At 37.2% G+C, this 72,089-nt stretch overlaps 5 protein-coding genes across 15 annotated transcripts; 3 read left to right on the top strand and 2 right to left on the bottom strand.

The window, feature by feature from the left end:
• Positions 1–14,544: 14,544 nt before the first annotated feature.
• On the bottom strand, positions 14,545–32,570 carry LOC110928936 (polygalacturonase). Its single transcript, XM_022172006.2, has 3 exons — positions 32,490–32,570; positions 14,988–15,503; positions 14,545–14,915 (listed from the first exon to the last, which is right to left on the bottom strand). Exons 2-3 carry the CDS (start codon positions 15,498–15,500, stop codon positions 14,688–14,690), a joined length of 741 nt encoding a protein of 246 aa, XP_022027698.1. The 5' UTR covers positions 15,501–15,503; positions 32,490–32,570; the 3' UTR covers positions 14,545–14,687.
• Positions 16,104–34,845, top strand: LOC110873616 (growth-regulating factor 6). Of its 11 annotated transcripts, none has more exons than XR_004868828.1 (5): positions 16,104–16,438; positions 16,964–17,076; positions 17,212–17,326; positions 17,394–17,443; positions 24,946–24,977. XR_004868828.1 is itself a non-coding variant. In XM_022122591.2 (5 exons), the coding sequence occupies exons 4-5, from the start codon at positions 34,088–34,090 to the stop codon at positions 34,790–34,792; spliced, it is 612 nt and encodes a 203-aa protein (XP_021978283.1). In that variant the 5' UTR covers positions 16,104–16,438; positions 16,964–17,012; positions 17,394–17,443; positions 34,021–34,087; the 3' UTR covers positions 34,793–34,845. The 11 variants fall into 11 exon arrangements, 7 of the variants coding, with proteins under 7 accessions (XP_021978283.1, XP_035834351.1, XP_035834345.1 ...); XM_022122591.2 differs by lacking the exons at positions 17,212–17,326; positions 24,946–24,977 and adding exons at positions 34,021–34,229; positions 34,323–34,845 and having other exon boundaries at positions 16,964–17,012; XM_035978458.1 differs by lacking the exon at positions 24,946–24,977 and adding exons at positions 34,021–34,229; positions 34,323–34,845 and having other exon boundaries at positions 16,964–17,012; positions 17,212–17,443.
• Positions 34,846–35,697: 852 nt separating this feature from the next.
• Positions 35,698–36,228, bottom strand: LOC110928940 (ATP-dependent DNA helicase PIF1-like). Its single transcript, XM_022172015.1, has one exon. It carries the CDS (start codon positions 36,226–36,228, stop codon positions 35,698–35,700), a length of 531 nt encoding a protein of 176 aa, XP_022027707.1.
• Positions 36,229–47,639: 11,411 nt separating this feature from the next.
• LOC118491193 lies at positions 47,640–49,821 on the top strand. Its single transcript, XM_035988746.1, has 2 exons — positions 47,640–49,439; positions 49,777–49,821. The coding sequence occupies exons 1-2, from the start codon at positions 47,640–47,642 to the stop codon at positions 49,819–49,821; spliced, it is 1,845 nt and encodes a 614-aa protein (XP_035844639.1).
• A 62-nt stretch (positions 49,822–49,883) lies between these two features.
• LOC110873643 (cysteine-rich and transmembrane domain-containing protein WIH1) lies at positions 49,884–54,348 on the top strand. The gene is made up of 3 exons (XM_022122619.1): positions 49,884–50,005; positions 50,109–50,283; positions 54,147–54,348. The coding sequence occupies exons 1-3, from the start codon at positions 49,972–49,974 to the stop codon at positions 54,190–54,192; spliced, it is 255 nt and encodes an 84-aa protein (XP_021978311.1). The 5' UTR covers positions 49,884–49,971; the 3' UTR covers positions 54,193–54,348.
• The last annotated feature ends 17,741 nt before the right edge of the window (positions 54,349–72,089 follow it).

Here is a 72,089-nt window from a genome sequence, read left to right as displayed (position 1 = left end):
ACAGTCACTAATGTGACTAAGTTAACAGGGATTCAACAATGAACAGGAACTTCGACCAATCGAATTCCATATGAACGTTTACAACGTGTAAATGAGCTCCAGAAGCAATAACATCCACTGGGTGAACTTAGAATCAACAATCTCAAATGTAATAGTTTGCATGAAACGCTCGATCGTGATCAGCGCAAGCTGCAAGTCATACCGACGCCACAAGGTGTCGCAATGAAACAATTCAATAATAGAGGTGATCGAACAAGTATCACCTGTGTTTTGCATAAAACGCTCAATCATAATTAGCCCAAGCTACAAGTTTGTACTGACACCACAAGGTGTCGTAGTGATTTAAATAATCCAATATTAGCGGTGATCAAACAATTTCACCGTGTTTGAAGTCAAATGAAAGCGTAATAAGGTGAATCCGAAAGTTTGTTTCAAATGACATCATATAATTTTTCAATTGAGATTTGAACATCAAAGAAATAATGTTTTCGATCGAAGGTGAAGAAGCAATCGCAAAATTTTCGATCGATAATGAAAGAACCGTTAGTAGGTACACCGGAATGTAAAAATGAATTTGTGTACCATTGTCTTAACACACTATTGTATTAAGACCGCTTTGATATAATAAATCGAAGTGAATTGGAAAAAAATCAATAAATTTTTAGATCCGTGTATGAGATGCGTAAACGAGTTTAGCGCAAGCTTCAAACTAATGAAAATCACCATCACATGGTGTCGAAATCAACAGACAATTTAATGGAGTCGAATACCAAACAAGTTTACCTCAACTCGGAACAAATGAAACGCTTGTTAATACGAATTTGAATATGATGTTCTCAATACATCATATGATGTTTTGAATCGAACATGTGTAATGGACAAGTTCAAACAATTGAACTTGGTTTTAGCGCAATCCGACAATAAACATATGTATCAATAAGAAAACTTTCGGCATGGTCACAATGAAAAACCATGTATGTAACTTGTAAAGAAATGATCGTGATACAATGATCATTAAGAGGAGTAGAGATGCGAAAATCTACTCAGTGAGCGTGAAATTCGAAATTTTAATAATAGAAATTTGAGGACTTTACCTGGGGTTTCGTGTGACGACCAATTGTTAGGTGACATTACCGTCGTTAACCGAAATAGGGGGGATGTGGAGGCATACGTCTTTTCCTTGGAGTGATTCGTGTCGTTGCAGGATCGCGTGACAAGTTATCGTTTCCTGGCCGTTAGTTCTCCTGCTGACAGGAATCTAGCGTCGTCGTTGAATTGCGCCATCGCGCCTTTTCAAAGGCCTCGCCTCGGTAGTCGTATGTGACGTACTTCAACCTCTGTTGATGTAAGCTTAAGTTCCACGTATACCTGTGCACTAGCGTCGTGTGCCATGTAGAAGGTGATGTACCCCGACATCCGTGGACGTAAAAATTGAGTTCCATGTATTCCCGTGCGTTAGCGTTTTGTTATGCGTAGGCTGCCTGCTCGGGGAGTTAAAATATCATAGACAATGTGGATAATAGTGTGTACCCGAGTTAATATTCGCGATTCCTACGTGATGTCCATGCACAAATAATCGATCATATAATCAAATACGCATGTTAGTCACCAATAAGCAATCAAATAATTTCCCTAGTCCCACTAGTCTATCCTCCCAGCCTCTCAGACTGAACTTCCTAGTCCCACTAGACTATCCTTCCAGCCTCCCAGACTGAATCTCCTAGTCCCACTAGACTATCCTTCCAGCCTCTCAGACTGAATCTCCTAGTCCCACTAGACTATCCTTCCAGCCTCCCAGACTGAATCTCCTAGTCCCACTAGACTATCCTTCCAGCCTCTCAGACTGAATCTCCTAGTCCCACTAGACTATCCTTCCAGCCTCTCAGACTGAATCTCCTAGTCCCACTAGACTATCCTTCCAGCCTCTCAGACTGAATCTCCTAGTCCCACTAGACTATCCTTCCAGCCTCTCAGACTGAATCTCCTAGTCCCACTAGACTATCCTTCCAGCCTCCCAGACTGAATCTCCTAGTCCCACTAGACTATCCTTCCAGCCTCTCAGACTGAATCTCCTAGTCCCACTAGACTATCCTTCCAGCCTCTCAGACTGAATCTCCTAGTCCCACTAGACTATCCTTCCAGCCTCTCAGACTGAATCTCCTAGTCCCACTAGACTATCCTTCCAGCCTCCCAGACTGAATCTTCTAGTCCCACTAGACTATCCTCCCAGCCTCTCAGACTGAATTCCCTTTTCCGAAGGTTTTAAATGCATGTTTCCTAAACTCTCAGAGTGTTGTGTACTGTATGTAATTGTTTTATGCACTGTGTGTGCAAAACACCACAATAGCGTGTGTTTGGAGACAAAATTTTGACTGTTTCTTTTTCAGCAACGGTTGGAGACCATATTCGAGTACTAGGCGTTCTGTATGTATTCAACGTCTCAATGATCTAAGTCCCCAGGGGGAAAGGTGAGGTTAGAGCCTAGGTATCACAACAGAAACCTAATTCGCTGTAACCTATAGCTCTGATACCAATCTGTCACACCCCGAAATTATCAGAGCATTAGCGTGACTGGACTGGTATCTTCATTGCACAGCGGAAGCAAATAAGCTAAGTCTTTCTAGAAACTGAACGCCCACTAAGTACTCGACTCTTCATGGTCCTCCTATTCCAACCGTGCTTTGTCTTAGAAATGCAACCTGAGAAAGAACATGCAAAAAAAAGTCAACATAAAGTTGAGCGAGTTCATAGTTTGTTTGTAAAAGATCTGAAATAAATCTTTTGAGTTGTGAAAGGTTTGAAATAAATCTTTGGTAACCGGTTTTTGAAATAGTATTGAGAAAATGAATTTAAAAATCATTTTCTTGCCAAGTTATATGGAAACGTTGTGTTCGTAACACGTTATGTTCATAAAACCATGTATTTGTAAAGCCTTGTCTTTGTAATGTTCGCATAACCGTCAATGCCCACCCTGACTTTGACTCCATACCCCCATAATTCTTTGTATTTGTATAAAACATGGTAGTTAATTTGTATAAACAAGAAGTTTCCGTAAGTATAAAATCCCTGGTATGTAGCAGTGTAAGAGGACTTGTGATCACCAATGGTTTGCAAGGCCACTGACATATGTGAAGTGCAAATAGGGAGACTCAAACCTAGCAGATTTCGCCACGGCAAAGTATGTGGACAAAGTCACCCCACGGTCCGTTTCTAGTTTGGCCGGGGGCTGGGCTCGCTACACCCAGATAGATCTACCGCTCCTGTCCCTCGGTCCCTCCATGAGGACTAATGGCCCCATGTTGTTCCTATCCACTCACATGATCGTATAACACCTCCTTACGTTAACCATACCATGTAAAAATTTTTCGTAATTACTGTAACATATATTCCACCTCAGCCACCCTGGCTGAGCCTCCCCAGCCACCCTGACTGAGCTTTCCCAGCCACCCTGACTGAACTTTCCCAGCCACCCTGACTGAACCTTCCCAGCCACCCTGACTGACTCCTTAGTTATGAAAAATCATTCATATTTCGAAAATAAGCATTTGTTTTGTAAAAACCGGTATGTTTAGTATAAACCTTTCGTAAATCATTTGAGTTCCTCGAAATCCATTCGTGATACGATTTAGAAATACGAGTTTTGCGTTTGTTCAAAACTTTGTATGTTTCTGAAAATTGTGCATGTCTTTCCACCCCGAAAACATTTACAAAAAGAATGTAAAACAGTAGTAAAAAGTGGGGGTTATGAACTCGCCTGAACATTCCTGTGCAAAGCTAGCTAATTACGACTTCGATGATGTCGTTTCCAAGACGTGGCTTGCTAGCGTGCATTCTACAATATTCCTAACATGGAATATCTAATAAGTTTCTAAATAAGGTGGTAATAAATCTACGTGTTACCGAGCTCTACCGAATCGTTGATCGAACGATTTGACGGTAATTTGTCAACTTAAAAGAAGCGAAGGAGTTATATTGGTTAGCTCGTTTTTGAGATGTCGTATGCGAATAAATATATAATGATTTGTATTATATACATCACATCTTGTGCATATTTGCCAAAAATATACGTATATGCCGTTTAGGCGTTTTCCATAAATGTAAAAAGTCATATTTGTTTTGCGAAAGTATCATCGCGTTGTTTGAAGTTTGAAATAAATATACAAACTATATTTATTTTATAAAAGGATTCGTGTCGTATATAACTTCAAATAAATATATAAACTATATTTATTTAGCAAAACAATCGGCGTGTCGTTTGATATTTGGAATAAATATAAACTATATTTATTTTGATGAAACGACTTCGTGTTACGCGATGCTTGAAATAAGTATATATACTATATTTGTTTATAAAAGATTCGAGTTTGAAATAAATATAATAATAACTATATTTATTTTTGTTGTCAAAATAATCTTCGTATCGTTGTTCTCGTAGGTTGTGAGTTGTTGATAAAGAAACTTTATATTTGTATCTCGTTTTATAAAAGTCGCTTTATAACAATAATCGTCGTTTTACAAACAAGACGCGTTTTGTTTTATAATAAAAAAAACTCGTTTTGTTTTATGGGTTTTCTCGAAAAACAGACAGAGTTTCCTCTGTTTTTGGACGCCCCGGACAACCAAGTTGTCGTTATATTTTCAAGATTCAATCAAAATTCAATTATAATATATCAACTTTGCTAAATATTTCCGCAAATGCAAACTATAATCAGTATGGATCAGCTCGAGCTCGTTATCACGAAATTATATAAAATTATATAAAAGTATTTTAACATAACGAAACCGTATTCTTTAAACCATTACCAAAACTCTCGTGTCGAAAAGCTGAGTTGACCGAGTCAACTCGCTGAGTTGACTTGCTGAGTTGACTCGGTTGACCGAGTCAACCAAACCGAACTGAGTTGAGTCGCACTGAACCGCACCCGAAACTGTATAGTGACCCGAACACAAAACTGAGTCGTGACACGAACCAAGGTCATTGTCTGTTGTTAACCGGGTTTAACCCGAAACTGAATAAGAACCCGAACAACTCTTAAGTGAGCCGTGAACAACCACCACTACTGCCATCAGCGTCCACCGCCGCAGATGGCGGCGACGCAGCCGCCGTCATCACCACCGTCACCTGAAATGACTCCAAACTGCTTGGGGACCTTCAATTAGATGAGAACAGAATCAAAAGGAAGAAGAGAGGAGCGTATTACCGTGAAGCTTGTCGGACAAAGGCAAAATCCGTCGGAAAATGACACCGACCGCCGGTCCTTCTCTCTCTCACCGATCGCCGCCGCACCTCCGACGTCGGCTCCATCTCCGACGTCCTCTCTCTCTCTCATCTCTTCAGCTCTTTCTCTCATCCTCCGAATCTCTCTCTCTCTCTCTGCGCTGCTGCCGCACACCACCACCGTGGTTCGTTTCAGAATCAGAAAGGGGGTGGGGGTGTGGATCGGAGGGTCACAGAGGGGGGGGGGGTTTACCGGTGTGAGTGTGGCTCGCCGGAGCTCCGATCGGAGCCGGTTCGCCGCCGGAAAGAGCACCGGAGAGGGAGAGGGGTTGTTTGGCTGGAATAACCACCGCCGCCGCCGGCTCCGCCATGCCTGGCCGGAGTTCCGGCCGTTCATCTTCATCAGAGGGGGAGAGGATGAGGGAGTGTGTTTGGCTCTGTGTTTCTTTGCTGTAATATCGAGAGGGAGAGAGTAAATGTGGAAGATGGATAGGATTTGTGTGTATTGTAAAGACAGACTTAAAGTCTGTTGTTGGTGTGGAATGAGAAGTAACTAATGACCCCTATTTATAAGCAAGATGGATCTTTATTGTATTTTATGTACTCAATTTACATGCAGGTTAGTGTTTATGAACTCTTGTATAAATTTTGTGTGTATCAAACTTTAGAGACAAAAATCTATTAACTAGATTTTATGGTAGATTTGGTAAATCTTGTTTAGATTATATAAATCTTGTATAGATTTTCCAAATCTTGATAAGATTCTAATATATCATGTGCAGGTTTAGGCTTGTGGGTTTTGGACCCAGGGCCTACAAGCCCCTCTCATGTGTAGGTGGCCCGTAATTCCTACGAGACCCGATAACGCAACACAAGCTCCATAAGCATAAAATATTCATGTAACATCCATATTTGTCGGCGTTGTTAGTATTTCGTGCGGTATCAGTCCGTTGTCGCATCATATTTAGCCGATTTCCCATAAATCACCACACGCGCTGTATAGCTGAACAAACGTTCCTGGGCGCTCCAAGGGCCTGGTTAAGGTAATTAGCGTCGTAAACATTATTTATTATCGCGTTAATCGCCTGTTAATTACGTAATTAGGTGCCGTAAATCACGGGTTGTCACATAAATTATGTATTTATTTCTTGGAATTTTTGGTAATATTTTGGATTGTAATTTCTTGGTATTTTGGTGAGTTATATTATTTTAAGCCCTAAATTAATATAACTAATACACATAATATACAAATACGCATACACATGGTGACATCTAAATATATATATTTTCCTAAATACATATTTAGTCACTTTTATTATCAAAAACCAACCTCCAATATTTATAATTTTGTAACAAAAATTATGGCAAATTTTATATGAAAATTCATGGTTTAAAATATACTTGTAAATATTTTTTTAAAAATATTTTTCTAAGTGTTTAATTTTTAGAAAAATTTTGCCATAGTTTCCTCAATGAAGGTTTCCATACTTTCAAAGCATATCATTTTCTTTTATAAGTCATCACAATCAACAACAATTCAACCGGTACTTACCAATTTGCCAAAATCAAGCATTAATCACTACTTCATAACTTGAAAATTTACAAAAATTTGTAGTAACTTACTAATGTGTTTAGTAAGCTTAGTTACCCTTTAAAGTGTGGTTATTTATTTAAAAACATCATTATTGAAGAAATTAGTTCTTTACAACTTATAAATAAATTTTCTAAAAATATTTCTTCTTGAGTTTTTCTTGTTAAATATATATTTCTACACTTGATTAACCACTAAAAGTGTGGTTAATTTCTTTAAGAACCAAGCTTATGTAAATCTTATATTTTTAACTTGGTTTCTTGAAAAATCATTCTTAAAATCATATATGTTTACAAGACTTTTTATTTACTTTGATCATCACACTTCAAGAAAACATTAAAATACAATTACAAAGAAATTTGCCGTTCAAAAAAAACACTACTTTAATACTTACAAAGATATTAATAAATACAATTATTACTATATGATAATAATACAAATGAATGAACAGTAGTTTTATATTACTATAATAACCTATTAATACAATAATAATAATTATGACCAAATGGTATCGAGTACCGGTATCAAATTTACCAAATCGGGTGTATTTTCGTTACCTGTTTGACACCGATATTCACCGGTTTTTACCCTCAATTACCGGTGTCGTACCAGTACCGACTGTTACCAAACCGTACCGTACCAGGTATATTTGATACAGGTACCCACTTTTGGGCCTATATATTAAAAATAGAACTAAATCAATAGTAACATCACTAAGTGATGAGCAAATGGTATCGGATACCGTAACCGGTATCAAATTTAGCAAACCCATTGTATTTTCGGTACCGGTTCGACATCGGTATTCACCGATTTTTACCCTCAAATACCGGTGTCGTACCAGTATCGACCGGTACCGAACCATACCATACCAGGTATATTCAGTACCGGTACCCACTTTTGGGGATTTCGGTAATGGTATTTTCGGTACCGGTTGGTACCGAGCTCATCAAATCCTGTAGCAACGTAACAATGCAAGTAATTGCACCGTTTAGATTACTTTTCATACACACAGTAAGTAAATTATATTTCATTTGAATGGGGTTTTATATACACAACAACTTATTTCGCTTCCTTTTTTGTCTTTTTCTGTAGTGAATGAATTATAACATGTAAAATTAACTTGGATATTTAGATTATTATTGAGCAAATCGTATCAAATCCTGTAATCAAACCGGTATCGTATCGGTACCAAATTTTACTATACCAAATCATTTTCGGCACCAATTTGGTACCCACCTTTTGGCGTTTTCAGAATCGTTACTTTCGGTTCAACACCGGTCTAGCACCATACCTGTAATTATTGATTTTTACCTTCAAATACCATACCGTATTGTACCGAGCATTTTCGGTGCAAGTACCTAATTTCGATGATTTTCCGAATCGGTACATTCCGTATCGTTACCGGTACCGAGCTCATCCATATTTTAACGTGTTAGCACTGAAATAACTGGACTGAAAACAACCGAATTTCCAACGTGTAGGACGTGTGGGGTCCTATTATTATATATTAGGTTATTTAAAATCTTTTTTAGAACGGAGTGACTATCCTTACCATGTCATTTTTATTTATTTTTTGATATTCGGTAGCTGCTTGCCATTGCTGACACGCGTTTTGCAGTCATTGGGTCCCCACCGCAACGCGCGGACATAAAATCAACTAGTTAAAGTAATTGGACTAGGGAAAACAATGGACATCGGAAGACATTGGATACCCTTTGGTGATGTTTATTGCCTACAGAAAATGTGCTAATTATAATGATGGTATCATTTCAATTCTGTATAAGATGTTTAACTATAATGTAACAACTATGATTTTACTTTTTTTTTTCCTAAATTAACTGAAGTTTTTTTCCCAAAAGAGTGATCGTGGATAAATTATTTACTAAAATGGGTGATTTGAAAAATAATTAGCAAAATAGATATTTTGCAATGACTATTTTTCTCAAATTGGTGAGGGTGGGAAAAATATTTACCAAAATGGGTGATATAAAAAATTATTAAAATGAGTGTTATTTCTTATTTCTTTATTATTAACTAATCTATTACATGTTTTTCTTTTTTTTCACTTAACCTAATATGTTTTTAATTTATTTTCTCCAAACAATTACTCTTTATATTATATTTACTTTTTAACCAACCAAAATATAATTCTTTTTTCTTAACGCTTTTTCTTTTATTTCCATTTATATTTATGTAAGCTAAATCATTCTAATTTTAAAAATGTAAATGATCACTAAAGTAGCATGTTCATGTTCATTTATTTAACTTTAATCGAACAAACAATCAAACACAAACATGGTTTTCTTTTTTTTTTCCTTTTTTTGTAAACGAGACATGTGTTCGTGTTTACATTAACCAAATGAAATAAATGTTGTTCATGACTATTAAAAAATAAGTTGATAATAAAAAATAATAGTAAGTATCGAGTTGGCCAATAAAATTACGTAAATATTTTGTCCACTGGTTGTTAATAAAATTTATGTAACTTTAGGAAAGACTATATTATGGGTTTTCATTTGAATTGGTAATCAACTACAGTGACAATATTAAATGAAAAATTACTCTCAAAAAATTAAATTAAAACAGTAGATGAGAGGTATTAGCATTTAAAAATAAAATTAATTCAACAGTCAGTTTGTTTTAACATGGGTTTCATTATTAAAAAATATATAATAATTAATAAGTTAGTTAAAAAAATCTATATAATGAGTTAGATGGAAGAAAAGAATATAAATGTGATAGGTTGATTAAATAAAAATAAAAGAATTATAACAGATTAGTTAAAAATAAAGAAATATAGAAAAACACCCATGTTGGTAATTATTTTTCAAATCACTCATTTTGCTAAATAACTTTTCCACCGAGTTTTTTCCCCAAAAGGGTGGTGGTGGAAAAAATATTTACTAAAATGAGTGATTTGAAAAATATTTACCAAAATAGGTATTTTCTTTTAAGTTTTTTCCCACAATGGTGGTGGTGAAAAAAGTAATTATCAAAATAGGTTATTTAAAAAAATATTTACCAATTAGGAGTTTTATTTTTTTCAAACTAGTGTTGGTGGATGAAATCTTTTTAAATAAAAAAGATAGATGAAATCTACACTGTTCATTCAGTTTCTCTTTTAATATATGTTTAATTAATTTTTAATATAAACTAGTTAAAAGAACCATTTTTTTAAACTCAGTTACAAATAAGTATTTATAACATAGCTAGAAAATATTTATCAAAGACTAAACATGTTTCTATTTTAAAATAGTTAGAAACAAAATGTTCATAACAGGATTAAAGAAACATATATTTTTTTTCACTTAAAACAAAATGTTCATAACAAAATTAAAGAGAGAAAAATTAATGATATGAGTTATAAATTAAATAACATTTTACTAATATGCATTTTTTTCTTTTTCTTCTCACGTTAAATTTTTTTCTCAAATGAACCTTCCTCTCTCTCTCTCTCTCTCTCTCTATATATATATATATATATAGTGGAGGGTTCAAATGAGAAGAAATTTTTTTGTAAGAATAAAAAAGAAGAAATTTCAACCAATAAGAATGCCTCATTTTAATTCATTTAATTTTGTAGTTAATATTAGTATAAGGTTATATTGGTAAACTTAGATAGATCATTAATTTGTAGTATTTCTTTTTAATAGCTAACTACATTGTATATTTAACTTATTTTAAAAAAATATATATTTTTTTCAAAGAAGAAAAAAATTAATTTAAAGTGTAGGATAAATTATGAGGTGTGTAGGATAAATTATAAGCCGTGTAGGGTAAATTTCAATATGTGTAGAATAAATTTCAAAACGTGTACGATAAATTTTGTTGTGTGTAGGCAAAAAATTTAGTGTGGAAGATGATAGTCTTTACGACTAATTAATTAGTCAAAGATAATAATAAATGAGATGAGAGAAAAACTATTTAATATTTTACAATTTTACCCTTTGTTTTTTTTCTTCTAAATTTAATTTCTTCTCAAATGAACCTTCCCCTATATATATATATATATATATATATATATATATATATATATATATATATATATATATATATATATATATATATATATAGGGGACCGCTAGAATGAGAACCACCACAAGTTGTAAGAACCACGAGAACCGCGACCCGCGGGTGGCCGTTGACCACGAAATTTTTTTTACACCTAGATTCGTATATTTTAAGACCGGGTGTAAATTTTGGGTTCAAACGGCGCACCCGAGGGGGTAGTTTTTTACGCCCAAAGTTTGGTTAAAAAAAAAAAGAAAAATTAAAAAAATTAAAAAAACCCAAACTTTGGGCGTAAAAAACTACCCCCTCGGGCGCGCCGTTTGAACCCAAAATTTACACCCGGTCTTAAAATATACGGATCTAGGTGTAAAAAAAATTTCGTGGTCAACGGCCACCCGCGGGTCGCGGTTCTCGTGGTTCTTACAACTCGGGGTGGTTCTCATTCTAGCGGTCCCCTATATATATATATATATATAGGACAAAGATCCGTTAGGAACCACCCCTTATTGCGAGAACCGCGAGAACCAGTGTGAACACAAACAGTAATTCCTAAAAAAATCTAAAAAACACCCAAAAATTTTTTTTTTTATTTTTTTACTATTTTTTTTTTGAAAAAATCGCTATATTTTGTTAATAAAAAAAAATAAAAAAAAATTTCAAAAAAAAAAAAAAAAAAAAAAATTTCGAGTAACAGTTATCCATGCACATGTGCATATGTGTCGTTTCTTTGTCAAATTCTGTAATTCATTACAAATAATAGTCAATTGCACTTTCATTTACACTACTACGTGTAATACACTATCTTTTACATTACCAATGTTAGAAATGCACATGTGCATCTATATGTATCAACAGGAAATAAGGTGTTTTGGTACACTACTTTCTCTTTCATCTATCATTCCATCCATAATATACAAGCATGCACATGTGCATTTCTGTCATTTCTTTGACAAATTCCGTAATTCATTACATATATTAGACAATTGCACTTTCATTTACACTACCATATGTAATACACTACTTTTTACATTACCAATATTAGAAATGCACATGTGCATTATATGTATCAACATGAAATAAGGTGTTTTGGTACACCACTTTGAATACACTTTCCCTTTCATCTATCATATCATCCATAATACACTACCATTACCTCCTACCATCCATAATACAATACCATTACCTCCTACCATCCATAATACAATACCATTAACAATATTTTCACTTTATTACATGTATGTAAACACCATTTATACCATCCAATCAACATATTACATAAAAAATTGACAACTATAACCAAACCATCAACCACTAGATATAACTAACCAAAAAATATGTATATGGGTCTACTTCTCCATTCAAAATCACAAACTTTTTGTACCAAAACACGTTATATCATGGTTATACCTAATTATGCACATGTGCATTTTGAATATTGGTAATGTAAAAAGTAGTGTATTACTAATGGTATTGTAAATTAAAGTGCAATTGTCTATTCCTGATAATGTATTACCGAATTTGTTGAAGTAATGATACATATGCACATGTGCATGGATAACTGTTACTCGAAAAAAAAAAGTTTTTTTTTTTTTTTTTTTTTTTTATGGAACGAAATATAGCGATTTTTTGTTAAAAAATATTAAAAAAATAAAAAAAATTTTTTGAGTGCTTTTTTGATTTTTTTTAGATTTTATTTTGTGTTCACATTGGTTCTCGCGGTTCTCGCAATAAGGGTGGTTCTCGCATGAACCTTACCCTATATATATATATATATATATATATATATATATATATATATATATATATAGGCCGGTTAACGTATAATAGGGCTTATCGTACATTACGTACGTGATAACCCTAGCCGTCAGATCTTCATCTCCCATGCGATTTAATACCTCCATGCGAACTGTACAAGTTGTGCGAATTCAGTCTTCCACATGCGATTTTCTCCATCTACACACCCCATGCCATTTTTCACATTACCCATGCTAACCATTTTTTCACGTGCGATATTCAATTTTCCACATGCGATTCTACACACCCCATGCCATTTTTCACATTACCCCATGCTAGCCATTTTTTCACATGCGATATTAAATTTTCCACATGCGATTCTACACACCCCATGCCATTTTTCACATTACCCCATGCCATTTTTTCAAATGCGATATTCAATTTTCCACATGCGATTCTACACACTCATGCCATTTTTCACATTACCCCATGCTAGCCATTTTTTCACATGCGATATTCAATCTTCCACATGCGATTCTACACACCCCATGCCATTTTCACATTACCCCATGCCATTTTTTCACATGCGATATTCAAATCTTCCACATGCGATTTTGTCCATCTACACACCCCATGCCATTTTTCACACTACCCCATGCTAACCATTTTTTCACATGCGATATGTATTGAATTCGCACCAGATCTGCACCTGATCGAACGGCTGGGATGATCGCGTACGTATCGTACGATAAGCGCATTTGTATTTTACTCTTTACCTATATATATATATATAGGGTAGGGATATGGTAAAAAGTGTCTAAAATGTGAGAAGGGTAAGAAGTGTTTTAAACCATTGGATATTTGATCTAATGGTTGAGATCAATAGGGTATAAAAATGTAAATTGTGTTTAAATTAGAAGGACCTTATGTAAAATTGAAGGGCAATAGTGTCTTTTCCAATGTTTCAAATATGGTAACCTTATCCTACACAACCAAAACCCCCATTAATCTCCTAAAAACTAGCTATTCAAATTTAATTGCTAAATTATATCGATCCTCAATTCTAAAAATACAAAAATATGTAACTGCTGCAAGAAACGTATAACACTATACATCCATCATATAACACTATACATCTATCATATAACACTATACATTTATCATATAACACTATATAACAATATATAACACTATACATCCATCATAGACATGCTACCAGAAAAATATAACACTATATAACACTATGCATCTATCATCTAACACTATATAACCAAAGAATACTATATAACACCATGTAACACTATATAAAAAATATATAACACTATACAGTTCTGAATGGTAGTTGCACTACAGAATTAATAATTTATGGTGTTATATAGTGTTTTTTGATGGTTGCGCTACAGAATTATATAACACTACAGAATTATATAACACAAAAAACCATATTATAACACCAAGTAACACTATATAAAAAATATATAACACTATACAGTTCTGAATGGTTGTTGCACTACAGAATTATATAACACTACACAAATTCGTAGATTAATTCCTAAATTCGAATTCCTATAATAAAGGGTGGCGGTTATTTTGGGCAGTTATCTTTTAATCAATTAATTGAAAGAAATAGAAAATTACTAATTCACCATTTTGAATTAATTTAGATATAGGACACTTGTCATCACCACATTATTTATATATATTTGTTATCTATTGTAAAACTCTTTTCTTATGTTTTTTAAAAGATAAGATTAAGAGTGAGAAAAATGAGTTTTTAAAAAACACCCATTTTGGTAAATAAGTTTTCCACCCACACTAGTTTAGGAAAAAACTCTTTATACCCTTTTAGGAAAAAAAACTCAAACTAATTGCATTTGTTTATTGTTTTTTCATTTTAACTAAAGATAATTTATGTGTATAATTAAATATTTAAAATATAAATTAAAACATCAATAACATAAAATTATCATACTTATAATAAAGGATAGCATTGCTATTGTCAATTTTCTTTCTCTCTAGCTTAGAGATTTATAGAGCCCCATTACATAGTTTTACAAACTTCTATTTACATGAACAACTCGAAAGAACTTTGAAAACCTTCTTAGGTTGTACCAACAAGTAAAACTTCTTGTTCTATAGACAACCCGATGGAATTTGCAGGCCATACGACTTTCCTTGAACATTGAAGCACGATGACTCCACCTGTCCCTCTGGACCACGATACGCCAAGTTAATGTTCACGAGGTTAATACCTTTACATGGCACACATTTGCTACATTGGATCTTAACTGCAACCTTAGACCTTGATGTGCCACGCACTTTTCTAAATGTTACATTCTTTATTTGAACTTTGGATTGTGCCTAAAAACAAAAATGTTTGTAAATCATCAATTATGTTACAAAGACAACACATTGTAAAATGGGGAGAGTTACCTTTAGGTTGCAAGGAGATCGCGGGCAATATTGTTGGTCGATAAAAATCGGGTTACTCACATCTACCATGATGATGTCATCGAATATAATATCCGAAGCAAGGCTAGGCATAGATGGTGCCCATGTTTTGATCCTTAAACCGTTTTGAGTCCCGTGTAATGTCGAGTTTCGTATGACTATACCGGTTACAAATTCTTTGAAGTGTGACCCACCTAAGCTACCGATGCTAAACCCATGTCCTGGCCCACAATGGACTCCTGTGACTTCTATATCGTGACTGCCAGAAATAATCGATATGCAGTCATCACCGGTACTTATGATAGAGTCTAGGATCTTGATTTTGGTCGAGCTCCCGATTTTTATGCCATCGGTGTTTGGGCTATCTCCTGGGGCGCTGATCCGAATGTTGCTCATGTTCAAGTTGTGGCATGCGAATATATTGAAATGAGAGTTCTTGCTATTGATTGATCGGATGTGGCTTATTGTTGAATTGGTAACAAAATCAAGCCGCATCGTCTAGTAACATTTGTAAAACAATACATCAATAAAAATGAAAATAAATAAAATTATGACGCTTAACACCTTATAGAACAATACATCACTAAAAATAAAAAAATAAAAAAATATTTATTATGCTTAACACGATATTTATACAGTTCCATAGTATAAGTGAACATGAAAAAATATTTATTACACTTATACTTTTTTTTGAACGGTAAATTAGGATCACTGACGGACCACTGGAGTATCCTCGTGCCACCAGCGGAACCACCTGATCATATCCATCTCCACTAGGCATAATGCCTACACACCAATTTAGGAGGAAACCCGATAAATATAGGAAAACCCCCCTTGTGGGAATCGAACCCAGAACCTATTGCTTCTAAAGTCTTATCACATTCCAAAATGCCACTAGGCTATAAAGCCTATTACACTTATACTGTTATATTGTTTTATAACAATGTTAAGTGTACTAAATATTTTTTTATATGTATGCAGTGTGTTTATTAACATATATAACGGTATTTGTTTTATCTATATATCTATATAATCTATATATCTATATAACTATATAATAGATCTCCTATTTACAAAAGGTAATTTCCTTTAAAATTTTAAGATGGCAGACAAATGGTCATGGGTTCCTCCCTAAAAGCATGACCCTTTCTCCCAGTTTTGCCCAGTTCAATGTTTTTCACTACAAAGAAATCAACCAGCCGATTGATCTCTAATACAAATATAACGGCTGCCATCAATCATGTTCATCATTGGCATTAAAAGCTTCGACTAAACTATTTGATATTAAACCCACGCCTCAATCTCTAGCCTTTTTATCTTACACCAACACACATATCAGAGAGGGAAAGGAGAGCAGGGAAGACGGATCCATGGAGATCGAGAAAACGATAGCGGTGGCGGTGGTGGTTGTGTTGGCCGCCCATCAATTCAAGGTAAGCAACAATCAATTATCACTATACATAGCACCCCAAATTCATCGATCTTAATTTTTGATTAATTGCTTGTGTGTTGCCCTAATTTACTAATAATCAGTCAATCATTTATTTAAATCATGGTGATTTCCAGCCATCATCGTCGACAGACCAGGTTCCTTTGCTAAATTTTGGGGTTTTCCTTCTCGACCAATTGTTTAAACGAATTGTTGCCGGTGGTCTTGATCGACCAAGAACCAAGTATTTTCATTTTTTATGGCTTAATTTGTTTGCTTTGTTTCATGAACTTTATGCTATTGTTTGGTTTTGGTGTCCAAAAAAATTATGGAGTTTTAAGTTTTGGGTTCATATCATGGCTATGAAGTTGCTAAAAGGATGGAAAGGGATTTCATTGGTTTCAAAAGATTTAGTGGACTAATTAACCGTACGTCTTCTACAAAATGAATCAAAGTTATTATCTTTGATTCTTTCGGTCAAGTTAATCTGAATTCTAATATCCTAATTTTTGCTTTTTTTCTTGCTTAGACCTAACAGGTTATTGCACCAGCAATGTCTACAACCTGTGAGTTGGCAAGTGAGTAAACAGATCCTTTTAAATTTCATTTCACACGAAAAAGGCAATTACAAAGCAATGGCAGGTAAAATAATTTATTCTTAATTTGCAATACTGCTCCTTGAAGTTCTTGTGACACAAAAAAGGGTTACTCATGTTTTGGTAACCGAAGGTGCTGGCTATATTGGTTCTCACGCTACACTACGCCCTGTTAGTACAGGTTGGGAAGACCTGCATTCACTTTTTTGTACTTGACAATGGACTTTCGGGATTTGATTAAAAAAAATTAATTATTTGAAGCTATGAAAGAATGAACAGACTTGTGGGGTTATCTCGTAAGTGGATTTATTTTGAACTTTCTTTTCATTTCTGAAATATAACTGGTGTGTAAATGTTGTGCAGTTGGTTGTGATAAGTGCCCCAACAAAAGGAAAGGAATCGTGTTGCCAAAGGTAAATCACCGTTTAGCCCGTTTCGATATGCCCTTAGTTTTTTCATACCCTTCCAACACCGAACGAAAATGACTATTTTTTTAAAACGCCACAATATCACCCAAACTTGAATCGACCAAAACCAGCTTGACTCACTACCCTGTCCAACCGACCAGCCCGTTTGGCAAGCTTGACTCACTACCCTTTCAAGGTTAGTTGTCATTCTATATATCTAGGATTGGAATGTATTTTTTTAAATACCCGTCTCTGTTTATATAAGATTACACTTGTAGCGACAACCGATTTTTAAACACGAAACCAGTAGGATTGAAAAAAAATTAAACGAGTCGTTTACACCCGTAGATACAAGCACATAAAGTTAAGTGAGTTATTTACACCCGTAGATAAAGCACATGAAAAAAACAAATTTAAATAGAAGTTAATGATTCGTTAAATAATAATACGTGTTGGGTATACGTTGCAGGCCCTTGTGTTGATGCACTTGTGTCTGTACTTTGTCTGTATTCGGTCTATATGTAAACGATGTCTTTGTCAGTCCTGTAAGTTGACCAAGTCAACCGTCCTCCTGGTTTGACTTGGCTCAACAGTTAGAAATATATTATGTGAAGTGTCTGAGTCGAAGGATGAGCAATCGAAGGATTATGTCTATCCTTCGATTGGCTCGAAAGATAAACCACGAAGGATACTGATGGACTTCGAAGGATATGCTATCCTTCGAAGTATATATGGATCCTTCGATGGCAATTGTGGTCGACAGATAGTCCTTCGGACAGTCTGTCTAATCCTTTGACCAGACCTGCTGTGTGTGGGTATAAATACCCATGTAGTGTGTTGTGTTAAGTTAGACAAGACAAGAGACTTGAGAGGCTTGTGAGATAGATGCACACATAGAGAGAGTTTGAGAGCATTCTATCAAAACACACACACACACACTAGAGAGTTTGCAAGTTAGATTTGTAAACATTGTGCTTGTAACCGAAACCTTCATTCGTATTAATACAGTTGTGTTAATCGGTGAATCTTTGTGTGCTTGTGTTTATGCTTGTCTCAACCCGGTTTGCTTGCTAGCTTGGATTCCGCACTCGCTAGTGGGTTCGTATAACAAGGTTTGAGGTTCGTCATCCTCCAAAGAGGGACCTACAAGTGGTATCAGAGCTAAGGCTCTTTACCTTGTTTAAAATCGGTTTTTTTTTGTTCAAGTCTTGGGTTGTTTTTTTGGTCAGATCTGGAAAACCCAGTCACCGTGTTCTTGCTGTGTTCTTGAAGTTCTTGAGATCTTCATATTTCGAAAGATAATATATCAGTTCGAAAGATCAACTGTTTCGAAGGGTCAACCACCTTTTGTCTCGAAAGATCAAGCTAAAATCTCGAAGGATATTCACAGTGTCGAAGGGTCAACCCAAACAATTCGAAGGGTCATTTTTGTCTTTCGAAAGATCAAGTTAAACAATCTCGAAGGGTCAACCATCTGTTGAAAGGTCACATCAATCATCTTTATTGAAAGATGTGTCATTGATTGTTGTGCACCGCCCAAATTGACCACCGATTATGGTGCACCGCCCAAGACAAGGCAATAAACAGGTTGTTTGTGGGATCAAATAAATAAAAAGAAAAAGAGGAGTATTTGTTGTTTATTGGTCACCGCCCCAAGTGTCCAATTAGCTTGACTGTTTGTGTTGGTTCATAGCACAAGGCACCGCCAACTGTCTAATAATCATCAACCAGCCCATTTTTAGATAAACATTCAAAAGTCACTGTGGTGTGCCGCCCCATTTGACCAATACTTGTGTTGTGTGTTGTCGGTGTTCTCAGCCCAAGGAATCGGCCCACTAAAAACATAAGTTAACTCAAGAAAAAGGCCCACTAATTAAGTCACATTAAGTCAAGGGCCACTGATATATCTTGTTGTTGATTGTTCAGGCTCATTGTCCAAGGCACCGCCACAAATTAAAAAAATTATATATAATAAATCTTGTTGTTTGTTGGGTGTGCTCTCGGCCCAAGGCACCGTCTCATTAAGTTTTTTTTTATCGGCCCGATACCACCGCCCCAACTAGCCACTAATCTTGTTGTTGTTTAGTGCACCGCCCAAGATATTAAAGGGACTCTTTTGTTGATTGGGGAACCGCCCAACCCAACATCACCGCCCAAGTTGAGTGTGCCGCCCAAGATTTTTTTTTGCGGCCCAATCCCAGCCTTCTTAACCGTCCCACTTGTTTAAATATTGGCTCAACTTGCACCGCCCTTTTGATACAAATTAAATTTGATATTCAAGGCCCAAGGCACAGCCCACTAAGAGGATAAAGTTAACACATGGGCTTTTGATATCTATAGTCCAAAATCTACAAACGTTCATCTTTCGTTTGTATCAAATTACGAAAGATCATCCGGTTTGGTGTTTGTCTTTCGAGTGATCTTTCGGTTGATCATTCGACAGTTGAAAATACACGGGCCGAATCTCCCACACCATCTCGAATTACTGCAGAAATGGGAATAAACGGTCAATGGGATCCATCCGCATGGTCTTTGAATCCGTATTCATCTAATACGCAATCATCTACTTCTCAATCTGATCAAGATTTCAAGAATGCTTGGATGCAGGCTATTACCCCACGTTCAACTGCCATGATATCTGCAAATCAGTGGGCATCAGTTACCAATCAAAGGCAAAGTGAACCGAAAATAACAACAGATTGTTTTGGCAATTCAATACAAGTTCCTGTAAAGCCGGCTCCAACCACAGACTTGTATGGAAATCCATTAACCCCAGTTGGTTTACAACACCATCGTTCTACTGTAGAACCATCATCTTTTGATTCAAAGAACAGTAGTCAGACAAAATCGGCGTTGTATGCTGAAATTGTCAAAGATGCAAGCAATGGTGAATCCTCGGGAAATGATGACAGTTCTGAACATGACGGAAGTTCAGATGAAGATGTTTCAACTTCAGTTGAGGATGATACAACTTCAAGTTCAAGCGAGGATGGATCTAAATGTGAATCATCAAGGGAGGTTATTAATTCTGATGCAGAAAGGCCAACACCTGAGAGTGATTCCAGTCAGGTATGTGATTCTAAACCTGACTCTATTTCTGCTGCTGTTGAATGTATTAAATGTCTTGAATATGCAGAAAAGGAAAGTCTTTTTGAGATCACACACAAACACAATCAAGAGTTGATTGTTGATCTTGCCAAAGCATCTGAAGCTAACTTCTTTTTAACCAAAAATGAAAAAGAATTTAAAGAAACAATTAAGTCATTAAAACATGATGTTTCTGAATTACAAAAGGCTGTTTTGAGAAAACAACATGCTAATAATAACTTAATTGACACAATTGAGAAACAAATGGTGGAGTTAGCTACAGCTCGATGCGAGTGTGATGCAATCAAGCAGAAATTGGACAGTTATTCCAATTCCCGCTTTGTTTTGGATCACATCATCAGTGTTCAAAAGGAAAAGGGGGATAAAAAATGTATTGGATACAAAAAATGTCCTCCCCCAATGAGCCACAATTATTCAAAACATCCTGATGACGAGGATATGCCCCGTTTTGAACCTACTGTGCCACTTGCGCGAGATGACTTTGCTGCAGGCCTCGGGTTCAAAACTGGTACATCTTCCTCGGAACAATCAGCTTCTGAGAATGTGGAAAATTCATCGTGTGAAAAGGAACAGAGTCCTCCCATCATTGAGGATGCTGACTCTTCAGACGATGAATCTGAAGAAATTGTGAGGCCACAGTCTAACTCGGTTACACCAGACATTCCAGTTGAGAATCACATCTTGTGTGATCCAGCAGTGAAACCGAGTAAGGCTGAAACACCAAAGGCAGTGAAGCCCAGTGTACCTAACAGTGAAAAGAATAACTTGTTGTATACGCTCAAGGGAGACTGCAAAATCTATTCTGACAAAGATTTTCCAATCAAAAATGTAAACCAAGATTTAATTGAGAAAGTTTTTGAAGGACGGACTGATAAGTTTTTGGGAAACAAAGGTAACAAAGTGACGGTCACTCAATGTGAACCAATTCCATGTGAGCAAATAAGAAAACAATGTGGAAACCAAAAACTGCCAGTTGAGCGGAAACAACAAGTAAATTCTGGAAAGGGTAAGGGCAAGGTACAGGGAAAGAAGGCTCAGAACAAGAATGTTCAAGCACCAGAAATTCAGCAGCCTAAGACTGAACAACCAAAGGTTCAACAACCTAAAGTTGAGCAGTCTAAGGCTACTCAACCTAAGGCTACACAACCTAAAATTCAACAATCTAAGGTTGGGCAACCTAAGGTTCAAAGGGTGCAAAACAAAAGAGCTCCAGCTAAGAAAAGAGAACAGAAAGTGAACTTTGTTGGATCAAAGGGTACGGACAAACTTGAAACATTTCAAAATAAATCTAACATTGATTTTGTAAAACAAGTTAGAATTTTAAAACGAAATGATCAGAACAATTATACCCAACACACAAATGGATGTGACTTAGGTCCAAGCACATCTAGATCACAAAGTTCAGTGTCTGGTTCTCCGTCTGGTCATCAACATGTTTCTCCGAGGCTTGTAGAGCGGAGAATGTGTTTTGAATGTGGTACAATTGGACATATAATTCGAAATTGTCCATATCTTCATAAGTTGAAAGCAAAGGTTGATGATCCCCATGAACAAAATCATGCCGCCCAAGAGAATAGAAAAGGCAAACAGGGCGAAAGCAAGAAAAAGGATCGGAAGATAAACTTCGTGAAATCAAGAGGGACTGATAAAATTGATACTTTCAAAGGCAAATCCAATAAGGATTTTGTTAAACAAAGTAAAATTTTGAAAAGAAACAGTCAAAACAACTATACACAACACACAAACGGTTGTGATGTAGGACCAAGTACCTCAAGATCACGAAGTTCATCATCCACCTATTACAGTTATGATACTCCGAGGTTTGTTGAGCGGAGATCATGCTTTGAATGCTGCGAGTATGGACACATCATTAAGAATTGTCCATATCTCACCAAGAGAAAGTCAAAAGTTGATGCCCCCCATGGTAACAGTTACCATAAAAGATCTGTTTCACCAAAACAGGACCCTCGTTTTGTTAAACAACGAGAAAAGAAACAGAAAAAGAAACAAAGAAAAGAAGTTGAAAAAGTTTTAAAACCGGAGGTCATCCAAACAAAATCTGTTAAATCGGATGTTAAACATGAAAAACAGAAACAAATTTGGATACCAAAACCGGTGACTGTTTCAGGGGGAGCTACATCAATTCCGAATCATCGGGAAATAGATGTTACAATTCTCGATGATGACGGACGACCCAAGTCTGTGAAGGCTTGGGTCCCCCTCTCCAACTAATCTCTGAATGAGTGTGCAGGATGTTCCAGGAGGAACTATTGATAGTTTTAGGATTGTTGATAGTGGAGTGTCCATGCACAAGATTGGCGACATATTACTCCGAAGTGTGGTTATATCTAGGAGAATGATGTTGTCATTGATGGAGAGAGAGAGGAAAGAAAAGGAGAAAGAAGAAGAACGTGGTTGTATGATGTTGCAGAATTCGACCAAATGAAGAACATGCCAAAAGTTGGTTGTTATGGTTTTTGATCGGGTCTTCAGGAAAGAATACAAGGAAATGTGTGCAGAAGCCTGGGCATGGATTGAACATCCGCACACCATTTCTGAAAGAGAAAGTCAAAGACCTTCGCTGGTGCAGTATGAAAGACCAGCCGGACCCGGAGGTTTATGATCTTGTTGCTGTCAAGAGATTTCTCAGTAGCTGCAGATTCGACCTTGAAGTCCACACCGGGTGGATATCAAGTTTGGGAGAGCACTCAGATTCCTTGCAATGCACGAAGCAGTTGCAGGATACGGTTTTTGAATTTCTAAATCTCTCCTATGCTTGTCGATATTTAAGCTGCTTTATGAATTATCATCTCATACAGCACTCTTTGGCCTGACACGTTGATCTCGAATATCACCTCACACGTGATTGTTTCTTTATGAAACTCGTCAATGTTGTTATGGTCCGCACCGCTTACCGACGTGCCAACTGATTTTCCCAAAATTCGATAAATCTTTTCTGATAAAAACTTAATTTGGGTAACCGGCATTAAGGTCAAGCAAGAGTAAAACCAACATCGGAAAATCATTTTTGTAAATATCTTTGTGTTTTAAATTTGTCTTAGTTTATTGATTTTAGGGGGAGTAAATCCAAAAATCTGAAAATCCAAAAACATCGAAAAATTTCAAAAACACAAAAACAATAGAAAATCAAAAATGAGTTTCCTGGCGAGCAAAAGAGAAAATGATAGTACATCAGTGGTCTATCCAAACCTCTTTAAACCTTAAATGAAAAACGATAAGCAGCTCTATATAAGATGTATCGGTAGGCTCACAATCATTTTAAAGTGTGCAGGGTGATATAAATCTTAAATCGACTGAAGACCAGGTGGGAACCATTCATTGGCATATGGTCTTAGTACCGAAATTTCGTTTGATAGATTGCCGAGGTTCTGAGATATTCGGTCTTTATGCTGCTTATCATCTGGGTATCATGGTTGTATCTTTTACCGAAAAATAACGGGGACGCAAGTCTAGATCTTCCATGATACTATACATACGTGTACATATTTCATACTGCATTCGACCTCAATAAGTGATAAACAATCACATGTCCATATCAAATAAGTGATAAAATATCACATTCTATCCGGGAGTCAAGTTCGTCTCTCTGCTGTACGGAAGTACTGACCTGTTCACGGACTTGCTCCTGTGCCCTCATGCATATGAAAATCAAGTTCCTCATCAATAAGTGATTATATCACATAGGGCTTGTTTTCAAATCAAAATAAGTGAGAATCTCACATCATATACGGTCAAACAGATGATAATCGGTATACTCACCGGTAAGATGAACCCTCGTGCATACCTTGATACGGGAATGTGTCGTGATGTGGATGAACACCGGTCGGTAAGTATAAATCATACATTAACGTATCTCCTAAACATGATTACATCTGATAAGTTGAGCTTAAGTGGACAACAATACCGATAATTGTTATAGGATGCTTATTTTAATGTTAACTAACTGAACAACAAGAGTGTTTTGGCATGACCGTACACTGATATGATTCTCTTACCCTCGAAACTCGCAAAAAGAATGTATGTATATATTTATTTACTGCTTTCAGTATTTACATTTAGAAAAGTCAAAAATACCAAAAAGATTTTAGGTGTGTTTTAATATAAACTTTATAAAAGCCAAAAAGATTTTATTTCCAATTTATTTTCGATCGTACGATGTTGGAACTCGAGTCTTCGTTGCCTGAAACATGAACGAAAACCGAAATGACTAAATCTTCATAAACGGTCGAAATTTGCATGTTTTGAAAGTTGAAATCTGAAATTGATAAATTTGAAAAACTTTCAAACTGTCGGACGGTGTTTGATTGTGACATGGTCATCAGTGTGTCATTTGTTTATGGTAACTATATTCCAAGCAGTTGTTCTCATTACGCGTTTAGATTTCTTGCATGTGCAGATTCTAAAGGCTAGGAGAACATGGTCGATGACAAAGCTTTGGAATGAAGACACGACATGAAGGCACTCAAATGATGAAGATAATCGAGTTGCCGCTGGCCATCGTCAACACCACAAGGATCTCACTTCATAAAGATAAAGTATTTCACGAGCATAACTCAAGGGGGAGCTTATGTTAAGGGGGAGTTTGTCAACACACTTCCTACATGATACGGGTAGTTTGTTGATACACTCTCTGCTCTCAAGATGTGAAGACTTTCAAGATCCTCCGACATTGAAGACATCAAAGGCTAATCTTGTGAGTAGTGTCCAAGGGGGAGTTTGTTGATACATAATTGTGGACACGACTCACGGAACGAGAACTCGAAGACCAAAGACCATCGAAGTTCGAGACGAGTCTACACCTATAGAGAATAAAGACAAAGCTACAGCCAAGGGGGAGATTGTTGATGCACTTGTGTCTGTACTTTGTCTGTATTCGGTCTATATGTAAACGATGTCTTTGTCAGTCCTGTAAGTTGACCAAGTCAACCGTCCTCCTGGTTTGACTTGGCTCAACAGTTAGAAATATATTATGTGAAGTGTCTGAGTCGAAGGATGAGCAATCGAAGGATTATGTCTATCCTTCGATTGGCTCGAAAGATAAACCACGAAGGATACTGATGGACTTCGAAGGATATGCTATCCTTCGAAGTATATATGGATCCTTCGATGGCAATTGTGGTCGACAGATAGTCCTTCGGACAGTCTGTCTAATCCTTTGAACGGTTTGAGTCCTTCGAGACGGTTCAACTTTCAAGGTGGAATATAAATAGTTGTCTTCTTCATCACTCATCCTTAACAGCTTTCAAAAACCCCAAAACCCTCTCGAAACTCTGCCGAATTTTTCTTCAAACACTTGTTCGATTATCAGGATTTCATAACATTATCTTGGTAGGATGTTATGCTTTAATCTTTTAACGAACATCAAAACAAAACTTCTTAAACAAATCATTGATAATGTTTCTTGCTTTATTGTTCTTGTTTTCATTCATGAAAATTTGAATGCTTAGTTTGTGTTTCAGTGATGTTGTGATTATTTGATGCATACTGTATCTGTTTATGGATGTTTTCGGTGATTAGATTGAACATTGTTGTCTGAATTTTTGGTATGGTTAAAACAGGGGAGGTTAGGGTTTGGGTAAAAGTTCAAGTGTTGGTTCGTGGTGATGTTCCGGTTTGGTTTAAAATCTTGATTTGATGTGAAATCGGTAGTAGTTTTGATGATATTGATGTGTTAATGTTAGCATAAAACATATTTAAAATCATTCAAATGTCACCAGAAAATTTTAAAACCACCGGAAACCACCGGAAAATGAACAGTGTCGCCTTTACCGGAAAATGAACAGTGTCGCCTTTATCGGAAAATGAACCGTCACCGGATCAGATCGAAGGAAGATGATGAGTCATCACCTCGAGAGATGTGCCAAACAGCATCCTTCGAGGTGAAGCTCGAAAGATGGTGGATATCTCGAAAGATCATCTTTCGATGGATCAAGCCTTCGAATGATGAGGATATCTTTCAAAATATTCAATCATTCGAAAGATGATCCTTCGACAAGTTGACATCTTTCAAGATAAATAAAATCCTTCGAGCTGGATCAACATCCTTCAAACCATTCATAATCCTTCGAACTCATTATCATCCTTCGTGACACAGTTCATCCTTCGATGGACAGAATGTATCCTTCATAGTTTCCAACACTTAGGAAATTTTCAAGAAATTGAAAATTTTTATAAGTGTGAAACTCATTGTTGACTGGTTGACCCGTGCTTATTACGTGTAATTGTGATGTGCAGAAATGGCACCAAAAGTTAAGTTTGAGCGGGCCAAACCCACCAAGAAAGTAAAATCTGAACTGGAAGCTATGTCTGAACCTAGACATAATATGGTGGCGTACTTACAACCAGAAGGAGGCATCAGTCCTGAGTTTGCTGGAATTATGGAATATCTTCACCGGGCGAGAATCAACTATGCTATCACCACACAGCATGTCGCCTATCAATCACATATCAAGGCATTCTGGAGTACAGCTGGGGTGGAAACAGTGGATAATCAGGAAGTAATCAGGGCAATCGTTGCAGAAAAGCCAGTTGTTATTACTGAGAATTCTATCAGGGAACGTCTTCAACTTGGTGATAAATCTGAAGACCCAACCTCTATAGACTTGCAGTGTCAAAGGGGGTTATTGTTAAGGCTCAAGTACAGCGACAACGTCCTTACAAATCAAATCAACAAGAAATATCTGCCGCTTAAGTACAAGTTCCTTCTGCACATTCTGATTCACTGCCTAAGCAACAAGCGCTCTGGGTACGACTTATCTCCTATAGATCTGACGGGATTGTTTACGGCGTTGATTCTGAACAAGCCGTTCAACATCTCTCGTTATATTTTCAACAATCTGAAGGAGAACTCTCAGAGGCCACTTCCGTCCGATAAGCAGCGAACTAACACCAAGTTTTGGTTATATCCTCGCTTTCTGCAAATGTTGATAGACAATCAGATTCCTGATCTTGCTAAAGCCGAGGCAGATGTATTTCCAGTGAATCCTATGAACGAGCGCACACTTCTAATTGTCAAGTCTATGGGGGTTTACACGGGAACGCATCCAGATAGGAAAATGATTGGTCATCTTGATGCTCCTGAGTATGAGCCTCCACAAAACAACAGATGGCGACGTGAAGGAAGTGTGTCTGACGATGAAGAACCAAGATTGATTGCTATGGCTAATGAGCAACTCACATCTAAGCATGGAATCAAAGCCACTAGAAGATCTGCTGGCAGTTCTGGTGCAGCAGCTAGTGCTAAGGTTGATGTGAATGTGACTGCTGAAGTGGCTCAGGACATGCCTGTTGATCCTGATGTTCCAGTTGTTTCTGGTGGTGATGTTGGTGCTGGTCAGTCGAGTGTTGCTGCGACTGACAAGGGAAAGGGCAAAGTGGATCAGCCGAGAACACTTGTTGATGATAGCAGTTCATCTTCTGAAGATGAAGCAGGTGGTTCTGGTGATGATGATGGTGATTCTTCGCCTGATGATGATAATCCTACTCCTCCGGGGTTGAGGAAATACAAGGATAGTCGTGGGAATACCAGGTTTGAGAAAATCAAGAAGACGGGTGGTACTGGAGACTCAGATAAGGATGATGAAGATTATACGCTCACATCTCCAGGCTTTATTAGGAAAAGGAAGGCTCAACGACAGGGTGGTCGTGGATCAAAGAAATCTACTGCTGACACTTCTGTTCCAGTGTCAGTTCAGCCTTCATCTGATCCTCAGCAGCAGCTTCCTCCAATTGGCGATCAGTTAACTGCTTCTGAGACAATGAATCTTATGTCTTCTCCACAGAGGTCTTCGGGAGCTAATCAGGTGTCTGTTGATCAACAGCCACCTGAAACTCCCACCACAGGTACACAACCTCGACCTACTCTTGTTATAACTGGTCCTTCAGGTGGTTCGGGTCAGGCAGGTCAATCTGGTTCATCGAGACCTGAGCCCTCCAGGCCATCTCTGGCAGAAACCTTGTCAGGTTTCTCTGAAGCTGATAAGATACAGTTCTTGATTGAACAAATCAGTGAACTGGGTGATATAGTTGGCCGTCATACACGAACGATTGAAGAACATCGTGTACAACGAGTGAAGGATGCAGAGGCTCACAATCAGCTGTGTTCTATTGTAAATGCTCAAAGTATGAAGATCAAAGAACAAGCTGAAGAAATTGATAGATTAAAGAAGGCTAACTTGGCAAGAGATAGAGAGGTGGAGATCATGAAAAGACACAGCACTAATCTGGAAAATTCAGCAAAAGTGTTAAGGGAAACAGTTAGCGATCGTGATGAAAGACTGAAGAAAGCATTCCAACCTATGCATGAAAACTTTGGTAGGGTTCATAAACAGGTTGGGATATTATGGAGAGAGAGGTGCAATGCTCAAGGGATAGTACTCCCAAGACGTCAAGATGATCAGGATGATGATTCTGCTAATCCAGATCAGACAGCAGCCTCAGGCTCCGGTGCAGCTGCATCCGGTGCTGCAGGCGGATCTAGCACTGCTCAAGATACTCCAGCTCCTCCTACAGTCTCTACTGGTCCAACTGAACAGACTGAAACATTGGAAACGTCTGTAGATCCTTCTCAGATCAGTCTAGATCCAGAAAACTTTACTGAAGATCCTCCTGAATCGTCAAGTGCTCAAAAGTTTCATCCTATCACGGGTGAAGCACTAGAAGAGGGAGAGTTTGTATCTGAGATGACAGATGAACAGTTATCAAGGTTGTTTGAGTTGAATGATGTTGCTGAAGGTGTGATTGATGCGACTCCTTTGGTACAGGATCAGACTGATTTCTCAACAATTGATGAAATCTTCATCAGTTCTGATCCTGAACGTCCTGTCTATGTTCGAGAGGACGATGCTGAGCTGAATGTGCCTGATGATGAATTTATTGCTGCAAAGACTGCTGAGTTCGACAACACTTCTTCTGATTCTCCTACTGCACAAGAAAGCCGTGAGAAAACTATTAAAGAATGGCGAGCGGATTTCCTTGCTAGGAATCCTCCTCCGCTCGCCCCGTTGGAGCAGGCAAACTATATGGTTCTGGAGAAAAATCAGGCGCGGGGTCGAATCATCAGCTGGATGTTTGTGAAAGATCTGCATTGTATGGTTGTGAAGAGAGAATCTGGTCTTCAATACTTCGGGACTCTCCTGAGTATTCTCACACTTCCATATTATGATGTGGCAGTGTTGGCGCAGCTTGATGTGATCAATCGATCTAAAGAGCATATGGTAGATCTCTTTGCGAAGAAAATCAGGCTAGAAAGGCGTTTGGGGTGGAAGGATCCTCTGTACAAGCCTCAATTTCCAAGATACGAGCAAATCAAGTTCACTCTTGATCCAGAAACTAACACTGCTCGTTATCGTCTGGTATATGATCCTCCTAGGTTGATGAAGAAGATTCCGCTGTTGAAGATGAAAACTGACTTTCTTGAGAATTTCCGCTGCTGGGTTTATGATGCGGATACCGGTGAAGCTGTGATCTTGTTCAGAGACAATGCAGAGAACTTCAGGATAATCGATCCGATGTGGATTACAAACATGTCCAGATCGGATATCATTGTGTTGAAGGATCATGAAATCAATTACCTAGTTCAAGATCGAGATCAAGCCATGAAGTTTCAAAGGATGGCTCGCTACTGCTTCAACTTGTTGATCAATGCAGGAAGTGCATGGTCGGCGCATCATGTAGCCGTGGAAAGGGCGTTAGAGACTTAAGACTTGAAGACGAAGACAAAGCTACAGCCAAGGGGGAGTTTGTTAGTGCACTTTGTGTCTGTACTTTGTCTATATTTTGTAATGTATAAAACGATGTCTTTTGTCGTTGTATTTACGTCCTTTATGTGTGTTTATGTATTGTAATGTGTTGTTTGACCAAGTCAACCATCCTCCTGGTTTGACTTGGCCAAACTTGAACACTTAGTAGTTGAAAGATGATATGCCACGAAGGATGTCATCGAAGGATGTTTAGTATCCTTCGATGACTTCGAAAGATGTCCTTCGAAGTATCTCTGTGGACCTCGAAGGATATACAATCCTTCGAGGTATGCTTAGATCCTTCGAGATCTTTCGAATGGCTTTCTGGTCGACAGATAATCCTTCGATCAGAATGTCTATCCTTCGTGCATGGGAATCTGTTTTGGGTATATATATCCATGAAGGGTTTCACTTTCACAATAGTTCTGATAAGTTTCTGTCCAAAGTGTGTGTTCTTGATAGAGAGCTTTTGTGTGTGAAACCCAGGTCTTTGTTAGAGTGTATTTTCAGTTTGGTCAAGGTCTGTAACCGTGTCCACTGAAATACAAGAGAAAACTTTGATACTTGCTTGTCTACTCTTTCTCTTGTTCACTTTGCTTACATATAAACTCCGGTTTGCTTGCTAGCTTGGATTCCGCACTTGCTAGTGGGTTAAACATAACAAGGAATAGGTTAAACCTCAACCTCCGAGGGACCTACACCTTGTCGTCCTTGAGCTTGTGTAGCTTATGGCCAAGCTTGAGTCTGAACACCATAACCCTCTGGCCACTGGTTCTGTGTGCCCGAGTAGGCTGAAGAAGCAGGTGAAACACCACCAGTTTTAGCAAGCTTGGCTCTGGTAAGATAACGGTCTTAGGTTTGAAGTGTCTAAATTATGTATTGTATATCTGAATTTATGATCTGAATTGAATGGACCACATATGTTATTTTGCCAATTATTTGCGCTTCTTACTAAGTGGATGTGGCGATATAAATCAGAGGCCAATAGTTTGTGGAAAGCAGTCATTGACTCTCTCCATAACACTAAGAAGTGTTGGTCGTTTATTCCGGTTAATAATTCCTTAGCTGGTGTATGGAAGTGGATCGTTAATGAGTTAGACAAGATAAAAGTGGGTGAGATAAAGTTGTCCCAAAATTTTAAAGGGGTGGCTGGAGATGGGAGATGCATTCGGCTGTGGCTTGACCTGTGGTTAGGTAGTATGCCTTTAAAGGAGTGTTATCCTAATTTGTTTAAACTTGAAAAAATTAAAAAGTGCAAGGTTTTCGAAAGGTATAATTCGGAGAGTAAAAGCTTTATGGGTTTATGGGAGTGGTTCTGTGTTCCGAGCACGGGAATCGAGTTATCTGAGTGGGATAGTTGTATTGAAAAGCTGGATTCTATAAACCTCTACGGTGATAAAGATCAATGGGTCTGGATTGGCGGAAAAGATAGCGATTTTCAGTCGGAGCGGTCAAAAGGTTCTTGAGAAGTGATAGAGATTGCAGTAACAACTTTGTTCTCAAGTGGTCGCAAAGAAATGCAATATATTGGTGTGGTGTGGTGTGCTGAGATGGGGAGGATCCCGACAGTTGACGCGCTTTTAAAACGAAGCTGCTACAACGGAGAGACATGTGTGTTTTATGCGAAGACGGACCTGAAACAGCTGATCATCTCTTCTGTAGCTGTTACGCGGCTGCTGTGTTGTGGAATCGGGTCAGTCTCTGGTGCAAGATGAGTCCCATCTACACTTTTTCGGTTAAAGACTTGCTAGAAATTTACAAGTACGCAGGTTTGAAGAAGCACGAGGAAGATATCCTGCATGGTATTATTACGGTCGACTGCTGCTGGATCTTATGGAAAAGGAGGAACGACATCAGGTTTTCTGGCATTAGCGTCGATATTGGTAAAATCTATCAAGATGTTATGGTGGTTGGTTATTTTTGGTATAGGAGTAGATCTAAAAATAGAGAATTGTCTTGGGCTAACTGGTGATCTTTTCAAATGTTTTAAAGGCCTGTGCTGCTGTTGTGTTTTGTTGTTGCCCCTGTGTTGGGGTGGTGGTGTTTATAGAAGTTACTTTCAAAAAAAAGGATGCTTCTTGATCTAGAGTTAGTTCTAGAAGACGGCACTTAAGATCATGCTCGCAAAACGGATATCTATAAATTATCATCATTTTAAGATGGTAAATGAAAGATTTCGTTACCTTTGCTATATTTGTGGCAGTGGCTGCAAAATGTTTATAATTCTTGCCTCCAAATCATAATGGTTCCCCGTTATTATCTTACTGTAAATTCATGTGTATTTATGCTATCAGTTGAGCCACCATTAAACACTGATCTTACTGAAGAAGGCCTCTCCTCTGAACAAGATTCCTGAAGTAATTGTTAACAAACGAATTTGGTGTTACCAAAGCAAGCTGTGCCAAGTTTCTATCTTTGTCACCTCTACCATTTATCTGGATGATGGGTTTAGTGTGTTGGTTGATATGGATGATGGGTTTGGTTGATACTCAATTCTCTCGCCAATCTTTGTCACCTCTACCATTTATCTCCATATAAAGGAAATACGTATAGGGGTTCATTGATGATCAATCGACCCGTCCATCTTGCCACCTCTACTGTTTATCTCCACATCAAGGAAGAAGGGTTATCAATCACATTTTTTATAATGCGTTGATTTGAGCAAAAAAAAAATATGAATATGGTTTCATTATCGCCCTGCAGCAACACGCGGGTTTCCCACTAGTATTTTAAAACAAGGAACCTTTTTGTCACTATGTAACTGTCTCATTACTTTAATCATTCCCATTACTTTAAAAACCGTTAAAATCTTGTGAAGTAACTACTCAATTAAATCAATTACTAAACATTAATATCCACACTTTTCATGTTCCATTTTAACCAAATCATTACACTTTTCCGTTAAAAAAATGAACTTACAACGGGAAGGGGATTGCACTGTGAATTGGTGGCGCATTCGTTGTGATGCCAGGCAGCGCCGCCGTGACCGTGCAAAAAACCACCGCCTCCCACCGTCAGTCGATCAATATATCGGAAACCAATCCAATGATCAACAAAAAACTTTTTGGGATTACTTGAAGCTTCAAGCGACCCCTTTATAGTAAAATCTATCGGTCCCTTACACGGTCCGGCAAACACGACGGAATCGATCTTATATGTACCTCGCGGTACCAAAACCCTACCGCCACCCTCACGTCCACATGCATCGTACCATGCTCCAAGAAACGCCTGATAAATAAATAGCAAGACAATAAGATTAGCATAAAACTTTGTGCAACAATGACACACATAAATCGAAAAATGGTCTAAATTTTGTGTTTTGCTTGCTTTTTTAATGATGTTTTTCATTTTAAAAATTAAATACATAAATACATAGCAAGATTATTGATAATAAATATAAGGAATAATTGCATATTTCCCCTTAAAATGACCCTTAATTGCATATTTACCCAAGCCTAAACAAAAATTGCGTATTTCCCCTTCTCTATCAAAATGACAAAACTACCCTTCAAACTTAAAGGATCTTGTTTTGAGAAAAATCTGGTTCAGACGTTTCACTTTCTTCTACGGAAACATTTTTCAATTTTTGAGCATAAGAATAATAAATCTCAGTTTTTGGAGATGGATTTTGTAATTGATTAGGTGGGATTTCAAATTGAACTAATTTTACTGTTTTTTGTTTGCTAATTTGACATTTTTTGGGATTGGTTACAGGGTATGGTGTCGGAGGGGTGCTCGCCGGAGTTAGAGGGCATTTCAGTATTTCACGGCGTCACAGTGGATGGAGTTAGAACACCAAGCATTGATCTACAAATACATAACGGTTAACGCACCGATTCCGTCTAATCTCCTTATTCCGAAAAGAAAAGCTCTTGAAACGACAGCGTTTTGTTATCCCGGAGCCAATCTCCGGCACACCGCCTGTAAGTTATATTTTCAAGATTTTGTTTCAAGATTGAGAAAAATAAAGGGAAATGTGAATTAATTAATTAATTAATTGTGTTTGTTTTAATCAGATGGATGGGGTGGTTTCCATATGAGGTTTTCGAATAACTCCGATGAGAAGAAGTGGCGGTGCTCGAGGGACACAGTGGCGGATCAGAAGTATTGTGAACGACATATGAACAGAGGTCGTCATCGTTCAAGAAAGCCTGTGGAAGGCCAACCGGGTCATTCCATCTTGTCGCCTCTAAGAATGGGACTGGGAGTGGGTAATACCACGGCCACCAACGTTTTCGATGAAAGGTCTCAAGCAGTGAACTGGATCCCTGTGTCTTGGGAAACCTCGTCGGGCGGGCCCTTAGGTGAAGTCTTGAATCACAATACAAACAACGGACTGTCGGCACTAAACCTGATGACAGATGGTTGGGACAGTGCTGCAAAGGGTTTTGGTTGTTTTTCAAATAGTAGTGCAGGGAGCAGCCCAAGAACAGACAACAGTCTTGTTGGATCCACACTCATCACATCTTCCTTGCCTTTGTTGTAAACTTTAACTATCATGATCTTTGTTTGAAAATTCAATTAATTATGTGTACGTTAAGTTATTTTGTTTGTGTTTTTATGTTTGGGGCAACACTGGTGACCAAATATGCAATTTGTGACCAACAAGTAGTGAAAAAAGACAAACTAGTAAAAAAAGGTAAATATGTAATTTTCTAAAGTTTAGTAAAATGAAGGGTAAAATAGTCTTTCTATAATTTAATTTTAATAAATTAAATCAAAATGGATAAATTTCCAATTTTACTAGTTAATAGAGGGGAAATATGCAATTTAATTTTTGGCGCGGGTATTTATGCAATTTCAAAGTTTTTTAAAGGGAATCATTATTAATAACGTACCTTGGTGCTATCGGTGATTCGGTTGGGCAGTGCACCGTAGGATAAGACGTTGAAGGTGGCCGGAGTGGGATGTCGGAATGCAGCGGCGACAACGGATAGCAGCAACGGAAGGAGGTGGATGAAGGAGACAGTCATTTTGTTTTATGTTTTGTTAATATTTCTACTGTGGACATTTTGAAGGAGTTTATATAGTAGAGAGTTAGAGACTAAAAAGCAAAGTAATTCAAAAGTTGACTGCCTTTCAAAAGTTGATTTATTAAATTACTTAAATTTAGTATTTCTTTGATTTCTTGCTTGATTTCCTCAATGATACTAAATATATACATAAATGCTTTATGGAGTTTAAGGTATCTACTTCATTTTTGTCATAAAAATACTCCATAATGTAGCATTGGACGTTACGTTATATGGATACCTACGTTATCATCCGGGAATGCTTCTCGGGCTAGAGAAAGTTATACATGTCACTTATTATTTATAAGAAATAAATACTTAAATAAAATGATAAAAAATAAGTAACATGTTATATGAAATCAAAAAGCAACAGTTTACATTATAAGCTACCAAAGACTTCTTTATAGACGACATTAGACGTCTTATTTGTTGGTTTTCCATCGGCATCGAATATCAATATTTTAACTCCTTCTCTGGTCTTGACCCTTGATAATGCAACGTACAACTGACCATGAGTGAACACAGGATCTTTCAAATACAGACCAACTTTTGATAACGATGGTCCTTGACTCTTGTTAATTGTCATGACAAAACAAACTGATAGAGGAAATTGTCTTCGTTGGAATTCGAATGGTATTTTTTTGTCGGACGGAATCATATTAAGCCTTGGAATAAAAACTCTTGTGCTGATATTACCGCCAGATATTACTTCAGCTTCTATTACTCGTTTGTCTAGAAAAGTAATTTTTAGCCTTGTACCGTTACATAAACCTTTCTGTTGATCGATGTTGCGGAGAAGCATGACAGGAACACCAACTTTAAGAACTAATCTATGATTAGGCAAGCCAGAAATCTTAAGAGCATTCAAATTTTCTGTTGAGTATAAACCTTCTTGAAATGAATCAAGCATTTGTTCAGTTTAACATATGCTATCGGAACTCAAATACTCTTTAGCATCACCTGGAAATAACGAAAGCAATCGATCGTTAATTTCATGAACTACGTCATTTTTTGGTGCTAGAATTGCTCGCTCAGAAAAAAACCAGGATTCCGAAATTGTTCCATAATTGAAGGGTAGACGAAGTCAATTAAGCTTTGTATTGGATTAGAATTATCGGTGATTAATAGATCATCGGGTATCTGAATAATTGCTTCACCATCGTTATTATCTCCCAACTTACCTTCACCAATATCAAGCAGCCTGTTGGTGCAGTTGTCTGTCGACTACATCTTAGTTCGAGTCTTAGGCTAGGGCTGATTGTATAGTGAACGGAAATCGAGAAATCATGTTTTGGATAGGTCCGCTTATATGGACATAGGAGGTCAGCTTTTATGTCAGGTCCGCTTATACGGACATAGGAGGTCAGCTTTTATGTCAGGTCCGCTTATACGGACATAGGAGGTCAGCTTTTATGTCAGGTCCGCTTATACGGACATAGGAGGTCCGCTTTTATGTCAGGTCCGCTTATACGGACATGTCCGTATAAGGGAACCCATATGCCTATATATAGGGTCTCATAAGCGGATCAGAGTGTGTCTTGTGCTTGTAACGGCGAAGCCCTGCTGATTTGTTTCCAGAACGTGTAAACTGTCAGATTATCAATAAACAAGAAGTTAATAGTGAAATCAAGCTTTACGAAGACCGAATCAATGAATTCCGCCTCTGATTCTGTCTTAGCGCTCTTCTGATCGACTCGTCGGGTCGTCAAACGTTCCTACACAGCCATTTCGCAAAATCCCTAATAGAGTCCATATCAGAACTATTAGCTCCAATTGTTAGGCGCATGTTTTTAGTCAACCTTAACAGTTTGCACTTTGACCATATATATGAAGAGCTTAAAGACGCACAAACTATTTGTTGTCTAGTACCATTAGGAATAACTGGTAGGATTTGTCTAAAGTCACCGCCGAATACAAAAACTTTCCCTCCAAACGGAACATCAGATCGAATACTCCTACCGTCAGAAAATACGTCAGACATCGTCCTATCTAAAGCTTCAAAGGCATGTTTATGGACCATCGGTGCTTCGTCCCATATGATCAATTGAGTTTCCTTTAATAAATTGGCTATATCAGTATTTGGCTTAATATGACACATGGAATCTTCAGTGAGATTAATTGGGATATGGAAGCGAGAATGGGCTGTCCTTCCACGAGAAAGTAATAACGAAGCAATACCACTTGAAGCAACATTTAAAACTATCTCACCTCTACATCGAACTGCTGAAGCCAAAGTCTTCCATAAGAACGTTTTTCCAGTTCCACCATAACCATAGACGAAAAATAACCCTCCTTTACGGCTTGCAATTGCTGCCATTATTTCGTCAAAAACAGCTCCTTCTTCATCTGGCAGACATTGATGCAACTTATTAAACTCAGTTTGTACTTCATCTACGTCATGTGATAGCTCTTCATTGATTAGACGATTAGTAGAATCACGTAACGAATCATCATCAGGAAAAGGCAGTGTGTTAAATCCTCGTAACGACGAACCATTTGAAACTAAATATTTTTCAATTTCCAACAAAGTAAGGTTTTTAACTTGATGTTCAGGAAGCACTAAACCTAAAAATTCAAACAAAATAATTGTTGTTAATAATCAAACAGAAAATTAGAATGTAAAATAAAAAGACAGCTGAGAACCTGAAATATTTGTTTCTTTTTTAGGTCTGTATAAAATATCATCTGCTAAGTATTTCCACGTGTTCTCCCACACAAACTCTGGACGTGAAAGTGTATTTGACAACAACAAGGTAGCAAATAACGCTCGAAGATACCCAGCATGTCCTTCGAAACCTGCTTCTTTAATGGCCTCAACGTATTCATTGTCATCATCTAAGAGCCCCATTGCGTAGCAAGCATCTCTAAAAGTCGGGAATAACTGACCGTTAACAGTACGTATTTCCTCGGAGGATCTGGGCCCTTTAACTTTATTCACAAGTATCCTCAAAAAATAAGGTTCGCCTAATGCAGGAGACACAGAATGTATACGGCCAACAGTTTGGTACGTCTTATGTACCTGCCAACATCTACCTTGAAGTTTCCAAACAAATTTGGATGGAAACTCGACATAAGTCAACTTTCTAGCATCTTCATTTGACTCGTTTAATTTCATCCATTCAACAAATATTGAAGAAGCAACTGAAGGCTTGCTTACACATTATCAATATCGTCATCCACACCATAAACAACATTCTGTTCACCCGGCATATGAAAGGGAAGCCTCATAACTGCAGATACCTATAATGAACCTCGTTTGAGAATATTCTCCATGATGCCTCACAAGCTGAAATATATCAACAATCATAATATTCCTTGATCTCATCTCTTGGCTTATCCTTAATGCTTGGATTTGAAACACCAGAAACAACCACAGTAGCCATATCAGGGCCTTTATTAATGTACTTGAACAAAAATTTAACTGAACCGGATTGATTACACCATTCTACATTGATGTGTGCTTGATATCTTTTTAGAAGCCTTTTGTTATATGGAACAACGCTTCTGTTGTCCAATCTAACACCAGATTTTATAACTGTGTGGCCAGAATCTCGTCTTCGGTATACAGGGAAACCACTTGAATCAACAGTTGTATGTGGTGAAAATTTCTTTGGAAATTTTTTTGAACATCTTTTATCAACCATGCAAGGACAATTCAAATTAGCATTTCCACATGGACCGTGAATCATATAATCACTTACCAAGGAATAAAGTTCCGGATCTTCATTTTTATCGGGAATCTCAGCCGATATAAATGGATCTATGTGATCTACAGTAGGAAGTTTGGGATCGACCTTCATAAATAAGCATATATGTACATGAGGAAGACCACGCTTCTAGAATTCTACCGTATAAACAACTAAATAAAAAAAACAAATTTAGTACTTTATAAAACTAATTGCAAATTATACACGAAAAGAAGAAATGTAAAAAAAAAAAAACTAACATACCAGCGTTAATCTCACCGAGATAATTGGAATCCTTCAAATCTTTGAGTATTGAATCGAGCTTCATTTTAAACAATCGACACAATATGTCAGGCCTGTCCTCAGCTTTGATGGTGGAATCTTTTAGAAATCGTTTTACTTCTGGCCATTTAGGATTACAAGTTATAGTTATGAAGAAATCTGGGTACCCGTACGACTTACATAACGCCATTGCATCGAGGTAGTTTTGTTGCATGAATATTGCACCTCCGGGAAATGAAGAAGGTAGTATAACAGGCTTTCCAGTGTCTTTTAAAGTTTGTTTACCTTTAGCTTTATGCTTCTGAAGATTTTCAAATGTTTCAGATCGAAGTTTTGTTTGTTGTCTCCGAATGTAATGTAGTCTCTTGCTCTCGATCATCGTATATGCGTTAACCAAAAATTGTTGTAACAACCTTCTTCCATTAAGAATTAAGAAAAACCATAATTTCTATCTTGGATCCTATATGCAAAAAATTCTCTCATCGTGCACTTTGGCTTTATTTTCTTTTGTGTCGCAATGAAATCTCTATGGGGAATATCAATTCTATATCCATCATCACCATATGGGAAAAGCAACAGATATTGCAAAGCAAGATATGATGGATGTAATTCGCTAATACGCTGCAGCATTCCAGACTGAGTCTCGACAAGAATATCACGATGGTCTATAGCTTTATCTATGTCTCCAACAACCAACGCAGCAATTTCAGACGTGGTTGGTAAGTTATATGTTCTGCCATCTTTTTCTCTTTTATACATAAGACGAAGTTTAAGGTTGGCCTCTGGGGATTCGTGAAAATGGTCTCTGACTATCCTATATGTCTTAACCAACATATTTTCTGAATCTAATAAATTCCTCAAATACTGTATCATTTCAACATCAAGCTCTTTATCATTAGAGGACGAAGGTTTGCTTGTTTTCCTGACAAAATATAAATAAACAACATAAACTTAATATAGCATAATAATAATAGAACATCGTTTTCTATAAATATATATAAGTAAAAAAGATGGTGCTTATAATGAATCATACCCGAATAATGCCTATCTGTTTGTTATTTCATTTTCAGTGTCGTATATGTATAGCTGACAAAACTGAGGTTGATTTCCCTTAGAAAGTTTAAGACTACCGATGCAATGATAGTTTTGCCCACTTATACGATATATAAATGGAGCATTGCCCTTGTTAATAGCAGAATCAACCTTTCCACCCATAGATGTAAAAGAGAACATAGAGTTGTATCGTCTTATATTCTTCTGGAAAAACTTGCTTTTTTCATTTGAGGAAGAAAACAAAATTTGATAAGACGGATGCACATACTTTAAAGGCGGTAACTCAACTTTACCATACCCACAACACATACTATAAGACAACTTATTCATAGTTATTCGACCTTTTCCACCTTCTGATGTCCATAACTTTGCACTACAGATTTGGCATGTAAGAACTTGGTAACCATGGTCTAAATAATCTATTAAAAAAAGATTAATGGTTATATTGCAGTTTCAATATAATATATGACCTAAAAACATGAAATAGAATTAAACCTTTAGATACCCCTTTATAAGGGTCCTCCACTCTGACTAAAACAACATCATCTTCATCGGAATCCAAATTGACCATAGGTATAGGAGTAGTGTCACGTTTCTTGTGCTCGAGCTTACGTTTACCAGAAGACAACCTTGTAATGGTAGACGTAGTACCAAATACCACTTGATTGTTACTACTATTAATGCGAGGAGAAATGGAATATCGACGATTGTCATTTGACGGTGTAGATTTGTTTCTGGAGTTATCTAAAGGTTACATATTTTATCATAAATGTTAGTATAAGCATATTGGTTAGTAAAATATAATAGAAAACTAAGAAAAAAGAAACATAAGACATACCTGTTATGGTTGAAACTAATAAACTTGTATGATTTATACTTGTATGATGACCAATGGAGTATATGTTCCGGTCAGTATTATTAGAAGACTGCAGCGAATTTATGTTCTCAGGCAATATGTTAGAAACATTTGTTGATGATGAAGATTTCTTTGATCTCTTGTTATTATTACAAGACTGCGGTGAACTTATGTTCTCAGGCAATATGTTTAGAACATTTGTTGATGATGACGATTTCTTTGATCTCTTGTTATCAAGTATTATTTTTCGAAGCTTACGCCTTTCAGCAGGTGAATTAACTTAACAATTAAAAAGGTAGAATAAGTAAGGAACATAAGAATTAGTAGCATTCGAAACATAAAACGTAAAAATTATAGTTTTAATTAGATTTAACATCATTTACCATTTGAGATATCTGAAAGCGGAGTTCTGATAACAGGACCTACAAAAACACAAATATGAATAGAAATTTAATCTAAAATATGCATCATTTGTGGTTATGGAAATGAAAACTGAATAACTTAGAATGTCACTTACTCTTAAATATTTGTTGTGATGAATTCGGATCCTTTGAAGATGAACGCGAGTGATTTGATCTTTTTGACATAGTATACGTGAATAATCATAACTTCATTAAAAACAAACACAAAGAAAATTATTAGAAAACAAAATTGTTCATATTAAAATTGTAGAATAGGTAAAGGAAATGCAATCGGTGATAATTACATCTTCTATGTAACATGAACTAATGATGAATACATATAGAATTACCTTCGGAAATTTAGATACGCATGAACTGGAACATAAAGAATTGAAATGTGTGTATGAATGTCTTTGAAAGTGGGAAGTTGTCTGTTTTGAATTTCATTAAGTATTATGCATAACAAATATTCTGATGCAAGATGAGAGGATTAAATAAGGTCTTTTTTATATATTGCAATAATTGAGATTATCTCTTAAATTTGGTGAATTGATTTTCGGTTACATTCAGTTACATACTTTCTAAACTTAGTTTAAAGTTCCCATTTATACATACTCAATAATATTATTCTATTTTATGAAAACTGTAAATTTTAAAACCTTAAATATAAATAAAACGATTATAAAGGAAAACACAGGAACTTCAATTATAAAAATTAAATTAAAATAGAGTCTAATACATAAAACAAAGACTGAAATACGAATCTTAAATTCTTGTGACTAAACAAAAAACAAAAATGATTTCTTCATTAGTAACTGTAGACTTCAATCAAAATCTTTCTCATCTTTTTCTTCATCGATCTTGCGCTTTGAAGAACAACTCGGAAATGCTGGATCAATGTCATACAGCTCATACAGATTACGTTTACCTTTTGCGATATTCTCCTTCTGTAAATGCATATTATTTTTCTATTAGTTACTTAAATATTTAACAATTTACTATAATAAGTAATAATATGTATTCCTCATAAGCAATATTATTACCTGTGCAGTCAAAAGGCTCTTTTTAACATGGGAAATAACAGAATAATCGCTGCTTATGGCAGTGATATCATAAACTTCATCAAATTTTTTGATATTTTCATGGGTAACTTGAATCTTATAAGCAAACAACTTCCCAACCAAAGACTTAATCTCCTTTGGAAACGTCGGATAATCATCAATCTGTTAATATTTTACAAATGTTAACAAAATTATTATAGAATAAAAGTATTATAAACTGAAAATATATCGATTCATTCTCTTTTAGCAATTGATCAGCAGATTTATTCAAAACATGTATAGCTTGATCATGAAATAATATAAGATGAGTTGAATCACTATCGTCCTTAACTTCAATTTTGATCTTAAATTTCGGCAGAGGTTTCATGATGTGTTCAAAACATTCATAGTTAGAGCAGCGATAAACTTCATATTTCTTAAAATCAAAAGAACCATCAAGTGGAAGATATTGCTCAATCTCTATAGTAGCCTCATGTAAACACGTTGGACATGTCATGTAGTGCCAACCAAAATTGGTAAATACGTTCTTGATGATACCGAATATGATAAGAGACTTTGGCTAAAAAAAATGCAAAATCCAACAAACAGTTAAAATAAATAACTGAAAAGTTCAACGGAAAATTAATTACGCATACCTTAGTTGTTTCCCATAACACATCAATGCTACTGAAAGATGCATTGTTAAAAAACTCAAAAGAGACATCATGAGAGTTTGAAAACATGATTGTTTACAAATAAAATGCAAAATTCAATTTGAGATAATAGGTTTAATATTAAACCGGTTGTATTTATAAGGTTAGAAAATTCGATAACTTTGAAAAAGATTAGGAAATAAGAAATCTATTGTATACCAGAGATTTTGTAATATTATAAAAGATGAGAAAATTTTGGAAATAAAATTATATGAGATATAGGACTAAAAGAATTAAAACTGATGTAAGGCCAAAATGGTCATAATTAATTTGATGCTATTCGAACACCTCTCAACCAACACCAGAGTTCAAAAAAGGCGTGCTTTGTGAATAAGTACGGGAAAAAACCTGCAGTTTTGGTCTCGTATCGAACCGATACCGAACCGAAAGTACCGGTACCTAAAACTCCAAAAAGCGGGTACTTAATCGGTACCGAAAATGATAAGTACGGGAAATTTAGTACCGATACTCGATATCAAATGCTCATCCCTACATGTGACCACACTCATCATAGTAAATTAGGACTTTATATTGTTTCTAATGATTGTTTCATATACATGGCCATTATGACAGCGTGCATGTGGAGACACTAATGACTGTATTTCAACTTCTGAGGATGAAGAAATGACTGCAAAACTTCTGAGGACACTAATGACTGTATTTCAACAACTCTCCTACAGTTTCTTAATAATATATTGGGCAAATGCAATGTGATATTGTAAAAAAATTATAACTTTATTGCATTTAGAGAAATAATATTGTCTTACGGTATATAAGTTAGTAATGCTTTAGCTTTATTAGTGTTTGTTTCTATTGATTGAATTGTTTAGGAGGTAATGTGCTTTTTTACCCAATTCAAAATCTTTGACAAATACTTAATGAGTTATTATAACTACAAAAACAATATTATTAACTTTCGATGTGTTTTTAATCGAAAATTTTATAGATACTTATAATATTTGGAATTTTCGAACAACAACTTTTTCCACCTAAATATGACATAACCTTGAATCTTGATGATTGTAGCATTTTCATGGGATGGTGGGTGCATTCCGTGTGAAAGCAGATGACAAACGGTGTAAGTGACTCTTTTGTTGGTGCTCTCTTAATAAAGATTTTTGACGACCAATCGATTTTTAGAGGTAATATCAACATTCCAATGTATTATATTGAAGTCGATTTTACATGAAAAAGGTAAACATGTTACCGGTTCGATGCCTTTACTCATGGACGACGGGTCCATGTAGTTTATACTTTATAAACTGATTCACACGGGTCATTTTTATCTTTTAGTATAGAGTGATTTATAAATAACTAATGTGGTAGTTATGATTATAAAAACAATGTACTATATCTATTCGCTTTTAATCTGGGAACACGGTGGAGGACATGTTAGTTTCTTCTCTCTTTTCCCAAGTTGTGTTTTGCTCGATCTTGCCTCATATCTATTTTCTTGTGTTGTAGGTACTTGACATCCTTGCAGAGATCCAAGACAGTCATGTTGTTGTAAGAGAAGTGGAAGGAAGCTTCTTGAGTTGCAACAAGTATTATATGTGTATATAAAAGGAACATCTTAATGGAATACTTTGTGTATATAAAAGGATAATGTTAACGGAATACTTTATTTAATCATAAATAGTTTTTAATAAAACTAACTTTCTCGAGCCCGGGAAGCAATCCCGGGTGATAACCTAGTATAAAACATAAAAAGAGAAATAGATAGATAATTGAGAAAGTCCCAGGCTGGGACTCTAGATAGGTATATCCGGTTATTTTGGACCGTTTGTTTATTTTTACGATATGTAAATTTATGCTTTATGGGCTCATTTTACTTTGTAGCATAGGGCATCCGAAATTCAGGGCCGGACGTAGAGGTTTTTAAATCTAGGCAACGGCCTAGAGTCTCTAAAAAATAGGGCCTCAAATTTAAAAAAAAAATCTTTATATAGTATATGTGTATTATTGTATTAGTCCCTAATAAACAAAACAAAAACTATATTTATAGCAATGCTCAATTGCAAAACCAAATTTAAAATAAAAGAGGCTCAATTCCAACTCCAAGCAATATGTAATTCATAAGTAATTTAGGCCTACATCGTCATTTTAACTAACTGTAATGTCGCATATGCTAATTCCGCTCAATGATATCGTTGACTGACTAGGGAGAAATTTGAGGTGAAATTAGGAGAAATTATTGGTGTCACAATAGTTAGCGGCTATTTTTTTTTATAATAATATCTATATAAAATTTGAGGTGAAATTAGGGGAAATTATCGTGGAGAAATCACTGTTTCCCCTAAAACCCTAATTGTTACCTTGAATCATTGAATTTTGATATTGTGCTTGCGATTGAGTGAATTTTGATATTGTGCTTGCGATTGAGACTTCTGATGTTTTCTTTATACCAATTTAAAGGGGGCCCGCTTTATAGTTTGCTTAGGGCCTTAAAAACATTGGAACGGTTTTGCCGAAATCTCAGGGTTAAGCCTACTAGAATCTACGTCGCGATCCAGTAGCGGATATAGAAAATCCTTATAGGGACAATGTTTAAAAAAAATGGTAACGGGATCGAAAAAACATCAAATTTTTCTAAAATTTACAATACCGTCGGAGCGATCTTGACGAGTCCAAGATGTATATCTCTAATTCTCGCATAAAGCCTGAGACACGTGAACCACATTCTTACCGATCTATCTCCATTTGCTAGTCTAAACTTAAAAGAGTTTTCAATTTATACGTGAACGATAATATATACACAAATGTATACATGGTGTAATTATCGTATTAGAGGGTGGGCAACTCGCGGTTCCTTTTACACAAATGTATACTCGGGTTACGTGGGGTTCCTTTTAGAGGGTGGGCAACTCGCGGTTGCTGTCCTCCTTTGGTTTTCCACTCCCACAACTCATCTCGAGTTTGGCTTATCACTTGTGTGTTTCCTCCAAAAACGGCAGCTTAAATATGCGTATGGCTCTTACGAGAAGGGGAAGGGATGTTAAGTCAGTGGGTCCTGTGCAGGGTTCTGCTAGTGGTCTAAGGACTTGTCCTTTCAAATTTTTTCACGAATGTAAAGATGGGAAGCCGGGTTCTGCGGGTTTTTTTCGCCTGCTAGAACACATGCAAAGCACCCACTTCAAGACCGAAAACCGAAAGCTAATTTTAAAGGAGGCTATCTCCAGGGACGTGGACCTCTTTTTGGACGTTGGGGAAGTTCTTAAGGCAGGAGGCAAATGGTTGTGTGGCCGCTGCATGGTCATGCATGCTCTCAGTAGAGGGTGCAAGCATGATGATGAGATCGTGTCCTTTGCCATAGTCTCGGGGGACGTGGACGATTTCATCGTGGGGATCCGGAAACCATGTCAAGTGGTGGTTGACACAAACCCATGCCACCCAGCAACGGTCGGGGGTGGTGTTAACCTCCTCGAGCGAGTTTTTTCCCTCCCTATTCAGACTGTTAAAAGCATTCCCCCCAGTTTTCGGCTGATGTTTGCTCAGGTTTTAACAGGGGCATTGCGCAAAGTGGTTGTGTCACCAGGATCAGTTGACAATTGGGTCCAATTACTTTTGCTGCCGCGTTGCACCTTACGGGTGGTCAGACCGTCCTCCCGACAAGAACGAAGATCAGGGAACAGGAAATCTTTGCAGTGTAATAGCATCCTGCATGCGCTTACAGTTTGGAAAGATGGGTCTGGTTTTGATGAATTGGTCTCGTCCCTATTGGATAGCGTGGGGGAGGCGGGGACTCTTAGGAGAGAATGCAGGATGGAGGGAGACAAAGATAAGGACCCTAATATTAAGCAATGTCTCCGAAAAGTTAGGGATGGACATTTTACGGCTGCGGTTAAGGTTCTAAGCTCCAGTGGAGTCGCCCCTCTATGTGATTCGACCTTGAAAGCTCTTATTGATAAACACCCCGTGGTGTCGCCCCCTTCCTTGCCTCCCAACCCTCACGCTCAACCCACTCTTGTTGTTGATGACGAGTGCGTGCTCAAATGTATCCGATCCTTCCCTAAAGGGACATCGTGTGGTAGGGACGGGATGCGGGCCCAACACTTGTTAGATGCTATCGGGGGTGAGGGCTCAATGGCTTCCTCGGGTTTGCTAACGGCCATTACTGAAGTTGTCAACTTATGGCTTGGAGGATCCTGCCCTAAGGTGCTAGCAGAGTTTGTTGCCTCAGCCCCCCTTACCCCTTTACTGAAACCTGATAAAGGAATTCGACCTATTGCTGTGGGGGGTATATGGCGAAGGTTGGTTTCCAAGGTGGCAATGAAGAAGGTCGGGAAAAGCATGGCGCAGTACTTAGGAGACTTTCAGTTTGGGGTGGGGATGTCAAACGGTGCAGAGGCGGTGCTTCACAGTGCGAACAGGTTTCTCAACTCCTTTCATGCAGATGGTTCCTTAGCCTTGCTTACTGTGGACTTCTCCAATGCGTTCAACACGGTTGACCGCACAACCTTCCTGAAAGAGGTTCATCAACATTGTCCGTCAATCTATCGATGGGTTCAATTCCTTTACGCCCAGCCTGCTTGGTTGTATGTTAGTAATGAGTGTATTGGGGCTACTACTGGAGTGCAACAAGGGGATCCCTTGGGGCCCCTTCTCTTTTCCCTTGCCTTACACCCACTCATTCTCAGGGTGCAGGACCGATGTAACCTTCCGTTTCATGCTTGGTACTTGGATGATGGGACGATTATCGGCAATGCGACAGAGGTTGCTAGGGCATTAGATATTATTAACGAGGAAGGGTCATCTCTAGGACTTTACCTCAACATTAAGAAAACAGAGGTTTATTGGCCGACATGTGATGGGCAGAAACTTCGGGACGGGCTTTTCCCGAAAGGGATTGGCAGACCAGAGAGGGGGGTTAAGCTACTGGGTGGAGCTGTTAGCCGTGACCCTAGCTTTGTTGGCGAGTTGGCAGGGCGGCGGGCGACGGGGGCGGTTGAACTCATGAAACTCTTGCCATGCCTTAGGGACCCTCAATGTGAACTCCTTCTGCTAAGATCTTGCATGGGGGTTGCTAAGTTACTTTTCGGGCTGCGAACTTGTCAACCTTATTTGATGGAGGATGCATCATTCCGGTTCGATGATGGCCTCCGAGAGGCTATAGAAGACATAGTCGTGGGTGGTGGCCCATTCTTTGGGGACCTCCAATGGCGTTTGGCATCACTGCCAATGCGTCTAGGTGGTTTGGGCCTGCTCTCAGCTCGAGATGTTGGGGTTTATGCTTTTGTGGCATCCAGAGCTCAGTCTTGGGAACTACAGGATCATATCCTTCGGAACAGTGGGGTTGTCGGGCTCGACGGGGACTATCTGCAGGCGCTTGAACGATTAAATGTCCATCTCCCAGACTTTGATATCGGCGGTTTCTCTAAAAAGGACACCGCCCCCTCGAAACCACAAACAACTTTGGCGAATGCTCTATTTAGCAAAATCGCTCAAAGACTGGGAGAAAATTTTGATTTGTCATCTCGCCAGAGGGCGGTGTGGGAGTGTCTGAAGGGTCCCCATGCTCAGGATTTTCTGACTGTTATCCCAATTGAGGGGCTGGGACAATGTATGTCAGCAGTAGAATACAGAGCAATCCTTAAATACCGGCTGATGATCCCTATGTATCCAGAAGATGAAACGTGCCCAATATGTCGTAAAGCTTGTATGGATAAATACGGAGAGCACGCAGTGCATTGTAAAGAGCTCCCTGGGTTCAAATATCGGCATGACTGGGTGCGAGATGTTTTGTGGGACATCCTGAGAAGAGCTGGGATTTCATCTAAGAAAGAGGCTCCTGTGAATTTCCTTACGGACCCTATGGAAGGGAGATCTACTCTGCGACCAGCAGATCTGCTCGTCTTTGGGTGGGCTAGGGGGAAACATGCTTGTGTTGACCTCACGGGGGTTTCCCCTCTGGTTGGTTTAAGGGAAAACGGGTTTGTAGCTGGACAAGCAGCAAGAAAGGCAGAATCGAAGAAAGTTGACAAGCACGCTAAAGCTTGTGCAGAGAACCAGCATGTTTTTGTCCCTTTTGCCTTTGACACATTTGGCTCCCTAGCGCCAGAAGCTATCCAAATCCTGACCAGGGTCCAACAGGTCATCCGCAACAATTGCTCGGCACCAGGGGGACGGGATTTTGTCTTTGGCAGATTAGGGTTTGCAATTCAGAAAGGGGTGGCGGCGCAGCTTGTTGCCCGTCTACCTTTTGTTTTGATGTAACTTGGCAAGTATGAATGAAAAATTATATATTTAAAAAAAAAAAAAAAAGTTTAATTCATCTTGACTCAATGGAGAAAAGTCTTATATAAAAGCAAAACTAGATACACGTCACTCATCAAATCATATGAATATGATCATACTACGGAATGAATATATGGGTCAATGTTATATTGTTGACCCACTTATATTTTTCAATATTCTTTGAATTTTAAAGTTGTACCTTATGGTTAATCAATCGTACATCTATCTTTCTAACTAATCCATCTTAGCCACTCCACTATATCTAATCCTATTGACTAATCTTGTATTGTGATTACGATATATATATACACACACACATACCCTCCCTCCAGTATCTACATTTGTAATAGCAGATTATTACAATTGTGAGCCGATAATTTATTAGAAAATGAGTACCTATACTCAAAACCCGCCACATCAAGGTACATAACATCTGACCTTTTGCCCGGTTTATATCGTTTTTGCGTGTTTAATACATGGTAATTAATTGTATATTTGTTAATGGTGTTCATCTTGTTTTATTAGTTCCTGATTATCCACCAACTCAAGTCTCCGGGGGTGGCACCGGTTATATAGATCCAACACCATTATCAGCACCACCTGTTGCAGTTGGTCAACCGGTGAAAGATGACTATGAACCAAGTGGCCAGAACCCTCCTCATGGAACTCAGTCTAGGGGTGATGGGTTCTGGAGAGGATGGTACTCTCTTTCTCTAGTCTTAACTATAATGATATCTGAGGGTGTGTGTGTGTTTTTTTTTTTTTTTTTTTTTTTTTTTTTTTTTTTTTTTTTTTTTTGTTGTCAAAGGGATTATTTGAAACTTTATTTTGTCCACGAGATCAAGAATATTATACATAGATATATTTAAATTTAGTGTCGGATATATAAATTATTAGCATATATAACCGGACCGGTTGGGCTGAGAATTGAACACATAACCGGGATGGTTACGTATTTTTGACCTGTTTTCAATTAAACTGGTTTATACCTTTATTTTTGTTTATTTTAAAAAAATCAGTCAATGATGTATTTCATTTTAAACCCTAAGTTTTGGTTATTCAAGGCATTATTATGATATTAATATTGCAAATAAAATTAGAGTGTGATCATAATCCAAATTACTATTCTCTTATTATAATTTATTTTTGTCAAAATTAAAAGAAAATATTAAAAAAGGAAAGTAGACTTATAATTGTTATGGTTTAATCCATCCCAACGATGATAAATAAAGGAATGAGGTGGTATATTAATCCATTAATGATCCTACGTAACAATTTATAACCCAACCCATAACCCCCACACCTTTTAGCCTTAATATTGCTACTCGTCTTATTTTCGGCTTAAAATTAATAATAAATATCAGCTGGCCTCCAAAAAGTTATAATAAATTCTACTTGTTTCCTAATAAGCATAGCCTAATTTGTTTTCCTTTATTTCTAATTTTGCGACTATAACATGATTAATAGTGGAAGCCTTAAGGAATGATTGTACAGCTAAAGAATAAATTATAGTAATAATAGGTATAGAGTTTTATAGAAAATTGTTAAGTGAATATGAAGTGAAAGTATAGTTTTTTGCTTAAATATTAAAGCAAGAAATAGTGGCGGACCCAGGATTTTTTTCATGGGGGTGCGGAACGTTTTTAAAAATTTTAGGCCCCAAGGTATATAAGTAAAAAAATTGGTTCGTATCGGGTCGGTTCGAGTCGGGTCGGGTCATGTAAAACAAAAGAACATCAAACTAAATGATTGATATGGTCCTCTTAGTAGATATGCCCTTCTAATCTCATCTCGTTGATTCACGTTATATGATCCAATCGGCTTGCGATTATAAGGATCCGAAGGAAGAGTATCCACATCAACGAATTCGGAAGATGTATCAACTTTCCTCTTGAGAAATCGCGCCAACGTCCCTACTCATGGTTCCTATCGGCTATCACAAACAAATTGATCTATAAGTTCATGGCTCCATAACATATTACATAATGTATCAAGTATTCAAACACTAGAAATCATAATGTAAATCACACTAAAAATCATCTAGACATCTTATACACCATGAAAAAAAACCCAAACATCAGGTCTGATCGTATATAACCCACCACAAAAAGACAAAATATCACCATCATCACTAACAAAATATAAATATATAACCCACCACAAAATAAAATATCATCACTAACAAGAAGCACATATCTCCTGCCATCAAAAAATCATTTCCGGTGGCTACCGGTTCCGTCCCACCCCACCAAAAACCAAAAAATCAGCCAAAAATCATCAAAAATAACAAAGAAAATTACCCGTGTTCGATCGGCGGTGGTATGATGGCTGATTACGGTGGTATGCGGCTGCTGTTGTCGCTGATGTTCTGATCGCTGGCGTGCGTGCAGGGATGATAGAGAGCAGGAGAGAATATGTAAGGGTTTTGGGCTTGTTTATTTTATTTTAGTTTGAAATATTGTTGATTTGTTGGGTTTGTTTATTTGGCTAAGACTTAGTAGTGGGCTAGTTACAGGTATTGGGTATTTGAGTTTAGTTATTTAGGTATTAAAAGTTATATATTTTAGGTAGTGGTTTTAAAAAAAATAGGAGTTTACTAAAAAAATTTTAAAATATAAATTGATAACACTTTTTACCTAAGGGGTGCGGACAAAAAAATTCCAAGGGGTGCGGACGGAAAATTCTAAGGGGTGCGGACGAAAAATTTCAAGGGGTGCGGACAGGATTTTCGACGGAACTTAGCACTAAAATTTTTTTTCCAGGGGGTGCGCCCGCCCACCTTGGGCAACCCTTAAGTCCGCCCCTGGCAAGAAACAGCAAAATTTGTGATATCAACAAACTTTGAATTAAGGGGCATGTTTGGGTAAGCTTTTTGAATTGGAAAACTCATTATGTATGCATTGAATTATTGATTTATTGTTTTTTTCTCTGACGTACACCCCTCATTACCAAAAATTAATTTGGGGCTTATGACTTTTTAAAAAGTCAATAAGGGGGTGTTTGGTGCTGCGTTTTCAAAATAAATTATGCGTTTTCAAAATATATTTTGCGTTTTCAAAACTGCGTTTTAAAAAAGCATGTAGGTATATGCTTCTCTAAAACTGCGTTTTAGAGGCAGATAATCACTTTTTCATCCAAACACTTTTTTAGATTATTTATGTTTTATAAACGTAATAATCAAATACTCACTTTAAAACGTAATCTCAAACACCCTCTAAGTCAATAAGTTGTTTAAAAAAGCTTAGCCAAACATGCCCTAACAATTAGTAATGAATAAGATATATACATGTTAATTGAAAAAGAATAGACTTTAGAATCTCTTATCATTAAAAATATATTAATGTAAGGTAAGGTTTGGTTTGCAAGACTGAGAGGCGTAATAAAATAGACTATTACGAGTAAATGAAAAAATGTGTTTGGTTGGACAAGATAATGAAACCACTCATTACATAAGCCATAACGCATTATATTCTCTCAAATTCATTCAATCAACCACCCTTGTTTTTTTTTTTTCCATTTTATATATTCACTCTCTCACCCTTCATCACCAACACCGCCCACAACCACCACCCGCAACCACTGTCACTGTCACCACCGCCATCACGCTTTGTCGCCGACCACCACCACCGCCACTCTGACCGTTGCCGCCCCCACCCGTCGCGACCACCCGCCACCCACCACCGACTGCCCGCCACCCACCAACCTCCACCACTACCATTACCACCGCTACCGCCGTCTCCACCGCCATTGCCAACCACCGCCACCATGCTCTTCCACCGACCACCTGCCATCAACAGCGACCACCTCACCCATCGTTGCTGGCGCCACCACCCTATACCAACGCCACTACCACCCATCGTCAATTTTATTCCTTGTTCTTTTCTTGCCTATAAAACAGCACATGGTGATGATTCATTCCATTCTCACATGATAACCAAACAAGACTATGAAATGGTAATAATTTCATTTCATTTCTTTATCCATTTCATTACATCGTCAATTCCATTATCTCCTCTATTCCACACCCCATACCAAACAAACCCTAAGTTTTACTCCCTAGGATGTTTCAGTATTAACCCTAACACAAAATATTAGTTTGATGGTTAGGAACACAACCGGATTTGAAAGATTTAATTTACCGGTATCATCATAAATAGACGTAATGTCACGAAAAGTATATAGAGTGTTGCTATTTATACCATACTCTGTCACACCAACTCTAGAAAAACATATCAATAAAATACCTATTATATTACTACACTCTACCCATCATTAATTACGCATAAAACAGATATAAACATCTATAGAATACTAGATAACATGAAAATAAATAATTATCTGAATAATTTAACACTGGTATCGAGTGCTTGGGTCTACCCTTGTTTAATTAGACTTATCATGAGAAATTAGACTTACCTTTCGACAGCTATTATATTAATCTCCATTAATAGTTATAATTATATATATATGGGCATATGTAATTATGTATGATTCACATTTTAAATCTTATCATATATTTGTATGTATGTATTTATAAAAAGAAATTATATTTTTTTATGGCAGTTGTGCTGGCATGTGTTGCTGTTGCCTCTTGGATATATGCTTCTAGGTAGTTGAAGAAGGAGGTGACATCTATATGTAATTACATAAATCGTACTGTTTTCCTGTATAAATTGTGTAATGCACGCATACTAAACTTTATTGTTGATTGTTTGAATATATAAATAAAATCATGTAACGAGAAAGTGATTGTGTTTTATCGCTATAATATTCCTCGATATATGTATGTGTTTGGCATACGTGTTTATCTATCGAAATTATAAAAGTGAGAAAGACTCTGGTGCAAGTTAAAATGACAGCTGATGACACAATTAAAGAACATTAAAAAAATACACGTGTTTTGCACATACATATAGAAATATGTCATATATGTGGTAAGGTATTGTGAAGAGTATTTATTAAACCACATAATTGAATATCGTATGTGATGTGCATCATTGTATATAATTGTATATGTTGCTACAACAAATAGTAGACTAAGGATAGTGAATATACTGGTTAGATAAAAGGGTTTAAAAGTCTGATTTTGTCTAACGCATGTTGCGGGTTTCCCTACGTATGCAATACGTAGGGTCAGATCACTCTTCTATCAATTGCTTTGAATTCCAGGTTGAAGGAGATTCAACTTAGGTCTGATGCATGCAATGTGATAGTGTTTTTGTATGTAAAGAATAGAACATGTAATGTGCAAGTTCTAGGGAGAGAGAGTGAGATTTCGGAATGTTTGGCTGAATGACCAAGGATGGTCATTTATAGGGAAAGAGGAAGCCAAGAATAGAAACTTTTAACTAGCGATCCGGTGATGCAGTGATGGGGTTGCCCGTTTTGGTAGGTTGAAGGCTTCGGACCTGCGGATAAAAGAATGTCACTTCTCACGTGCCCCTTTTGCAGCTGAGTGAGAGAAGTCACACGTAAAATGTGATGGTTCCTCGGTAATCACTCTTGATAATGTCCAAAGCAGACATGACTGCAATCAAAACAGGAAAATTAACATAAACAACATTATAAAAATAAGAAAAAGAAGTTAGAAAAGCAAAATGCATACCCTGACTGTCCCTCATGAGTACAGGATCCCAGTCCGGTTTATCCCATAACTTGCTTATCCCCATTAAAACCAACAAAGCTTCAGGAAAAGGGTGAAGCCTAAAAGGGCATGCCCTAATGGTTTTAAGAACTAACTGTCCAACTCAGAATCAAAGGGTTCAAATTCATTGAGAACGACATCAGGGTGCCTCCAAATCATTTTAAAAGGAACAGTTGACTTCGAAACCCAAAAGAAATGGTCTTTCTATGAACCAAGAGTAGTTACCATGGATGAAATCAGACAAGTATCAACTTGGGACGTCTCAAACGTAAACCAATCCATTCTTTGCCAAACGAAAGACACGGTGAAAGGATAGAAGAGACGGGTCATACACTGCAGCCCTGCACAAAATTTCGAAGTGCAAAACCCTAGCAAGACCTTGAGGGTGCAACTGACCAAAAGAGACTCGATAATACTCTAACACATTAAGAACGAAAGTGGAAAAAAAATTATGGAGGTTTGAGAATTCAAAATGTCTACAATATAAAGCAACGGAGCCAGCCGGACATTGGTCAATCGACTTGTCCAAACTCGGAGCCTCCGGTTTAAACGGTAAATCAATCCCCCACTGAATACAAAATGCCTCAACATCTTCTTGTGTGCGGCGAGAAAAACTAGTGGATTGATCTTTCCTTGCACCCATGAGAAACAATGATCGAAAAAGTGAAAGAGAAGAAAAAACTAACCTGAACGGAAGTTGTGATGAAACTTGGAAAGATTGAGAGAAATTAGTAAAGTGGTTACCCCTTGATAAATGAGAAAATAAATAGGCCTGACGGTTACCATAATTAACCTATGGGCTAATAACTGACGCCAAACTGTCACGTCCGTCAAATCAACCGTCCTTTCAAATTCAAAATCCCAGCGGTTTCGCCGCCCAACACATGAAGCTTTGAACCTTTCAAGCCTTGAAGCCTTTAAGATAGTTAACAAAAATTGCACAAAAGTCAGAAGCCTTTGGGGTTACACCACAAATACCTCTTACTTGGGGGGCTGATGACGTGGGTAGCTCAGGCTTAATAAACTAACTATAAGTGCAAAATAGCTTAAAGGGTTAAAGGATTCAAGTAGACGACCAGTTGTAGTGAATAGCAAAAAGCATTGCACAATGTCACGTCCCATCACACTTTACGTGTGACTTCTCTCACTCAGCCGGAAAAGGGGCACGTGAGAAGTGACATTCTTTTATCCGCAGATCTGAAGCCTTCAACCTACCAAAATGGACAACCCCCTCACTGCATCACCGGGTCACTAGTAAAACGTTTCTACTCTTGGCTTCCTCTTTCCCTATAAATGACCATCCTTGGTCATTCAGCCAAACATTCCGAAATCTCACCCTCTCTCCCTAGAACTTGCACATTGCATGTTCACATACAAAAACACTATCACATTGCATGCATCACACCTAGGTTGAATCTCCCTCAACCTGGAATTCAAAGCAATTGATAGAAGAGTGATCTGACCCTACGTATTGCATACGTAAGGGGACCCACGACCTGCGTTAGGCCAAACCAGACTTTTGAACCCTTTTGCCTAACCAGTATACTCACTATCCTTGGTCTCATATTTGTTGTAGCAACAATTTCAATATAAACAAAATAATTAATATAAAAAATATTCAGTGTAAAATAAATAACCAATAGAAAATTGACTAGAGTGGAGAATGAATAGTTAAGCTTGTGTTGTCTTGTCACTCTCTCATAGACGATAACAAATAATAAAAGGTTCAATATTAAATATATTCCTTTCATCTAGTTCCATCTTCTTCACTGCTACCTATAACACGATAGAGTAAGTTGTCGGCTAAAAATGTAACGTTATCCATATTAACTCTTTTCTTCACTTTTAAACACTCTATAGAAGTTACACTTTGGATGACGAACATAGAATAATATTTAATAGTTAATTATTATAAATCACAAATCAGATAAATTGTGGAGAACAAATACTTGATAAAATACTAGAGATATTAATTGTTTACGTAATAAATAATTTAGTAGAAATAACTTGTTTCTTTTAAAGAGTTAAACGAATAATAATTTATTATTACATAATAGATTTAAAAATTCTTTTATTGAATAAAAAATAATGTCAAGAAATCTTTTGGCTAGTGGTTTAATAACACCGGAGATTAACTATTATTCGACGGAAACGAGGAATAATTATTTTTGGATAACAAGTGAGTAATCTTTTTATTGGATAATAAAACAAAGGTCAAAGGGTTGACAAGTAATTATTAATTAATATAGGATTATTTATTTGGAAAGAAAGCTAATAGTTAGTGGGTTAAAGTGTAATTGGGAGATCTTTAAATAGATCCTTAACCTGAAAACCTAATTACAGAGCACTATGACACAAGAGGCAAAAGATAAGCAGAAACCTTAGCCCCATCTCCCTCTCTCTCTTGCGTCGCCGACCACCCCTCGCCATCCAACCACATCTGCCGCTGTTTGACCACTATCCGCCACCAACCCCCACTCAGACACACTTCTCCAAAACCGCCTCCCTATCGCTAATCCCCGCTGCATCGCCACCTCGTGTTCTTGGTGATTCATACCAGATTATTTCATGCGTGGATTCTTGCAGTGTTCTTGGAGATTTGTGATTGGGTTTACTAGCGGAGCCGTTCGTTGCATCCATCGTGCGAGTCCTTGGGTTTTTTCAAGGTATAACTCTAAACCTATGGTGATGTATTTATATAATTTTCGGAATAGATTGTAACTGGATCGTTTGTGGGATAATTGTATCCGTGTTTGTGTTTTATCACGCTTCCACTTCTAATTAATATAAAAGAGTTAATGTTATTACTATAAAAATATAGAACTGGACTTTATATATCAAAACAGATACCCAGGATTCCATACAGTGGTATCGTAGCCACTTTTACCATGATTAACATATTATTGTTTTAAACTATGACAACTGTACTCTGTAAACGATGTACTATGTAAACGATATCAATTATCAATAAAACAATGTGTTTTGGTGTTAATATGTGTGTATTTGTGTTTGATGATTTTACGATTTGATTCAAGTTCGATTTCAAGCTGTAGGATCGTTTTCGGACCCGAACGAGTCGATCAGAAGAGTTTATCTCAGTTTCAGAGGCGGAAACTAAGAAACTGAGTTCAATTCAGCAAATAATACACTTTAAACTGTCGTTTGTATTGATTGAATGGCTTTTACAGTGACTCAACACTTCGGCAGCACTTCGTTGCAAACCGGAACAACTGAATACTGATTTCGCTTGGAACACCCCTATATATAGGGTTTTGATTTCGCTTGAACATGCTTCAAGCGAAATCACCACTTTACTTTGGAGCGAAATCATCACATTAATCTCAAGCGAAATCAGATCTAAGTCATTTCGCTTGAACTTGACCTAGACCATTTCAAGCGAAATCCATACTAACTAAACTTTCTCGTTTTTCGTGCCCTGAACTAATAGATACAATACAAGACTCGATACAAGACGAAGACGACAGACGAATGCACCAACAAACTCCCCCTCGGATGTTAACGGAGTCTTCATTGTCGAGTCTTCGAATCTTCAGTCTTTATCAGCCTTTGGGCTTCTCTTTGAAGTATCTGACGCTGTAAGTATCCTCAATCTCTATTTTCTTTTGTCTATCACCAACAAACTCCTTCCCTCGGATGTTGAATCTTGTCTATTCATTTGCACCAACATGCACTCCCCCTTGAGTGTTGAATCTTTAAATTCATCAGCAGCAACAATCTTAGGATCAGAACCTTGCTATTTGTCATTTAGACTTCCCCTCTCAATCAGCTGGGATCGCAGTCTGGCTTCTATAGGTTCAAGATCGTTGCCTGGCTTTAACTTTGTCCACAGAGTCCCTAGGTATCGAAAACCTGGCTTCTTTAAACATAAGCTTCTCAGGATTGATTAACCTAGCTCTATAGAATCCATTCCAAGATCGTGACCTGGCTCTCCTCCAGCTCAGGTTATCTGCACAATCTCTACCTTCAACATAAGTTTTCTAATATCAAGCTTTTACTCACTCAGACATCACTTGTAAAAATCACAAAATGATTTAATATTTAGTCTCCGATGTACCACTTGCAAAAATATTTCCTAAGCTTTTGATGACCACTTGAAAGATAATCTTTTAAGCACTTTCCCAAACTAATTGTCGTCATGTTTAGCACTTGAAATTTTGAAAAATCAGCTCTCCAACATCAGTTGTCGAAAATATTTTTGTATTTTTCAAAATTTATGCCAAAACACACTAAAATCTTTTTGGATTTTTGAAATTCAAAACTGACACCACATGCAGGAATACAACTATACAGAAATGAAATTTATACAAACAATATTTTTGTGAGCTTGTGTAAGAGGATCATATCAGTTTCTAAGACAAATCATCAACACTGTTAAGCTTCATTTCATATTAAGTTCTAAACAATTCACCTAGATTGTCAGTATACTGGTCCACTTAAATTTTCACACAAAGTTCAACTGTTTCGAGATATGATATTAATGTCTTAAGCACTTAAACTTATTCATGTGTCCCACCACTTGAATATACTCCCGTATCTAGATCCCAATATTCAGTCTTACAGGTGAGTATACCACAGATGATATCTGTAAGGGGTTAGATGCGAAACCGTGAGAGCTCAGGTCAGAACATCCGTTCAGCAGAGAGATGACGGTTCGACTTTTGGTGTGTCCCCTTTAGAGGATCTTTTCTTCAAAAGCACATGATTAGCATTTTTCAATGTTTCATCATTTTTTATGCTGAGGGCAGTATGTTTCAAGTATTTGCAGAAAGTATTATAGGGGGACTAGGTCAGAATTTCCATTTAGCAGAAGTCCCGGGATAATACCCCAGATATCACTGAGCATAAAGACCTAGTATCTCAGAAAGAGGGACCTTTCAAACAAGATTTCGGGGGTTACCCATATATTCAAGAAAATGTTCCCACAAAATAAGCAAGTTTGAAATTTAGGTTTATATCTCGTCACAATTTACTAAATGTGCAAAAACCTACTGGCATATCCACAGTGAGATTGTTTATCACATTTTACTTTCCAATTCTTTAGCATGTTGTGATAGTCTACTGATGTACTATCATTTCCTCTTTTATACACCAAACTCTTTTTGATTTTATCATGTTGTTGACTTTTTCAAAATTTTTAATGTTTATGAATTTTCTGAAATTTTTACTCCCCTAAAATGCAAACACATTTAAAGAAAATTGAAAACAAACTGAGCTCTTGACCCACTTAGTAGAAACAAATTTTGAAAAACAAACTATACAAGTAACATGACAACTGATATCAAATTGCTTCACATTGCCATCCACTAGGCATAAACAATCAGAACTCCCCCTATCAACAAACTATTTTCTCATTTAGATTTCAAAACACTTAAGTTTGTTTTAATCAAAATGGTTTTTCCGGAAAATAAGTTTAGTTGATTTTATCACTTGTAGGGATGGAGATGTGGTTCATCATATTGTCTTTCAACCACTTGTATTATGATATCATCAAGTTCAAATTAATGACCTTGATTAATCACTTAATCAGAACAAACCTTTGTACCACTTGTACCACAAACACAAACAAATACACAAAATGATGCCGATTCATGTTCCACTCTTACCAACCTGGGAACTCCAGCAAGTCAGGTTTTTCATTCAAAGAAAATATCCACCCAAGTCTGACCAGCCTTGGGTGTTACCGATTCATCATCACTCGGTTTCTTACCTTTCCTCTTTTTCTCATAGAACTCTTTAACCCCTTTGACTTTTCGATCAACCATTTTTCCAAAGATGTGTTTTACCTTGGGGTTAAAGGCCTTTTCAACATCAAAAACCTTTTTGTCTGAATAAAATTGGTTTGATATCTCAACTTTACCAATTTTCTTTTTAAAATTTTCAGCCTGAAGTGGTGGAAAATTCTCATCATCCACAGTTGGAACTGATTCTTTACCATTTACCTCAACCTGTGGCTCATCTGATTTTGTGGAATCAGATTCATCGCCAGAAGATAGCTCCTCTGATTTTGACCTAGCAGAATCATCGCTAGAACTCACAATTGACTTCTTAACAACCCATTTCTGGTTGTCAGATTTAGCTTTCTTCTTGTAAAACCTGTTTGAACATTCACCAATTTCAAATTTTGAATTTTTGAATAGTTTGATTCGGTCAATTGGTGGTTTAAACTCAAACACTTTCTCTTTAAGTTTAGAAAATCCCTGTTTGGTTTGAATTGCCTGTGAACAATTCATGGCAATATGTCCAATTCTACCACATTTGAAACCGGTTCGAGTTTTCTTCTTCTGTTCAACAGTTTTCATTTCTTCTTGCTTCTTTGCAAGGAACTCTCTGTTTGATTGTCTCCAAAACTCTTTCTTTTCTTCTTCGTCTGCTGACGTTCCTGAAACAAATGTCATCTTTGATTTAAAATCACGAACATATTTTTCATTTTTTTGTTTTTCTGTTGGAGTAAAACCAAGACCTTTCTTTTTGAAATTACCGTTATGGTTTGGTTTCTTTTGAAAACCAGAGCCAGAACTGTAACCCTTTTTCTTGTTTAATCTTTGTTGCACTCTTGAGGTGTATTTTTTAGGCTTTTCATTAAGATGTAAGTCTTTTATTTCAGAAATATCAATTTCTGTTAGTTTGAAAACCTTTTTGATCATTTCAGTTTTGACACCTCTTATTGGAAATTCCTCATCAGAATATAATTTGTCCGAATCATTCAAAGTGTAAGCAACTTTGAACGTTTCATCATTCAAATTAGATTTTGATAACAAGAATTCTTTGTTATAAACTCTTTTGCCCTGTTTTTCTGTCTGACTCAGAGTGCTGGACTCAAACTTGGACTCCGACATAGATTCCGACTTTGACTCCTCTGTTTCATCGTTATCTAACACATGATCCACCACTTTCTTCATCAATTGAGATTGTTGATCAGTGTCAGACGATGTAAACATGACATCAATATTTTCTGGCAAATTTACTGAGGACTCCGACTCCCACTGTAAGTTTGTAGCCTTTTTGACTCTTTCAGAATTTGGATTACTGGGCAAATATCCATTTTCCAGCGGGGGGTGGACACTTGTTGTAACTGACACCTTGTTTCTTACCAGAACTTTTCTTGTCAGTCTTTTTCTTAGCGTCACTCTTCTTCTCAGTCTTCTTCTCAGGAATCTTTTCATCAGTTGTCTTTTGCTCTTCAGTTACCTCATCTTCTTCAAATGCCTTCATTCCCTCAACAGTTGGATAGATCCTGTCAATGACATAAGAAGTACATGAGTAACTTTTCAACAAACGATTAACTCTTTCAGTTTCAATTCTTTGTCATTCTAGGTTCTGTTCCAAAGCAGCACACTTCTCGATGTAGTTGTTCATAACTTTCTGTTTGATCATAAAAGCTCCTTGAAGTGTCTTCATTGCTGTTGCTTGTTCTTCACTTGTGTCATTATACATGTTCATAGCTTTGTTCAGAACATCGTAAGATTCCTTTAATCTGTTCATATTGTGAATCAACGAACTGTTTTGTTTCTTCATTGTTTCACAATTTTCACATATTACTAAATTCTTCTTTGCAACAGCTTCTTCATCAATCTTAAAGGCTGGAATTTCTTTCACTTTTTGCCTCACTACCGGTACAGTTTCATCGTCACTACTCACCGGTGTCTTTACCTTTTTCTTTTTCTTCTTGGCTTTCTCATCTTCACTGTCACTTTCTGCCATCATTTTCAAGTGATCTCTCATTTGTTTAGCATAGTACTCAGTTACATCTTCATCACTATCTTCTTCAATTCGAGCAACAAATGCCTTTTGAGTTGAAGTATTGTTTGGGTCATAATCATCCCAATTGAAATTCTCCCAGCTAAAACCTTCAGGCAACTTTTCATCATCTTCGTCTATTACCAATGCTTTGCCATCAGCTGAAATATATTTATCCTAGTTGAAATCTGTTGATGACTTTTTCTCATCGTGATCCACCATGCATGCTCTCTTTGAAGAATCTTCAATCCCTTTCCTTCCATGAGCAACTTGTGGTTCTTGTAGACTTGATGATTGAGAAACTTGATGGTAGATCGCTTTCCGATAGTAATCATTGTCGTTGTTGAACGGATTTTGAGCTCCACTTACTTCGCGGTTCTTGCACTCTCTCTTGAAGTGTCCTTTTTGCCTGCAACGAAAACAAGTAACTTTAGATTTATCAAATCCTAAAGCAAAAACACATGCATCACGGAAATCATCTCGTCCCGTGATCTGCTTGAATTTCTCAGCTCTTCTCAACACACTAGCGAAACACCATTTTATATCCATTAATTCCATCTCTTCAGCATCGATCTGATCGTAATCCTCTTTAGTTAGCATTGGATTCCCGATCCGACCTGCAACAAAACTTCCATATGATTCCAAAACAGCTCCTAACAGAGACATGTGACTCTTGCAACTTCTTTAGTGTAATCTTGATCATTTTCCAGATTCAGAACAATGTTGCATTGTAGCTTTCTACCACTCTTTGTCACTGTCAAGTTTGGATCAAATGAAGGATATGATGAGAAACTTGTTTTGCTGCATGATCCTGTTGAAGAACTTCCGGATGAATTTTTGGCATTGTAAGCAGTTTCAACCTTTGGAGAAAAATTTGTGGTTTTCTCATTCACTCCTGTTTTGTAGTAAAGCCCCATGTCTTGTTCACCATCAAAATCTTTCATCCTGGAGATCTTTCTCTGTTCCATCTCCTGAGCCTCAATCTTTTCAATGAATTTGCTAAGTGTCAGATTAATGAACCCTTTCTTGTTCCTTAGCATCATGAGATATGTGCCCCAAGTCTCGTGAGGCAGCGCATCAGCAAGTTTTTCAATCAACTCTTCATTATCTTTTTCAATGCTTAACTTCCTCATGTTGGCTAAAAGATTGCAGTATCTTTCAATAATCTGCTTTGTGCTCTCATTTTTCAACCCTCGAAACAAATCAAACTCTTTCTTTAAAAGTGATTTCTTGTTCTTGATCATTTCCTGACTACCAACAAACTTTGATCTTAATGCTTTCCAAATCGAATAAGAACTTCCGTTATGTTGTAATAAGACCAATATATCTTCCTTCACAGCTTGTTGTAGTAGACTTAGCATCATTTTCTCATCTTTGTATTTCTTTCTGTTTTCAGCACTCAGATCTTTAATAGCAATCACCTCTTCATCGTCATTTGTCGGTCTCACATACTTTGTCTCAACACATTCCCAAGCATCTAGATAGTTTGCTTGTACCCAGTTCTCGAAACAACCTTCCCAACCCTTATACTCTTCGATGTTCATATGCTTGGGAGGCTTTTGCATAGTTCCCGTTTCGTTTTCCAACATCGTGTTTTGTGCAAGAGTGATGGGGGTAACCGGAGTAGCGAATGCGTTGTAAAATTCTTCTTCCATGGTTCGGATTTCAATAAGTTTCAAACACTGTCTTTCAAGCGAAATAACAACCTCAAACACAAACCCTTTTCAAGCGATATTAGTGATTCAAGCGGAATCAGTAAGCAAAACGTTCAAGCGGAAACATGATTTGAAGCGGAATCAGAAATGTATTTTCGCGGGATCACCAAATAACTTTGAAGCGGAATCACACAAAACTTCCAAGCGGGATAATGATTTCAAGCGAAATCAAGATTTAATCACAAGCGAAATACCAGTTCTAAACGGAATCAAGACCAAAATTCAAACGGAATCACATGACGTCATCATATTCTCGAGTGTTTTCAAGCGGAATTACCAATATATCAAGTTTTAGTTCGAGTTTCAGTCTGAAACTTTCAAGGCTTTGTTAGACCATAATTCCGAGTGTACTGTGAAAAATTGAGTCTTTTTTAACCGTGAAAAGATGTTCAATTTGAAAAAGAAGAAGTAGAAATTAGAAATCGCAGCTGAATTGGTATGAACTCTTCCTCCTGAGCTCTGATACCACTTGTAGGATCGTTTTCGGACCCGAACAAGTCGATCAGAAGAGTTTATCTCAGTTTCAGAGGCGGAAACTAAGAAACTGAGTTCAATTCAGCAAATAATACACTTTAAACTGTCGTTTGTATTGACTGAATGACTTGTACAGTGACTCGACACTTCGGCAGCACTTCATTGCAAACCGGAACAACTGAATACTGATTTCGCTTGGAACACCCCTATATATAGGGTTTTGATTTTGCTTAAACATGCTTCAAGCGAAATCACCACTTTACTTTGGAGCGAAATCATCACATTAATCTCAAGCGAAATCAGATCTAAGTGATTTCGCTTGAACTTGACCTAGAACATTTCAAGCGGAATCTATACTAACTAAACTTTCTCGTTTTTCATGCCTTGAACTAATAGATACAATACAAGACTTGATACAAGACGAAGACGACAGACGGATGCACCAACACAAGCTTTAAATCGCTTTCTGGAAGGTTTTACGCAAACTGAAGCGTAAATGTAATCGGTTTAACACAATAAACACTCCGGAATAGTGAAATAGGCTTAACATACCTTAAATAACCTTTACATAACTTAGAAATAAGTTTTGGAGGGTTTGGTGTGTCGAAAACAAGTTTATTCGATCGAAGGGACTATTTGTGTCAAACTGCGAAACTATGCCGATTCGTATGTTAACGAACATTCCGGAACTTGATCATAAATATTCCACAGAATAGTAACCAAGTTTTAAAAGTGTTCTAATTAGATCACTGGTGTTGTTTTTGTCCCAATTAGAGAAATTAACATTCAAATCGAGCCATGTCCTTTTTTCCATGTGTTAAGAAAAAAATGGAGTATAAGATGCTGGAGTCGAATTATTTTAATATATGAAATTATATTTATTAAAAATAAAAACCATTTCATTACATTAAAAATTTAAAAAACAAGTTACAATCCACGTCATCACTCGATGTTAGCATCAAATAAAAGAGAAAAAAGAAACAAAAATTCACATCACTATAGTTACCTAGGAAATGGATGAAAAAACCCTTAATTTTAATGAGGAATGAATGTTGAGTGACCTGATTGGAACACTTTTGAAACTTGAGTGACCTAAGTAGAACACTTTTAAAACTTGGTTACAATTCTACAAAGTTACCCCTAAGTTAAACATACCCTAAATATCCTTTACATAGCTTAGAAATAGGCTTTGAGGGGTTCGGTATGCAGAAATAAACTTTTTGATCAAACAATGACTAAAAGCGTCAAAAAGTGCATAACTTTGCATTTTCGCGCATATCTTACGTTCTGAACATATTCGGACATCCAAAAATTTTTGTAATCATTAAAATATTTTATTTTAGTGATTGGAATGCAAAAATACCATTCGTCGTGCAATTTGGATCGTTTTTGCGTCCGTTCGAGTTTTCGTCGTAATTAACCGAATAACGCAACTGTACGACCAAACAAACCGACATCCGAGATGTTTTTGAGCATATTTTAAGTTCCCTATACTTTAACTTCATTATAGAGCCTTGAAATGGGGTTAATGGGGCTTAAACATGTCAAAAATGCATTAAAAACCAAGTTTTGGACTTGCAGGGACTAAAACTGACAACCTGCCAAACTTCCCTAGGAGGGGGCGTAAGAATGTGTGTATGTCTACGCGGCCCGCGACAGACTCTCAGATAGAAGCATTGAATCTGGTCTTTTGAGCTGGTTTTGATGGTTTTGATCCTTGTTTTTCAATACCATTTGATGGTTTTTGAGTTCCCCATGTATTGTAAACAATGGGTAGCACTTGAATGGCTAGGATTAAAACACGAATTATGAGAAACGATCCTAACAGTTCTTCGAAATCTATAAATACCCACCATTTTATTTCATTCCAATTCACATTTTGATTCAATCTGCTCTAAGTTGGAGTGTATACTTCATACCTGAGTAATTTTGAATCAGAACTTCCTTGCTTGGACCTTTTGTAAGTTTCTTTCATGCTTGTTATTGCTTTTCAAGCGTGAGAGTCAAGCAGTGTTTGACTTTCTGCTTTGACCAGTCTTTGGTCAACACAAAGATCGTTTGAACTTTGCAACGTGAGCATAATCACGATGGTTATAGTTCCTTGTGACTATACCTACTGATTACCACGTTGATTAGTGGAAGTGATGAGTCAAAGTTTCGGTCAAAATGTCGTTTATGCGCATTTTGAGACGAAACTATCCTTGGGTATCAAAACACTTTGTTTTGATATCAAAACCTGTTTTCTACCTTAGTTAAACATGTTTTAACATGTTTAACTCGTCACTTTTAGTCTAGTGCTTGTGTAGGGTCGTAAGATAAGCGGTCTTAACAGCCGCTTAGACTTTCAAACCCGACCCGTTTGGTCGATCATTAGGATCCGACCAAGCATATTTAGTGACCATAGTTGTATAGGGAATAATCTTCCGAGGTTATACCTTATGGTCACTTAGTTTAATTAGTTGTATGATAGGTAGTTTATATGCCTTAGGTATAGGGATGGCAAAAAAGCCCAAGCCCGACGGGTATACCCGAAACCCGAAACATACGGGCCAGGTATACCCGAAGCCCAATGGGTATGGGCCGGGTACGGGCTTAAAAATAGAAAAAAAATCGGGTATGGGTACGGGTATGGGATTTAGTGATACCCGCCCAATACCCGGCCCATTTACCCGAATAATACCCGAATTATAGATTTCTATATATATAAGCTTAGTAAATATACTTATTACCTTCTCTATAGTCATATGTGGCTATTTATTTGACAAGTGTTTAGTGAACACACAACCTATAAGACGCTCCAAAAGACTACTCCAAAGGTATACCGGTGGTGGATCAAAGCAGAGCTTGACCCTCGGGATGGATGGAGGTTGAATGTGTTTGTGTTACCCTACTTCACCTTAATTGTTATTTGAACAAGTAAAAGTTCTGTCTTGGTCCGAGTGGGGATAGCATTTCTCTCCTGCATGTCCATGGAGTTTTGAAAAATCCAAACATCTCAAAGATAGATAGAGAGGTAGGAATTTATCGAACGAACCGCACTCCTTCGTATACGTCAGGAGTCCATTGATGAGAAGGGGCTGGGGAAAGCTTGAACCCAATTCCTACAGTGATGAATATGAGCGCAATTGAAATTCCTGGGGAGTTATACATTTGTGTATTGATAAGACCATTCACTATTTCTTGAACTTTTTCTACTTTTTCTTTATTTATTCTCCATCTAAACTAAAATTTTTAGTATACCCGAATAGAAAAAAGAAGGATATCAGGTTTCAAACTAGATATAGATGTCCGGGAAGTGCTTCCTTGCATTAAAGCACATGTTCATTCAATCAAAGCTTTTATGCCCTAGCACTAATGACTCTCTTTGGAAAGAAAGGAATGCAGGGAACAAGTCTTTCCTTTCCACTGGTTCTTGAAAGCTCTCAATCCCCGCTTCTCCCATATTGCCTTGTTATCAAAAAGGGGGTTGGGTAAAGCAAACTCCCTCCTTGGACGAGCACGGGCTTAGTCAAGTAGAACCGGGTTGCGCTGCTGGATGCTCCGATCGAAAATAAATAAGTGGGGCCATGCCGGTTATAGTCATCGTAATCCTCCTATTCAACTACTTCGACCATTTCCGAACACCTCATAGTATTTTCGGGGCGTCCAAAGAGTCGATCATTTCTGCATGATTTTTTTTTTTAAGTATGTATATTGGATATGGAAGCTATCACCCTTTATTATGTGGATGTTTTATGCAAATAGGTGGTCCTGGTACAATTACTTAATTAAGTAATCGTTTTAATTTAGTTTAGTATATGTGGTCTGATTATGATATGTAAGTTATTAATCATATTTTCATTTTAAAGTCATTAAAATAGTAAATTATATAAACATCAAAGTAAAAAATTGCACATTTGTCCTAACGTGTATTTTTAAGAAATTAACGGGTATACTCGATACCCGCGGGTATGCCCGATACCCGACGGGTAATTACCCGAAAAATACCCGACGGGTAACGGGCCGGGTATGGGACAAAAAATTACAACCGGGTACGGGCCTGGGATTACCAATACCCGGCCCAAGCCCGGCCCATTGCCATTCCTACTTAGGTAAATGACCAAAATGCCCTTTTCATGCATAATTGGATTTTAAGCATATGTAACTTAACTTTTGTCACCTACACAGATTATGTAACACATTTAAACATGTTATGGCATATAATACTTGTCATAGGACTAGTTAGGCGCCTCGAACGCGCGTTTGCGCGAACGACGCGTTAAAGTAGCATAAGCTACCTTAATGGGTCGTAACGGGTCGTAAGCACTTAGGATAGGTTCTGATTTAGAATGTAGGCTTTGTTAAACCATATCACATGAGTTCCAATACTCATTTGGTTTACGAGACCTCGTTCTACCCGATCTTCCGATTTAGGTGTCAATTTATTTAACTAGCAATCCGATTACTAGGTACTACTTGATTTTCTTGGTTTGTTCGAGCGTCGTTAGTTCACTTTAATCAAGGATACTTGCAATTCAATGTGAGTAAATAGTTCCCCTATTTTACTGTTTTCAATTGTTTTGGGGTGATTCATATGTGTTAAACAATTTCGATACTTTTAACGATGATTTCAAAAACGAATACTATGGTTTATATTAAACAAATAACGATTTCGATAATGTGAACGAACTTGTTGGGCGTATTTACATAACGAATAACAATCATTACTTTTGGCTGAACCGACCAGTACTAAGTTATGGTACAATAGGATCTAACAAAATCCCGTTATCGGACTGCACCCATGGTTATGTGTGGGGGTTATGTGGGTAATGACCGAACCTGTTGATTGTTAACTTACCCTTTGGTGGTTTGTTAATACGAGTTGAACGATGGACAAGTTGCGAAGGTTTGAATGTTATAAGCGAGATGACCAAAAGTAGTTTTCACAATTAAAACGAGAACGATTTGTACAATTGAACGATTGGAACAAGTTGAACGAATTGAACGATTTATACAAGTTAAACGAATTGAACAAACGATTGGTTTTTGGGTGGTGATTAGATAACGAGACGGGTTTAATGTGATAAAAGCATGGTAGATACGCCGCTGGTACTTCTTATATATAAGTGCTTTTATCATATTACATTCCGTAGCGTTATTTAGTTCACTTGGGCGAACGATTTGGAACGATGTCACATAAACAATGTTTACTAAACAATATAAACCATACGAGTTATTTTACGAGTTATTATACGAGTTTTATTACGAGAACGATTTACGATGTAGTTTACTTAAACAAATGTTTTCAGTTAGGATTCATGGCATCGAGGTTTTTTAAACTATAACCAGTCTGTTTTGACTTGGTTATTCATTTTACAATACAAATGTTTTACAAAACAAGGTTTTCCAATATCGATTAACGAGGTTATACGAGTTATTTAAACTTATAAACGAGCCATGAATCTGACACTCACACAAAACCTATGTGCTCGCCGACATTTCTTTGCTGACTTTATTTTTACATATGTTTCAGGTGGTGTCGAATGATGTTGATTACAAGTAGGATGCATGCTCACTTAGGACTGGACGAGGCCTTAGTGACTAAATAACAAATGATAGACGATGTTTGACTTGTTTGTTTAACTTTAAGACAATGTTGATGTTAAATATTCTAATAAAACAAAACTTTTAAATCCATGGTTGTGAAACAATAATTCTGTCGCTCCACTCCCCGACCTTTCCGCCGCGGTTTCGTTGTTTTAACGCGGTCGGGGTGTGACAGAAGAGTTGGTATTAGAGCCAATGGTTATAGAGAATTAGGTTATTACTAATGCTTTGACCTAGACTATAACTTTTCTAGGACCCTAACGCAAGAAAATTTGCGATTAGATTTTAAAACAATACCGTCACCTATCTTTAGGTGATAACCACAACGAGAACACAATAACGAATCCGATTTGAAAATCAATCATCTATTCTTGGATGATTTATTATAAGGTTTTGAACCTTCTAAATTTTCAAAATCTCGTCAAAGTTTGGGTCTTATAGTGTGAACACGTGCAATTTGGAAGGGTGGGCGCCTGTATCCTGAGTTTTCTGTCTAAGGCTAGAGTGTTCGTACAAATCCACATAATCGGACCAGTCACTCTTACCTGGGAACTCTAGGGATGAGTGTCCACTTATAGGCAAAAGCAGGTCTTCGCGATACATTATTTTGACCCATTTACTTTGATTAGTCATTGCGTGTCGTTTGTTTGTTCAAGGTAACAAACGAATGATCACCTTCCTTGTGTTTTGTCGATGTTTTCAATACCTATTTCGTTTATCCAATTTTCAATCTCACTCGCTTCTCATGTCTCCTTGTTCTTTTTAGAATATGCCACCTAGGCGTGATCCCGAACAGGATGCTGCTATCGCAGCCCTTGTCGCTCAGCAAATCGCAGCTGTGCTTCCGAACCTAGTAACCCGGATTAATCAAGCGAACAACAATAACAATAATGCTCAGTGTAGTTTCAAGAATTTCAATTCGGCTAAACCATTGAGGTTTTCTGGGTCTCAGGGAAGAACTGCGCTCCTACAATGGTTCGAAAGTTTGGAAAGCACCTTCAGACATGTGCAATGTCCGAATGAGCGAAAGGTTGAATTTGCATCCAGTGTTTTCAAGAAGCGTGCTCTTACATGGTGGAATGGTGTGATGCGTGATAGGGATGCCGATGTGGCGATGGCACAAACGTGGGAAGAGCTTTGAGCTCTCATGATGAAAGAGTTCTGTCCCCGTCACGAGATTAGGGCTTTGGAACGAGAATTTGACGATTTGAAACGCGATGGGGAGAACACCGTGCGTATACGGATCGTTATGAGGAGCTCAGTTTGTTGTGTCCTACTATGGTTACCCCGTTGGAAAAAGGGATTGAGAGGTATATCGATGGTCTACCC

Source organism: Helianthus annuus, chromosome 1 (genome assembly GCF_002127325.2).
Source record: "Helianthus annuus cultivar XRQ/B chromosome 1, HanXRQr2.0-SUNRISE, whole genome shotgun sequence".
In the NCBI taxonomy this organism is placed as follows: Eukaryota; Viridiplantae; Streptophyta; class Magnoliopsida; order Asterales; family Asteraceae; genus Helianthus; species Helianthus annuus.
Note: the sequence above shows the minus strand (reverse complement) of the source record. Positions and strands in the feature narration are given on the sequence as shown.

Excerpts from the sequence above, each read along its gene's own strand:
- LOC110928936 (XM_022172006.2), bottom strand. The coding sequence starts at position 15,500 with ATGCGGCTTGATTTTGTTACCAATTCAACAATAAGCCACATCCGATCA. Across the intron at positions 14,916-14,987 it reads GATCTCCTTGCAACCTAAAG|GCACAATCCAAAGTTCAAAT; the intron begins GTAACTCTCCCC and ends TTTTGTTTTTAG.
- LOC118491193 (XM_035988746.1), top strand. The coding sequence starts at position 47,640 with ATGGCGCAGTACTTAGGAGACTTTCAGTTTGGGGTGGGGATGTCAAAC. Across the intron at positions 49,440-49,776 it reads TCCTGACCAGGGTCCAACAG|TTGTACCTTATGGTTAATCA; the intron begins GTCATCCGCAAC and ends TGAATTTTAAAG.
- LOC110928940 (XM_022172015.1), bottom strand. The coding sequence starts at position 36,228 with ATGCTTGATTCATTTCAAGAAGGTTTATACTCAACAGAAAATTTGAAT.
- LOC110873616 (XM_035978457.1), top strand. The coding sequence starts at position 34,088 with ATGGAGTTAGAACACCAAGCATTGATCTACAAATACATAACGGTTAAC. Across the intron at positions 34,230-34,322 it reads CAATCTCCGGCACACCGCCT|ATGGATGGGGTGGTTTCCAT; the intron begins GTAAGTTATATT and ends TGTTTTAATCAG.
- LOC110873643 (XM_022122619.1), top strand. The coding sequence starts at position 49,972 with ATGAGTACCTATACTCAAAACCCGCCACATCAAG. Across the intron at positions 50,006-50,108 it reads TCAAAACCCGCCACATCAAG|TTCCTGATTATCCACCAACT; the intron begins GTACATAACATC and ends TTGTTTTATTAG. Across the intron at positions 50,284-54,146 it reads GATGGGTTCTGGAGAGGATG|TTGTGCTGGCATGTGTTGCT; the intron begins GTACTCTCTTTC and ends TTTTTATGGCAG.